Source organism: Gadus morhua, chromosome 6, assembly GCF_902167405.1.
Source record: "Gadus morhua chromosome 6, gadMor3.0, whole genome shotgun sequence".
Lineage (NCBI taxonomy): Eukaryota > Metazoa > Chordata > Actinopteri > Gadiformes > Gadidae > Gadus > Gadus morhua.
Window position 1 is genome coordinate 17,064,487 of NC_044053.1, and position 60,948 is coordinate 17,125,434.

Below are 60,948 nucleotides of genomic sequence, written 5' to 3' on the forward strand. Positions count from 1 at the left end.
AACACACTAAATATAAATTGATATATTCCTCTTAGCCCACAGTAGTAGTAATAGTATCATCATTGCTGTGTTAAGGCCCTGTGGTTAGGTGTCATGGTCTTGGCAGGTCTTGTGCCACTTCAACTCTACACTAATGTTTCATTGTTAGTGTGCGCCCCTCAAAGTGTACAGAGTGCCTGCTCCGGCCCAAAATAAAAGATGGCCGGCAGTCTAACCTCAAAGTACGGGCTACAGCAAAAGGTGACATCACAAAGCACCGGTTTCGAGCTCCATCACAAATGCAGAGGGATTTGGTTTAAAGGCGGCGGTCGCTCCCTCCTTACCTTTATGACAATGGCCGGGCAGCGGAACAAACCACCGTGTCAGTGACGTAAGCCACGCCGAGCGGCCGTCTGAGCAGTAGCCCTCTGCCACCAACAATACATGTGGGCAAGTGAGAAGAAGCAACGGGAACAGAATGCATGGAGAGTGCTATATACAGCAGGGAATGGATATTTTTGGATACGCCTCGCACCAAAAACAACAACATAGAAGTCACAGCTATCCCTAGTGTGACTCTTTCTGATCCGTACCAAATGATGGTGTTTGCACCTCTCATGATTTATCGATGGCTCCTCTGTGTCTGTGCGTGTGATTGCACTTGTCGTTGTGTGCGTGTGTGTGTGCCTGCGTGTGTGTGTGTGTGTGTGTGTTTTGTGTGTGGTGCTGGAGATATTCTGAAAGTGTGGATAATTCTGAAAGTGTATGTGCCGCGGTGCTGGTGTGTTTGTGTGTGTGTGTGTGTAGGCGAGCATGTGTGTGTGTGTGTGTGCGTGCGTGTGTCCGTGCGTGCGGTCACATCTGCTTCAGCCACTGCTCCCGTCTAGCTGCAAATTGCCTCCAGCGGCAGCGTCCTCTGTAGAGGTAAGGTGTAAAGTAAGCAGAGACAGCTTGAGACCCCATTCAATACACCTCTCTGTACACAGAGGCCCGCGGGAGACTCGCACAATGCCCTACCCTTGGCGTGCGCTGGTGGCTAACATCAGACGTCTCTGCTGGTACCGTCTTTGATTCCCCCTCTCTGCTTAGCGCGTTTTAATTGTTGAGCACATCGCTCATCCTCGCCCCGGTGATGTCGACGTGACTCACCCTGATGGGAGAAATCTAGCGTTATGTGGGAATGCTGCTTCACAAAGGAGTGAGGTCACCTGCTCTGAGCATCTTCTCCCGCTGTAGGTCAGTTGGTACACACAGATACTCTCACGCGCTCACAGGCACACACGTAAGCACGTTCAGCATGCACACGTAAGCATGAACAGTTTGTTCCGACCAGGTCATTTCATTGGACAAGAGGCATTGCATGAGTGTGCCGATTATAGAGTATAACAGCCCAGGGACTTTGAAATATACATGTATCACTCCACTGTCGGGGTATTTATAATGGCTGTTTTATTACATTAACGATACACATTGCACAATGATTGAAACATACAGATAAATGTACAAGATACAAAGTAGCTGTCCTGCGGTAATGTGTAGACCTAAACAAATAAGCAAGTTAGTGTGCAGGAAAATGTTTATGTTGCTTGGCAACATGCCGGTCCCATTCCAGTTGTGGAACTATTTGTTGTTAGCTGAGCCAAATAAATGATTAAACAAACCAATCATAATCTGTGACCGCTTATTGCTGTTAACTAATAAATGGACGCTTGTAGAACTGGGGTATAAAAGCAATATCCCAGTCGAGGTCGTGCTGTTCTACTGAATATCAGCAGGGCTGTGATTCAGTTGTAGGTACAAGGCCACCGGCCCAGTCGTGCTGATATTCAGTACAACAGCACGACCTCGAATATGATATTGCCTCGAGTCTGATACATCTCCCTTCCTCTTGTGTAATACCGGTAAAAAAGAATCGCATGTACTATGCACACACCAGATCCAGAGGATCCCAGAGGAGTTGTGCTAAGTTTCCACGGTACCCTCTACCCTCGATCAGACAGAAGATGACCTCAACGCTCTTCCACTCCCAGCCAATCCGGATCCACGATGATCTCACCGCTCCCCCCTACTCTGTGCCCTGATTTGCTAGTGTTGAGCGACGTAGTGTAGAGAAAAAGGGAAAAACCAGGCAATGTTCTTCACATGGGAAGCTTATGTCAGACGTGGAGGGAGGCAGCCAGTCAGGACGCCCGCCTGGTTTGGAAGCTGTTGACAGAGGAATCTTGCCGCCCTGTTGCTTTAGCGTCAACCAGGCATCCACACCTCCATCAATTATTCACCTCCTCAGCAGCGTGTCTCTGTATGGGAGTGCTGCGCGCGTGTCAGTGCATGTTGTGCTTTGTGTGCATGTGTGTGTGTGTGTGTGTGTAAGAAGCGTGCCAGTGTGTATGATTTTTTGGGGGGCGGGGGGGGTGGTTTTGGTCACGATGCGCTCTGGTTGGATCTGCAGGGAGCCCTACTTTTCTCCCTGAACACTGCTCGCTCGGCACGTCCCGGAATACGAGCGGTTTTCTTTTGGACATCCACGGTTTAGAAATGTGAGGCATTATTCGCAGATTCTCGACGACTGGGTTGGACTCGTCAGAACAGACCCACAGCGAGTGGGTTCGACTGGAACCACCAACCTCCGTGTGCTTTTTCATCGCGAGCTCTCAGTCGTTTCAACTGGTTTTTCTTTTTGGTCTCTTTTCGATTTGTCAAAATGCCTGAAGCCAACTACCTGCTCTCTGTCTCATGGGGCTATATAAAGGTAAGAGTAAAGATATAGAAACGCTATGTTAAAGTCACCCACCATTAGTTTTTTTCGATTAAATGTCAATCATATCCTATAATTTTTCAAGACAAGGATAATCCATTTTTACAGATGTCCGATGCACATCAGGTCCAATACATTTTTATAAGCTGTTTTGCTAGGTGATTTTAGTGCCAATGTTATGGTGGTAGGATGACGTCTGTGGGACTAAACGTACCAGGAAGGATGGTATCTACTAAGCTTCTGTGAAATTATGCAATCTTTTGTTTCAATACAGTTTTGGATTGGATAATGCAAATATAACCTCATTGAATAAAGTAAATATGTTTGTTTTTTTATCTGACTATAGTGCTTGTCAATACAACGAGAGTCTTCACGTTTCTATATATTATTGGTTTTAATTATTTTTAAGAGGACATATTTTGGGCTAATATATGTCCAGTTTAAAGCACTAGACTCAATTATGCATTAAGCACTCTGCCCTCTGTCATAATTGTATAATTTAAGGGATCAATAATGTTCTATAGAATCATTCCATTCACATACACAATATGTTAGGAAACCAGAGGGTCCATTGTCTTTGTTTAAGGGCTTTTTTTTTTTGCAATCGCATATGCAATTATCTTGCTGCGCAATCACTTGGGGAAATGTCTGATTTCAAGCAATCTTTTCGCCATGTCAATCAGTTTGGCCATCAAATCAAAGCATGGGGCTAAATTTGGAGCAAGCCACTCTAATTAAGACCAGGATAAGAGAGCGGGGGGGTTCAAGAGAGACAGAGAGAGAGAGTAAAAGTTGACTCATGGGAAATGTATTAAAACCAATCCAATGTCTACAGGTTTGTTTTGTGAGCAATCAAATAAAAAGTAATGTAACTACCCATACCAATGTACCATTTTACTATAATCATTTTAATGATATATGTGCCTATATATATTTGAAAAGTACATCATTATCTGAATGATACGGGCTTCATTTTGACATTGCCGTCCCGTAGCGTCACCGAACCCAGGTGGTTACCTCTATTCCAGGCCCCTCTGGCTCTGCTGCCACGCTCAGCCCCACAGCTGCGTCCCTGATCCTGTGGTCTACGCAGTGCCCTTCTATTACGTTTCCATTGTACATTTCATTTCAATTATTTCCTCAATTTGCATCATTTGTTTCACTGGGTTTATCATGTGTAAATGAAAGTAATCAAATCTTTGCGCCACTGAACCATATTCATTAAAAAATAAAGAAATCCTGAATACATCATTCATAAGGACACAATGCCCTCTCTAATTCTCTTTGTGTGTTCATCTGTATTCCTACTTTGTTGCATGCAAAAGTTCCTCTTACGTACAGCCAATCCCTGCAAAACTGGTCAGATGAATAACCCTCGTCTCTTTGTGTTTTTGTCCGTCTGTGTGCGTATGCGCGCGTGTGTGTGTGTGTGTGTCCGTGTGTGTGTTTGCCTGTATGTGCGTGCGTGTGTCTATTTGCTTGTCTCTTTCAGTTCAAGAGGATGCTGAACAGGGAGCTCAGTCACCTCTCAGAAATGAGCCGTTCTGGTAACCAGGTGTCTGAGTTCATCTCCAGTACCTTCCTGGGTGAGTGGGGCCGGCACACCGGGGTCTCAATCCAAACACACATTTTCTCAACAGACTCCATTCACACGCAGACACAGGGCCTGTGCAAGTATTTATATTTTATAAAAAAAGAAAAAATACCAATGTATGGTTGACAGTAGCTAACCACAAACTATGTTTTGATGAATTAAGGTGCTCAAAAAAGTGTCAATAAATAAACAATATAAAATAAATCAAACACCATTTATTTTGTGTCTCCATAACGGGGAGCAAAGCCCTCCTTCGCTCAACCAAGTGTGTGCTGTGGTCTGGCCGTCTCTCCCCGACAGACAAGCAGCATGAGGTGGAGATGCCCTGCCCTCAGAACCAGAAGGAGAAGGAGAAGAAGACCAAGCCCATGTCCCAGATCAGCGGGGTGAAGAAGCTGCAGCACTCGTCCAGCCTCACCCACTCCAGCATCCCTCGCTTTGGCGTCAAGACGGAGACGGAGGACGAGCTGGCTAACGTGCGTGTTGGGTTTGAGACTGTGTGTAGACAGTATGATGTGTTGTGTGTTGAACAATGTGAATAGGTTACCGATGGACAGTCTGTTAATCGAGAGTGTGTTTTGGATATAAAGGGTTTCCAACAGGTTTTGAATGTGGAAAGTAAAAGCTGGTGTGGTAGAAAGGTCTAAACATAAAAAGGAATTGTCATTCACATTTATTTTTTTCTGCATCAATTCACCAGGAAATGGAAGATGTGAATAAATGGGGCCTTAACGTGTATAAAATCACAGAGTTCTCCGGGAACCGGCCACTAACGGTCATGATGCACACGATATTCCAGGTGACAATCTGAATCTTGAACAACAAACTTTATGGTTTAATATTTGACTATTGCTATACTATTTTCAGTCGGGCTCATTTATAAACCTCCTTGTTATTTTTCTTTCTTGTAATCCCTAGGAGAGAGACTTGTTAAAAACATTCAAAATTCCACTTGACACCTTTATAACGTACCTGATGACCTTAGAAGACCATTACCATGGCGATGTGGCCTACCATAACAACATCCACGCTGCTGACGTCACTCAGTCCACTCACGTGCTGCTCTCCACCCCCGCCCTCGAGGTGAGACACACACACACACACACAGACACACACAGACACACACACACACACACACACACACACACACACACACACACACACACACACACACACACACACACACACACACACACACACACACACAGCACAATCCACACCACGCCCAAATTCAACTAGCTTCAAAGAAATGCTAGCTCAAAGATCAATTGATGGCTCTTAGTCACGCATGCACGCACAAACTCACACACACACACACACACACACACACACATGCACGCACACACTGGATTCCTTCATCAATTGATTTCATTCTCCTTCTTTCTGCCTTCCCCTGATCTCATTATCCGTGTACAGTTGGAATTCTTTTCAGTCAACCAAATCCTAGTATCTTGCAAATGTACCGGGGCAACACATCTGATGTGATTGTGATGTGCGTTCCAGGCTGTGTTCACAGACCTGGAGATCCTAGCTGCCATCTTTGCCAGTGCGATTCACGACGTGGACCATCCTGGTGTTTCCAACCAGTTCCTCATCAACACCAGTGAGTCTAAATACGGCCCGAGTTAACATCCACGTCACACCACGTCTCAGCTCTGTGCACGTGCACACACATGCAGATGCGCACAGACACCCACGCACAGACATACACACACACGTATGCACACAGGCAGCCACACACAGACACATACACACACATGCAGACACACACACACATGCACACAGACATACACACACATAGGCACACAGGCAGACACAGGCAGACACATACATACGAACACACACATACAGAACCACACAGAGGCAGAAACACATAGACATACGCACCACACAAAGACAGATTCTTTCATTGTTTAAATGAGGGGACTCTGATTTGTGTTTTAAAGCCAGTGGAGTTCATGGAGGCAATGAATGGTGTATTTTAGGTACCACTTGGCAGGCCTTAAAGTTTGGGAGGCCTTAAAATGAGTTAAATATCGTTCAATCATTAGGTTCAACAGTAAATGCATCTACATATCAAACATGAGCAAGTTGCCCCATCAGACGCAATTTAATTATTTGAAATGAGTTTAAAACTAGAAGGCGGATGTGCAGAACACTGTTTTGTACCTTGCTGGGACACCCATCTCATACGTTCTTCCTTTCTATTGCACATATGATTGGATAAGAAAACAGCCTTACCCAACGTGAATTGGAATGGCAAGGGGGAAAAATCGAATACGATGTCGCCCTAACACCAGAGGGGAGAGGGATTCCCTGAGTGAGGCAGCGTGAGTCACCCCTGTTAGGCAGCTCCAGACAACCTCAGAGTGGGATCCTCTTTCTCCTGGGCAGGACTAATGCATCCTAATGGAAAATCTAAATACAGCTGGGTAGACCTTCAAGTGACCCAGAGAAGGGAAACCTCTCCATCGATGGGAACATAACAAACCAAATGTGACCACATTATTTTCCAACTGCTCCTCTTGTACCCCCTTCCCCCCAACGCAAACCCGGTGCTGCTGCTGGGCTGTGCTGGTTCACTGTTGGTTCCGCGCGCCAAGTCCTTAAGATCCAGCTTGATTTTCCACAGACTCTAGGGCTAGAGTAGAGCCACGTCAATGCGTCAGCGCATACGACCACGTTGCCTAGCATCGCGTCAGGACGTTAAAAGTAACGGCGAAAATTAACGTGTTAAAATCACGCTAACCCAGTGCTAGACATCACTGGTTCTTGTTTCTGGACCAGCGTAGAGTTGGTTCTGAGTTGGAACCTGATTTTCTGGCCCGGAGCCAGGATTATTTATGTGGAAAAGCCAAGAACTGCACTGAAACCACGTTGTTGGAAAAGGGGTATCACTGAGTACATTATAGGGGTTTGAGCCAAAATAACCTTAGAAGTCATCACTTTTATTTGGGGTCATTCCATCACCACCACCCGCCTAATTACACGAACATTGAAATGTTCAAAGATGCAAAACTGTGTTCACGTCGCAGCTAATACATCAATACGGTATTTTTTTTTAATTTGACCGTGTGTCGTGTACAAACCAACAATTTTCTGAAAGATAAATGAAAAAAAGTGGGATCATGAGGTTAAAAAATAACATCTTACCTCATCCTCTGTTTTCAGCAGATTGTACCTTTTGAATGCTCCCTGTCTGTAACTTGTGTGCTGTCGTGTCCCCAGACTCTGAGCTGGCGCTGATGTACAATGACTCGTCGGTGCTGGAGAACCACCACCTGGCCGTTGGCTTCAAGCTCCTGCAGGAGGAGAACTGTGACATCTTTCAGAACCTGACCAAAAAACAACGACAATCACTGCGCAAGATGGTCATCGACATTGTAAGTTCAGACCGCATCCACTGACGGTTTAGCTAGGCTAATGATTATGTGAATTCTTGAGATGCTAATTGTCGCTAATGGTTTGGTGACTTCTAGCAATGCAAAGGGTTTGGTGAATTCTTGGGATGCTAATGGTTGGGTGAATTCTAGCAATGCTAAGGGTTTGGAGAATTCTTGCCAGGCTAAGGGTTAGGTGAATTCTTTGGAGGCCAAGGGTTTGGGGAATTCTAGCTATGCTAAGGGTTTGTAGAATTCTAGCAATGCTAAGGGCTTGGTGAATTCTAGAAATGCTAAGGGTTTGGTGAATTCTAGCTATTCTAACAGTTTGGTAAATTCTAGCGATGCTAGTGGTTTGGTTACTGTTTCTTATAGCTATGCTAATGATTTGGAGAATTTGAGTTATTCTAACGTTTTGATAAATTGGGAATTCTAGCTAAACTAATAATTTGATGTGTTCTATGGTGAATTCTAGCTATGCTAATCAATTGTTGCATTTCAGCTATGCTCAAAATCTTTGAATTCTAGATATGATTACTGTTCTTGGTGAATTCTGGCAATGCTTATGATTTGGAAAATTCTAGCGACGCTAACGGTTTGGTAAATTCAAAGCCAGTGGTTTGATTACTGTTTTTTATAGCTATGCTAATGGTTTGGCGGTTTCTAGATATTGTCATGGTTTAATGAATTGTGAATTTAGCTATGCTAATTCTTGTTTTATGCTATCTATACTAATTGTATGGGGAATTCTAGGTATGCTAATGAATGCTATGTGACTAATTGTTTGGTGATTTCCAGCTATGCTCATATGTTGAAATCTAGATATGCTAGTGATTTGGTCAAAGGTTTTGCTGCCACCTTTCGAGTATTCTTGTATTGCATTTAAACAAATGGAAAGTTTTTACCAATTACTGACAAGGTGATTAACTAGTCCTTAATATCGTTTGATGTTGATTTAGGTGTTAATTTATGCATGATCTGTGTTGTCCAGGTCCTCGCAACAGACATGTCCAAGCACATGAACCTACTGGCCGACCTGAAGACCATGGTGGAAACCAAGAAAGTGACGAGCTCCGGTGTCCTGCTCCTCGACAACTACTCGGACCGAATACAGGTCCGGCCCCAACACTCTTAACAACTTGCGTCATGCATTCTCCTTAACTGATCGTTGAACACGTTAACAGAATGGTTGTATTTTTCCTCTCTTGTTTTATCTATATTGTTATCGGCATTAGTTATTTGAAAAATGAACTCATGAAGCACAAATCATTTCAACAAACCGAATAGTAAAACAAAGCGGCACTCGCTGGAGACGGCTGCTCTTGTCAGCCTGTCTATTTCTAGGCGAACAAGACAGACCAAACCAAACCCATTTTTAAGAAGTGGTAAATAAAACCTACATTGTCGGTGAATACATTTTCTATTGTTTCAAATTCTTAACAGCGATTAATTGATTACGAATGAATCATTAACATCCCTACTTTGTATGCTCATGCAATGCCACCTTCTCCCTCCTACTAATACAGGAACATATCGTAGATAGATGAATGCTATACAGTGACTGCTACAGTCACTGTCAGTTGTTTCACTGGCGGTTGTAAGGGGCGTAGCGGCCACTGAGTTTGTCGCTGGTGTCGGTGCGTCCAGGTACTCCAGAACATGGTGCACTGTGCGGACCTGAGCAACCCCACCAAGCCCCTGCAGCTGTACCGCCAGTGGACGGACCGCATCATGGAGGAGTTCTTCAGCCAGGGGGACCGGGAGAGGGAGCGGGGCATGGAGATCAGCCCCATGTGTGACAAGCACAACGCCTCGGTGGAGAAGAGCCAGGTACACACGCGCGCACGCAAGCACACGCACAGGTCACACAAACACAGACACATACAGACACAGTCGCTCACTCACTCACTCACACACACCAACACAAACACACACACATACGCACACAATTATATATACATTGACATAACCAATGAACATTGTTAGGGTTAGGTTATTGTAATTTGGACACACAAACACACCCACTCCTCGGCCTGTCTAAGCCCCCGTCCCCCACGTCCGCAGGTGGGCTTCATCGACTACATCGTCCACCCGCTGTGGGAGACGTGGGCCGACCTGGTGCACCCGGACGCCCAGGACATCCTGGACACGCTGGAGGACAACCGCGAGTGGTACCAGAGCACCATCCCCCAGAGCCCCTCCCCCGCCCCCGACGACCCCGACGACGGCAGCCGGCCCCCCGGGGGGGACAAGTTCCAGTTCGAGCTCACCCTGGAGGAGGACGGGGAGTCGGACACGGAGAAGGACAGTGGCAGCCAGCCGGAGGAGGAGGAGGAGGAGGAGGAGGAGGAGGAGGAGGAGGAGGAGGAAGACGAGGAAGACGAGGAGGAGAACAGCTGTAGCGACTCTAAAACACTCTGCACGCAGGACTCGGAATCGACGGAGATCCCCCTGGACGAACCGGTGGGGGAGGTGGGGGAGGAGGAGGAGGGGGACGGGGGGGGAGGGGGAGGAAGGGGCGACGCCCACGCCCTGCTCGCCAACCGGCGTGGTGGTGGAGGAGGTAGCAGATCAGGAGGAGGAAGAGAAGGTGGAGGAAGAGGAGGAGAAGTCTGCACATACATAGCAGCGCATGGAAAGCAGCTGAATGAACCATTTCTCTTAGTAATGACAGATGATTATTTATAGGTTTTTTAAGGGGTGGGGGAGGGGTTATTTTCCCTGTTTTTATTTTGTTTTTTCCTTTATTTTTATTATTATAATTTTTTTCTAAATCTATGTTTGCATTTTTTCTAAATGTGTGCTGCTCCCTCTCGGCCTGTTTGCCCATCCTCATCCCAAACTAAACTGCTCCCACTTACTTTGCCCCATCGGTACTTTTTAAAACAAGTTATTTTGCACTCAGGAAATCTCCTTTCCTTTCCGCGTATGTACTGTAGTATGGCGCTGCGTGTGTGTGTATGTGTGTGGGTGCGACTGTTTGTGTGTGTGCGGCCATATCATTGTTACACCTCAATGTACGATGGGGACGAGCCATTTAGTTTCCCACGCGGTGCTGTGCACGTGGCCCCATGACACTCCTCCCCCGTCCTCTCCCGGTTAGCCTTGCCTGGACGTTAGCCGTGCTCATGTTTTATCAAGTGCCCCTCATTGTTTCATGGATGTCTGCCGTCTGGCGCTCAAGGAGTGTCTGTGTCATGGTGATGCCATTTCTTCCCCTCAGCGACATTAGGAGACACCGTTTGGAGGCCAAAAGAAACATCCGATTGGGGACAAACCAGGATGAAAAGCTGTAGTGCACTGGGGGGTAGCAAAGCATGCTGGGATTTGTTTTTTGGAGGGTATGTTCTTGATGATGTGGAAGTCTTCCTTGAAAACCTGACTGAAAAAAATAAGTGTCCGAGACCTCGTTCTTTGTCTTCATACGGTACTGTATGTCAAGCAGAGATTTGTTTTCTAGCTTCCCCCCTCGCGTTCTCCTCTGTGAGCAACAACGAGAGGTCGAGGAGCGACGCCAGGCAGACGGAGACACAGAGACGCTACGCTAGAAAAGAACGACATCCCAGATTACAGTGATTTTTCAATGTTTTTCGGGGCTGAATTGTATCGGGAGTGCATTAAGGAGTGTTGCACTGGCTCCTGACGATATTCAATAGCATTTATATTAATATTCCCATCACCGTTCGCTGGCATTGGCCTGTTTGAATGAGTTCAAGCCGCCCTTCTGTTTTTTGTTCTTTTTATACCTAAAGGGGGTTTTCACAGATGACCAGTCTACAACGTGTTGCGTCATGCTATATTTTCTTTACGCAGATTCGTTCTGATGTTTAAAGCCTTTACGTTTCATTCTCATTGCCTGCAGTTCCTCTCCTAGACACCCTGACACCATGCAATGCTTCGTAGTTGATATGAGATGCACCTTGTGGCAAAAGGTTTGAGTAGTGCGTGCGGTGCACAAAGCAGATAATTGTGTTCAAAAGACTTTAAGGAATTTTTTATACAAACGCTATGAAAGCTTTTGCGATTATTCAATGATTCGAAGAAGGTTTTGGCCCCCCTTTCTGTGAATACTGTTCACCCTCTCTACTGAACCTGCCTCAATTCTTTCCCTGAAACAGAGTCACACCACAGTTCCAGTTATGCTAGAGAAATCAATACGGTCTTGGTTCATATTACGGTTATCGTGGCCATTACGGTTGGTTTTGCCATTCATACCATAAGCATTCGACAGCCGTCTTTGTTTTTGACATCAAATCAAGACAATCAGCTTTGTTGCTTAGTAGAACGCTTATCCTGGGACATAGATACTTTAATGCACTGATACTGTATGTTACCACTTAGACACGTTTTGTTTACCTTGTTCAACGCGTAAACTTTTAGACTTTTCTCAACAACTCCATGCCACCAGTCCTTTCCTTTTGTTTTCATCTCTGTGATGTTTTAACTTTCATTTTGATGTTAGGATGGTACAGTACCTTCACATCATCCATAGCTATACAAAAATATTGTCGCTCTATGTACATACAGAGACATCCAAACATGTAAATCATATAAAAGTCTTTATTTTTAATAGTGCTTTAAGTGTCTTTACGAAAAATATTTATTTAATCTTTTGGTTTTAATTTTTTCATTCATTTTGTGCCAATTCTTTTGCGTTCAGTTTTGTGTTTTTTTTTTTTTCATGCTCACCCGATGCTCTTACCTGTAATACAATGTTATGGTTTTATTGCTGTTTACAAACATATATTTATTGTGCTGTAAATACTATATAGGTATTATTATTGTTATTATTATTAACATTATTATCATCATTGTCATTTCCATGATGCTGTTTGTTGTAAATTATCAATTCGTATCATCCCTTTTGGTGATGGTGTGGCTGCATTGTAACTCTTGTTGAGTGAATGTTTATTACACATGTTTCTGCAGTGTAAAACACACACACACACACACACATATACCCCCCCCACACACACACACAAACACACACACAGGAAAGATCCATCAATGTGTTGCTTACCTGAGAGCTAGCTCAGTCGAGAGAGGGGCAAAGCCAAATTGTTTTGTTTTTTTAAATAAGGAAACTGTTCCTTGGCCCATGGGCTGTGCCTTAAACTAAATACACATTTGTTCCATCTAGACTACTTTGTATCTGCTTTCCTTTTCCTCCTCTCTTTTTGCTGCAGTAGGGGCTATAAGTTGGCTTGGTTGTCCTGTCGACTGGAGAAGAGGCATGTGACAAGGAGAGGAACTCGAGTGAAAATGTTGCCTTTTTTTTTTTTTTTATTTAACAGCCAAACACCATTTATTTTGTGAGAATCGGAAAAAAACAAAAATGTGGTACTTGTTGTGATTTATATTGTTATATAACTAGGAAATAACGTTATGTTATGATTCAGGTCTGCTGCAAGTCCTAGACCCCACACTACCTGAGTGATGCGTAGCTTCATAGTTAAATGTGTGAGAGCTGCATTGGACCTGTTATCGGACGAATCCACACAATCCTTTACCCCCTGCAAAAAAAACAATCAGGCAGGTGTCAACGATCCACCGGCTACCCCATCCTCCAACCCCTGATGAGTACACTAAACGGACTGCTTATGATTTAGCCTGCACCTGCCAGATTGTACAGGATCTGTTACCACTGAAGGGGGGGAATGAAACAGAAGTATGAAGCTGCCTCCCGACCACGGTTTAAAGAGCGCACCAAGGCTTAGAGGAAACATCTGCATGTTCAGCCACTGCTGCATTAATTACGGCTGAAACACTGACAGTGTGTTGACTCATACGTGCTTGGCCCACACTTTACACTCATACTACTTGCAATACCCAACACCACTCACATCGTTCTGCCTGGACAGTAGAGGGACAGTATCTATAAGGGGATTTCGGGAGGGGGGGGGAGGGCTTTGGGAGGGGGTGTGCATCATTGTCCTATAAAGAGGACTCTTATTTTGACACGCATACTGTAGATTCTAAACAGCCCTGGACCAATGGAAACAGTAGGTTCTTTTGTCATTATGTGTTCTATTTTTATGGAATGAAAGGAATACACAAAACTGTAACTTAAAAAAATAAAAATTCTTCAGGATTATATTTTTTTGGGTTGTCTTTAGAATGCCTATTTGTCTGAAAGTTTCACAAGACAATTAAAACGTTATTTTAATGGATTCCTTGTTAATTGCAGTCTATTGGATAGCACTGTAGATCATACAACTTTACGTAAAAAAAAAATAACAAATGAAAAAAAAGTTTTTTTATATGCAATGGACTAAATAAAGCATGGGTTGATTGTGCTGACACTCTTCTTTCCTTGACTGTAAGTTTCACTGTGGAGTTGGCAGTAATGCTATCAAAATACCTACCTCATGTTTGTCGGTGACAGGTAGTCAAAGCTGTATCACATCAGTGTTTTGGTTCCACGTTATATATTTACAGATTAACATAATAGGTAAACGCTTCAATTTTAGCCAGTTTCTTTATTCTTGAATAACAGCGCCATCTCCTGTGACTTTTGATATCAAATACTAGACACTAAAGAAATCAAAGTGATACTAATATTTGGAACACAATCCTTTATTCTAATTTATGAAATGACTCTTCCAAAAATTCCAGCAAATAAATAGATTAGAACCACACATAATAGGTGAATTATTTTCATACACTCTGCTGTTCTTCTTGTAGCCTACGAAATGTTTCTCAACACAGGAAAACACGACTAAATCAGAGATTCGTATTAATGTGTGGCATTTCCCATTAAGCATGCGTGCCCTGGATTTATTTTCCACTAACCCTGAGAAAGTGTCCGCGCTGGCCAGTGACAGAGGGTGATGCTCGGCATGGGAAAAGCCATAGCGCCGTACCGCTGGCCGGAAGCCCGTTATATGTCACATCCTTTGCCAAGAGAGAGGTTATTAACCACAACCACCTCATTTGTTGAGCTAGAGAGTCCGATGTTATGGTCAGATTAGAATGCCTGGTTCCTTTATTGACAGAAAGGGTTTTGTCATGGAAGCACAGCCACAAGCTCTGATCCATTTGATTACCTTAGCATCCAGTTAGCTCTGTCACAGCCCCGCTGTTAAGTAGCCCTCCCTCGCTTTTACTCGAGCTTTGCCACCTGGTACTTAAAGTTAGATTTTTGATTTCGGTGTCCCAAAACATACATTGTTAATACAATTGTAAAGATCATATAGGCCTATATATATTTATATATTTTTTTTAACATCAGTTACAAATTTAGATATTTTTTAATCTTAGTGCGAGTGACTGCATATCCTTTTAGTCAGTGAGGTCAATCCACTTTTATTGTAAGACTAGAGAAATATTAAAGGGCCCCTATTTTACAATTGAATAATCGACTCTGGCTACATCACATATGGGAGGCTCCACCACCCAGATTATGGTCGATAGATCGTCCTTCACTGCTATACCAATTGGTTACCTGATCCATCCCTAATAGGCCTACATCTGGGCGGACACTCCCACTGATGTCCGTCATGTGACTACCACCGCATCCCCTCTGCACCAAATGGATCACACCAAGGGACCAAATAAGAGGAAACAAGACACCCATGAATATAATTTATTTCCTATCATCTCACAAACATACTTATTACATTGCTTGCACTCTTAGAAACAAATATGTAAATTATTCAATATTATATATGACAAGAGCAACAGTTCTGGCCCCCTAAGTATTATGTTGTATAACTTCGGCTACTATTAAAACGCTCCTCTGAATTTTTACTTGAGATAAATACTTTTATTTCAATTTATTTCATGGCTATTAGTATACGGTAATAACATGTACACACATACACACGTGTCAAGTACGTGTACAATTATATGAATACACACACACGCGATGGATTTTTTTGAGAATGAAATTGTATCCCTTATTGTGAATGTCCTCTGGGTGGCATAGGGTGTAGACAACATTATATCCCTGACTATCGGTCACATCAACACTGCATTTTGACATTATAATACAAGATCAACCAAAGACCAACAGTTAGCAGGAACAGCATACAGTACGTGAATTTGTATAAAATGTCTACGCAAAGAATACACCGTACATATACTCTATGTAATCACCAAAACACACTCCCAATCTCACACACACACACACACACACCACACACGCACGCACGCACGCACACACGCACGCACGCACGCACACACGCACGCACGCACGCACGCACGCACACACGCACACACACACACGCACACACACACACACACACACACGCACACACGCACACACACACACACGCACACACACACACGCACACACACACACGTTCACAGAGTGAATGGCTGTATTACTGAATGAAGCACACACTCTATAAGAGAGATTACAGTGCATCATTTGCAGTGCCATTCACCAAAGTTTTTCCCACCTCCTGCAGACATAGCTGTCACACTTGGGGAAGGGATAAACTATTTACAGGTATTAATTCAGAAAATATTGCACTTATTGGCCCATTGCATTTCACAGCATGTGCTATGACAATGCACTTATATCCGTAACATAGAGTGATATATTTATATACAATTTTAGAATATAAATTCTACACAGGTCAGTATTGTAGTCATGCATTTTTGGAACCTATATTTATCTATGCAACAAAAAACGGTAAATGCAAAATGACTCCTATATGGTTTAGTATTAGCATTCTTTTTTTTGGCACTGTATTTTATGAAGTGTTGGTTGTTCTTTGCCTTTCTGACTTTAACATTTTCTCGAGGACTATATGTTATACTAATATACTAATATGTGGACTTGACTTTTCACTAACACCACTATGAGCTGGCTGCATTAGCCTTGTTGTTTATGCTGTTAGCCAACCGTTTATATCATGAATATCCCAATAGGAAGAGTCAGATAGTAGGATGTATCTTTCTCAGAAAATATGGATTTTAAAGCCAAAAGTGTGAAATATTGACATTATGTTTGGGCACTTCAAAATTAAACAATGTCTAAGTATATGGCTGTTTATTCCATGACACAGCTGGACATATATGTTTTCAACTCTTGTTTTTTTTATGAATTATTTAGATCCTAACAGAGGAGTTCAGCCATTCCATATACAGTGTTTGGGTGCTTGAATATCTGAGTTCAACCGATTATTTTGGGCAAGGCTAAAAACGGAAGTGCCTTGACAAAACATCAGAGAAGATTGACACATTTTGTTGGCAGCATGCTCAAAGCATTATAATATAAAGGGTCCATATGGGAAACTAATCACACACAACTGATTTGTTCATGAACCGATATAGTGGTTAGAAGGTCACAAATCCACGGTAATCAAGTCTATATTACTATTTCTGGGTTCAGTTCAAAACACGAAAAGGACAAAGGAAACGAAAGAGAGGCCGTATTGGAGAATTAAAAAAAGGGCCACTTCTTTTCATCCAAGGTAGATCATTTGAGGGCAGAAAACAGAAAATGTACACCGATGGAGTCACACACAGAACTCATGCAAACCAACCACGGTACAAACATCCAACACCACACACACATTCAATACACTGGCACAAGGCGCTAAACAATGTCACAATGTACCTATACAATGAATCATATATTTGGCAGATTGAAATCATAAACTGAATATAGTTTAAATAAATCTTTAGATTGAATGCAAACAAAACGTTTGTTGACGAGACCAAACTTGAAGTGATTGAATGAAATTAATGCACTGACTGGTTGACTCTTGTTTTATAGCTATTCTACAATGGCTAAATTATGCATAAATATATAAATATTTATATATATTTGTTTTCCTATTATTACTTAAAGCTACTTAGCTAACAAGCACACTAAGTAGTCGCGATTTGAGATGAGTGTGACTTCTCTAACATTTGTATTTTCTATATATATATATATCGATGTTTCCTACATATCCATAGCCGTGTCTAAAAAGGTCTGTGTGTTTGCTTGATTATTTGCTCATGATACAAGGGGTTGTCAGATAAATACATCACGGGATGAGACCAACTACTAAAGAGAGCGTGAACCTTAGACCGGAGAGCATTTCGGTACACGAGGAACGATTAGTGCACTAATAGTGCAACGAGCGCGACAATAACCCTGCACGCTTTGTACGCTTTTTTTACCGTACCCCTATATAACCCCACCTACCCTCCCGACCCCTGTGTGCCCCCTAGTGGTAGACCACTAACAGTTGCACCCTTGCTGCTGAAGGGGCGGGGCGCTGTCGCTCAGCTTGGCGGTGGGGGCCCCCGTGGTGACGGCCGGGTCCGTGTCCAGGCTCTCCGACATCTTGTCACAGATCAGGTCCACCAGCCGCTCGAAGGTCTGCTTCACGTTCACGTTGTCCTTGGCACTCGTCTCAAAGAACTCAAAACCTGGAGGAAGGAGCAGCGGATGGAACAGATTGTAGAGCGACGCTCTACTGAAGGTGCTGTAGGTAAGATTCAAACAGGTTTAACTTGAGTGTTTTTTAGTTTTTGCCGTTTTTTTGTTTTTTTTAGAAACGGCATAACGATCCGTCCGTTCTTGCTGGGTGGGGTCCTCCGTGAGAATGTGTGCTTTGGGTATGAGCCAATGTGCATTGGGAGCGGTCTGAAATTTTATTTCAACCTGCTCCCAGAAAATGTCTGACCAATCCGGACCTCTCTTCCATGATTGGTTTGGGGAATCCATGTCTCCTCAATGGCGGATAAGGAGGGAGCAACGAGGGAGGGGACGATGTTCGAAGTAGCAATATGTTACTTACTTCCACTCTGTTCTGCCCTCTCTCTTGACTACCCCTCAAACCTTATATACAGCCTCTTTAATTGGATTGTGCAGGAGAAATTGCTTTTCACTTAACTGCAACCACAAAAAATATAAGCTATACATTGAACAGCATTAGTCCAACAGTGTAGGACAATATTATATAGGGCTACTTTTTAGTCATTTTAGTGGATGAATCCAAAATATTAGTTTAAATTTTTCTTTTTAGACTGAATGCATTTTCGAGGTGCAGCCAGGGACTACAGGCAGACTGCAGAAAACGTTTTGGCAAGGAGACAAACACCGGAATCACCGTCACAACCAGAATAAATGACTGCATTAATGAATGGATGAATGAGCGGTTGAGTGTTCCTGAGCCTACCCAGCTGTTCTGCAAGCAGCCGGCCGCTGTCCACGGAGACCACCCTTTCCTCGTACCATGTCACAACTTGTTTCCCGCCAAAACCACCTGAGCGTTGTCCCAGGAGTAGGTCTTTATCTGGGTGGCCCTGTAAGCACACACACACACAGACACAATGACCACAAAAACTCTCATGGAATCAAATCCTTGAAACATTTCCTTTCACTTCTAAGCGGATATGGTTTGGATGTGGATTCTAGACTTTGCAACAAATGTATGTGGGTCATTTGTTTATTTTGTAAATTGTCACAAAGGTTTAATATTCAGATACAATAGGGCTTGTCCCTCAGAATGCATAATTTGTTGGGGAAACTCTGCCGTATTAAGAGGACTGTAAAATCCTTAATTATTTTTTATATACTGTAACCTAGGCTAATTCAAACGTTGTTTTACCAGGTTATGCATGAGAAATGCCGTGGGAGTTTCACATACAATAAATGTCTCCCCATAATGACAAATCATTTCACGGTTGATGACTAAACACTGACCTAAAACACAGTACGACCGACACGATTGCTAACATTCAAATGCTCCTATGCTTCCAAAATGGAGGCATCCATTGCACTGCATCGTAAGGAAATTCAAAGAATAATCATGTACACACTGCTTTTCTGTCAGTCAATGAACAGAGTATATTTTGTTATGTCTGCTTTCACATAAGATATAAACCATTGAAACAATTATAATGTTGCTTGAAAACGTGTGTTTATCACTCCTAATGCTCTCATGCCAGAAACTGCTGGCTAAACCCAGGTGAGAGAGTGAAAAAGCGAGAGGGGGACAAGAGAAAGAGTTACATAGAAATACAGAGGGAGTGAGAAGGAGACACAGGAGTGAGGGAGGGAAGGGTGGGTATGAGATTCAAAGAGAAGACAGGTGAGAGAGAAAGAGAGACAGGTGTGAGTGAGGGAGGAAGGGGTCAAAGAGAAGAGGGAGAGGAGTAAGATAAAGAGAGAGAGGTATGAGGGAGGGAGGAATGAGTATAGGAGTCGAAGAAACAGAGGAGACAGCGGAGTGGGAGAAAGAGACAGGAGTGAGAGAGAGGAGTTGAGTGTGAGGTTCAAAGAGAAGACAGGAGTGAGAGAGAGGAGTGAGTGTGAGGGTTCAAGAGAAGACAGGAGTGAGAGAGAGGAGTGAGTGTGAGGTTCAAAGAGGAAGACAGGAGTGAGAGAGAGGAGTGAAGTGTGAGGTTCACAGAGAAGACAGGAGTGAGAGAGAGGAAGTGAGTGTGAGGTTCAAAGAGAAGACAGGAGTGAGAGAGAGGAGTGAGTGTGAGGTTCAAAGAGAAGACAGGAGTGAGAGAGAGGAGTGAGTGTGAGGTTCAAAGAGAAGACAGGAGTGAGAGAGAGGAGTGAGTGTGAGGTTCAAAGAGAAGACAGGAGTGAGAAGAGATGAGTGAGTGTGAGGTCAAAGAGAAGACAGGAGTGAGAGAGAGGAGTGATTGTGAGGTTCAAAGAGAAGGACAGGAGTGAGAGAGAGGAGTTGCAGTGTGAGGTTTCAGAGAAGACAGGAGTGAGAGAGAGGGTTGAGTGTGAGGTTCAAAGAGAAGACAGGAGTAAGAGAGAGAGAGACAGGAGCGAGAGAGGGAAAGAGCGAGTATAGGAGTCAAAGAGAAGTCAGAGTGAGAAAGAGACAGGCATCAGAGAGGGAACTGTGAGCAATGAGAGTCAAAGATGAGACACGGGTGCAGAGAAGAGAGTCAGGAGTGAGAGAGGGAGGAATAAGTATGAGTCAAAGAGAAGTCAGAGGAGTGAGAGAAGGAGGGATGCAGCTCGCTGTATCTGCAAACAGACGGAGAGAGGGGGAGAGCGAGAGACGCAAACACAGAGAGAGAAAGGGCTCAGCAGGACGCTGGCAGACATCTCTAATAGAGTTTCAGAAGTGGGTCATTTCACAACCAACGGCTGATCAAATCCACTGTGACCGAACACCAGGTAAAACCACGTCTCGCCTCTCTCGACTCCATGAAGATTCAAGACATCAATTTAATACATACACAATTTAATACATACACATTCCTCTTCACCAACCTCCGGGGTGAAGAGGAATATGCATCGACGTTCTGTCTATCTTTCAATGTCCCAATGTACTGGGCCTTAGATTGAAGACGGGCTTGCTATTTTCTGTCTTTGTCAAGGACAGGAAATGCGTACGTACACAAGCTTATTCAGGCACAGTCAGGGAAGGAGCTGTTGCTATGGAAACCATTTTTTTCTGCAAACCTTGTCACAATGAACAAGGCTGAAGCAAAAAGTGGAATAAAAGCCTCTGGCAACTGGGGGAAAAAAAGGAGGACCGAACTTAGCGAGAGAGGGGGGGGGGGAAAGCTCACTTATTCTCTGTGTCTAATGCCGCTGGATGTGTGCATTGTGTAGTATGTAAGCACACAGAGAGGGTTTATGGATTTAAAAAATGCCAACCCCTTACCTGATGCTAACAAGAGTCACATTGAGATAGAGTAACTGTTAGCTTCTCCTTGTGCCTTATGTAAGATAGCACTTTCATATTGCTTTTCACCGTATCAAATCTCTCTTCTTGACATATACATTTTCTTTCATTCATATCAGAGGAGCAGTGGAGTCTAAATGTTTAATATCCTATGAGAGTATATATAGACCGAAGTGGAAAAAGGACTTAATGTGTGCAGTGATTGTAGGCCCCTATTATTAGGTCATTATATATAGTACTTATTAGGGCTTATTGGACAAAACACATTAAATTAACTGATTGACTAACTCCAAATATTATGTGCAAATGATTTCTCATTTGTCATATATTCATAAAGAATCAACAATCCATTCCACAAACCCGTATCTCCTCATTGGATGGCAGAGAGGGGAAGGAAGGAAACAAATTCATGAACCATCTATTTAAAAGAAATAAATCCTTAAAAATGTTCTCACAAGATCGCTATTTCTGTCGAAGAATCTGCCAACTCACCAACAGACGGTTGCAGAGTCTGGCTGAATTTAGACCTTTAATCTATGAATATCTAAATATTTCATCCCTGAATGCATCATGGTATGTCAGCAGCATTTGGGCTCGGCCCAGAGAGCCAGTGCTCCGCTCTGCTAGCTACAGCGTGTGACTCATACACTCGCCGCAGCCGTGACCTTGAGGGGTGAACGTCCCTATGGGCCGGAGCAGATGCATAGATTATCGTTGCTCTTTCATGTCAAAGAGGATATAGGAGAATGGGAAATGGAATAAGAGGAGAAGGAAAGAGGGGGAGAGGGAGGGAGGGAGAGGAGAGGAGAGAGAGAGAGAGAGAGAGAGAGAGAGAGAGAGAGAGAGAGAGAGAGAGAGAGAGAGAGAGAGAGAGAGAGAGAGAGAGAGAGAGAGAGGAGAGAGAGAGAGAGAGAGAGAGAGAGAGAGAGAGAGAAGGAGGTAGAGGAAGGGGGAGGGGAGAGGGAAGGGAAGCTAAAGAGAGAGGGAGAAATAGGCAGAGAGGGACTGAGGGAGGGCGAGAGATAGAAAGAGATGATGGTAAGAGACAAAGGGCAAGAGATGATAGAGCAGGAGGGGGAAAAAGAAGGAAATGGACCTCACCCATGTGAAACAGTGAAATCAATACCTAGCTTACAAGACCTGCGGATAGAACGGAAGGTCAGCTATTTAAATCTGTTCCAGAGAAGGAATCTCATAATGTTCTTGGGGGGGGGGCGGGATGTCGCTTCATTACATTAGCAGGAGGAACCGCCGCCTCTTTTCATTGGATGATTTAATGGACAGACCCATAAAGATTAAATACTACGGGCAGTCACTCAGTACAATCACACTGCGCAGCAGGGACAGGGAATACCCCCGACACACCAAACACAGTTTGTTCATGTGATCCGAGGAGGTTAGGAGGACGCCTCACCAGTCCTGCACGGCGCCAAACGACTCCTCGTTGGTGATGTCATACATCAGGATGAAGCCCATGGCGCCGCGGTAGTACGCCGTGGTGATGGTCCTGTACCTCTCCTGGCCGGCTGTGTCCTACAGAGAGAGCACATGGCCCCCGGCACAGCGGGGGGTTGAATGGGTGAGGCCAACACGCTAAATGGAAAAAGGTGCATTGCATCTCCCCCACTATGAGGGCTAGCAGTTGGTCAGGTGATGGGCGACGGCAGGCAGAAGAAACACAGAGGGGCCGCACACAGTGTGTTCTGATGTCCCGTATGGCTTGATGCTGCGGCATGTTTTGATGTCACAGTTGGTTGTGGTTGTGGTTAATGTCACAGGATGGTCTAACGTCACGGCCTTTATGTCACCTGTGTGTAGTGATGTCACTGCATATTCAACGATAGATATATTGTGATGTCCCAGCAGGTTGTGATGTCACAGATTGTCAGTATGTCACAGCATGTTATGATGTCCCGGCCGGTTGTAATGTTTGGGCAGATGGCGTATGTCACAGTAGATGGGGATGTTCCAGGACGGCAGCAGAAGATGAATGGATTTAAAGGAAATCTATGTGTGTAGCCATTTGGTAATGGCTACATCACATTACGAAAACAATAAATCAACCCCAAAACCTGTGCCTGTGTGGTTTGGATGGGATTTTAATATGATTTAATTGATGCCCCTTGGGGAACCAAGCCCTCATTACACCAAAACATCTGAATACACATCATGCTGCACATTACGTGTGCATTGTTGACATTGGTTGTACTTACTATGAATACTTCACTTAGCTGACTGAAGCAGGTTGTATTTCCTTACAGTACTGAACACATCTGAATACATTAGCAATGATATCATTAAATCCATATTACCACAGAAATATACAATATATCTCATCTGTGACCTTTTCTATTTTGGTCGCTTGCATGTCTTGCAAACCACAATCAAACAAAAATAATATGATTACCTCCATTCCAGTGCTATGTATGGACAATCACCTGTCAGTGGTTGTTGATTTATATTTATATTTCTCTTTAATCTATTAGTGTTTATTTATTATATAGGATGAGTGTTATTATTGATAGTATATCAGTGGATGGATTCTGTTATGCACTGAGTGAGGACTGCAGAATTGTACTGAATGGAAGAAGCAGAATGCAACGTAATTTCTCAGCGCTATGCATAGCTGTTAAACGGAATCTCTACAGGACACAATATGCTGTGTTTGCTAGCTGTGGTCTGAACATGGATGTTACATGGTGCCTGTTTTAGCCTAAGGACCTATCTGACCTTCACAACATGGAGTAGAACCTCATTGCTTGCTATCTCATACACAGTGAAATGTAAGGACTGGTGTTAACAAGAAAGCTGTGTTTATGATGTGTGTGTGTGTGTGTGTGTGTGTGTGTGTGTGTGTGTGTGTGTGTGTGTGTGTGTGTGTGTGTGTGTGTGTGTGTGTGTGTGTGTGTGTGTGTGTGTGTGTGTGTGTGTGTGTGTGTGTGTGTGTGAATTAAAAACAGGAATTAGGAATATGACAGATTAAGGCTTTCCTTCACATATCATCATTGAGTACTAATCCTATTCTGGTTTATTTTTTGTTGTAGTCTTTGTTTGTTGTTAAATAACAATGCATTCATCTTGGCCTTTCCTCTTGTCTGAATTTTAAACAATTCCATATATTTCATTAAACCAATCGATTCCGGCCAAAGGTCTTGACAATGACATGTTTATTTCCGGTCTCATTCCGTGAGCAGCCTCGCTTGCTTCTTAGTTAGAGCAAAAACTGCAGTTTCCAGTGATCAGCATTGGAGGTTTTTCCAAGAGGCTTTTAAATCTAATGAGTTGAGGTTGACGGTTGACATAGCACAAACTTCTCTATGATTTATCGCTGTGACACTTAGAATGAAATTAGCCAATACCCATCGCCTTAAGGCCATTTAAGTCTCTCTCTCTCTCTCTCTCTCTCTCTCTCTCTCTCTCTCTCTCTCTCTCTCTCTCTCTCTCTCTCTCTCTCTCTCTCTCTCTCTCTCTCTCTCTCTCTCCTCTCTCTCTCTCTCTCCTCTCTCTCTCTCTCTCTCTCTCTCTCTCTCTCTCACTCCCTCTCTCTGTGCTATGGCTTTAGTGGACCTCGTATGACTGACGGTTCTAAACACCCACAGCAGCCAGAGAGGAGCTGAGTGCCAGCCAGGCGGAAGGCCCCTGGACGCCCTGTATTCATGGAGGGATAGCAGCAGATGGAGGGGAGGTAATAAGGTGGATCTACACGCAGAATCAACATGGCAATGGTTAAACAACCACCCCCACACTGCCACTGAGGTGTCGGGAGACATTTCATTTCACTAGTCACTAATTAAAAAAGACGTTTTCTCAGTTTCCAATGGGCACAATCGCATTGGGGGAAGTGTTGCGTCTGTGTTCCTCCCTGCTGTTTGCCGAGCTAACACTTCCTTGCCTCCCGTCAGCGATGGAGAGGATTCCATCTGTCTACGTTTTTTGTATTTTTGTAGATTGACATTTACATGACAACACGGTTTGTATTGATTTAGCGTAAAAAAGGCATTTTGGAGATATGTCATAGATTTTAAATATATCAATTCAATAGCCTTCTCAGAATATACAAACAAAATACAATTTATATCAGATTTTCATGAAATGCCTTAGCATTTGGTTTAATTTAGCCTTGAAGTATTGTTATAAGGAATACTACTATTCCTTATACCTTATTACTATCATGAGATAGTTCATCCTCTTCATCTTATATCAGATATAGTTTAGAGTTAAGAATGATTATCTGAGTGTAATATGTTAGAAATGGCATAGCTGTCTGTCAGCTATTAGTGAGTGACATGCGCTGTGAGAATGTCTGTTTTGAATTTGTGTCTGCCTCTCTATGAACCAGTTCAGAATGAAACTGGTCCCAGCTCATCAGGGCATTTCTCACCTTTCTTTCTGACCCGTAGGACATGTATTATGAGCACTGCAACAAGTACATAGTACTCTTTTGAGAGAAAAATGTGTAAACTTTAACCAGAAAATGTATATTCTATTAATTATAATATTCTATAATGGTTATATTTTGGACTGATTATTCAAAATTGTGGTGTACAGCTGTTTTCAGTAGTCTGTGCTATGGTAAGAGCAATGGAAGCACAGCCACAATGATGAAGAATCGTCATATAGGGTGTTTTTATAGTTGAGGCATTCAGCCTCAGTTTGTAAATGCAATTATTCTGTGTTAGGGTTCAGGTGCCATAGATAATGTATGCATAGCAAGATTCATAGAGTGTGTTATACAACAACTCATTACCTATAATAGCATGTGATCTGAAACAAAGCATTTGTCCTGTAATGTAACCCACGGCCGTCCACTTACCCAGATCTGTAGTTTGATCCGTTTGTCGTTCTTGTAGACGGTTTTAACTTTGAAGTCGATTCCCACGGTGCTGACGAAGGCGGAGGTGAAGGCATCGTCAGCGTAGCGGAAGAGGAAGGACGTCTTTCCTACGCTGCTGTTGCCAATAATCAGCAACTTGAACATGTAGTCAAAGTTCTGGTCCCCTCCCTCTCCCTTCCCTTTTGCATCCTGAGTGGCAGCCATCTGCAAACACAACAAGGCTTTGATTATGTTACATTATAACAAAATGGAATGAGTAGTAAATCATTTAGCCTGGGGGGAAAAGCCCACGAGAAAAGGACCATTTTGAATGGTTGAATTTGAAAAAGCTTCATTAGAGCGTTTAGATGCTTTATTATTTAGATGCTACTTATTTGTTACTTAATGTTTTGTGGATATTTTCAATATCTTATTTAGTAAAATTGAATTACAAGGTTATATATATATATATATATATATACATATATATATACATATATATATAATATATAATATATAATATATATATATATATATATATATAATATATATATATATATATAATCTTGTAAAAAATATTTTGCAAACGCTTTCCATCAAATTGGGAATGGAGACAGCGTGAAATGGCATATATAACCGTCCTACTTGCTGAGAGGAGAGTGTTTACACAATGCATCTGTGGGCTACTGAGCCTATGTCAAGGCTGAAGTGAGATGCATGAAGCAGGCTCAAGCCACAGCCTACAAAAGAAGCCGGATCACCGTACTGTACATCCAGCACAATCCAACGTTGCATCCGTATGTTAAATATGGCCTGAAAATGATTTGGAACACGGATGCGTATAGTATACAGACACGTCTATATACACACACAATATCCGTTTCTTCGTGGCTTAACAATACGATCTTAAAGAAGGAATGCGGCCTGTTCGGCCACGGAACAGCAAGCAACGGTTGAGACAAGCAAATACATTTCGGACGTAAGGTCATTATTTCAATTGACAAAATGATTTCACATGAATGAACTCAACATCACATTTCAACTAACCTGCTTCGAAGGCCTTGGCGTGATCTGTATCTGTCTTTTTGCGTTTATTTTTTGCAGAATACGACTAATTGTATACGTAATGCAGGCGTTGGTTTAGGCACCGACAATTTCAGCACCTGGGAGCTGTCCCCTTTGGTTCGGCTCTGGCACGCGCCGCTGACGAGGGTACGCGCGAATGATGCGCGAAGGAGGTCGGTAGATCAAAGGGTCTGGACGTACAGTGGGCGGTTCCCCTCGCTGTTACCAACCAATCACTGATTCCAACGTGCAGTGGCCGGTCATTTCGCCGTTACCACCCAATCAGTGATTGGTTGGCAACAGCGAGCGGTACCGCCCACTGTTCTTTCAGACCCTTGGATCTAGCAACTGCCTTGAACGAACAGCGTCGAAAGCTTCATTCAAACGTCACTGAAAACAAGATGGGGGATGTAGTTTTTAAAGATTCGTTGAATGCACAGGAAAAACACAACCTAAATACAATTATGACTACACTTTCCAGCATGAATTGCTGTGTCAACAGCTGTATAATATATGTTTAGAGCATTACAAAATAAACGAATCGTTCATAATTTACATCCTTATTTGCTGTCTATCTGTTTGCACCCTATGAGGAATAACAATATTTGTCCGTTTTTTGTTTTTATGAAAAGAAGCCTACAATACGTTGGCTAGTTTGTGCATAATTTATAGCCTAAAAAAGCCCTGTTTGGGATAACTCTTTTCCCTTAACCGTCTTTGATTATTCGCCTCCTTGTTTGATGTGCACTGTTTATAGCCTTTTTCGCACAGGAGAACACAAACTAAAATCTGAAGCGTCTTACCTTCCCATACAAGTCCATCCTATATATTAGTCCAGTGTATATGCTATTTCCAAATGTGGAAAGTTTAAATGGAATAACGTGCAAGTAAGCTATACAAAAAACATTCGCCCCGACACGATTATGAAAAATAATCAATTCGTGAAACCAATAATGGCCTGGTTCCGTTTGCGTCACGCTCAGTGTTTCTGCCAGCTCCCTCCCATCCACTTCTCCGGAGAACAAACGCAAGCGGCTGAGCACATATAAAACTGGCCATAATTGTTTCGAGGCCATTTGAGCAAACCATTGCGGGTCATGGCCTGCTGGTGTAACTAACTACATTCGAACTAATATAGGACAAATCATTCCACGGGGTTGGTGAGGCCCTTCTTTAGTTGTTTTGCTCCCATGTATATGGTTTATAGGCCCTGCGTGTGTTGTGGTGTAGGTGTATGTGTGGGGCCGTGTGTTGGTTTCTGCTGGGATGTCGGCCGCATTGCCTCTACGAATCATATCCTGCACTTAAGAGCACCCACTGGGCCGTGGACGACACCGTTGCGTAACAGCCCTTGTCCGCAACAGGAGATCATTTGAGGTGACCGTTGTATCGACGTTGAGAGGTACACTCGTGCTTGCCTTGACGTCGGGTTTCACAGTGGGCATCATGTAATTTCCATTTTAGCCTGACGTATATGATGTGTACTGGAGAAGATATGCCAGCCTGGCAAAAAGACACTTTAATGAAAAATAATATAATATTTACCATAATTGTCTATGATCAATGTAGGCCGGCGTAAATATGATTTAAGGATAATCATGTGGGCATCTTGTTGTCATGCCTATCGTTCATATACAAAGGGTCCCAGGTGTAGCTAAAATGTGCAATTGTTTAATTAGCAGCAATGTGTGAGCTATACAATGGGTTAGACCGTTGTGAGACATCACCCCTTTTTTTATCGTACGAAAATCATGCATTTGTAATAATACACGCAGGAGGCCCTAATTCAGAGCATCACTCCACTATTGGACTTGTGATAGCATGGGGTATACCCTTGGGTATTGAGAAGATGAGCTGTAATGTAAAACTGTTGCAATCATCACTATCAGGAAGGAATTCAGAAACCGAGCACTGATAAAACAACCGGCCCATTTAACGTAAGGTCTTTCTATCTATTTCTGTATCAGAAATATAGTTAAAAAATTATATTCAGCTTACTGTATTATTTTGGAGAGCCCTAAGCATTACGTCTTACTCGTAATGCTTGGTACGTTAGAGTATTTAGGCTATAATCTCTCGGCATTTGATAATTAACTGGCAGATTATTTTGTTTAATCCTCATTGTGCACAACATTGGGCAAGCACTGAATATTACATCGGCTTTCAGCCAATGAGCAACTACATATATGACTCTCCTGCCAACCACTTACCAAGGGAGAGTATCTACACTACACACAATATTATTATATAATATAGTTTCCATCCATCATTAAATACAGTATATTCATGTAATATGATGTAAGTGGAACCGATGATGACGTAAAATCAAAGAGCTTGGTTGTGTTTTCTAACAGATATGTGCTATGCTATAACTTGCACAAGCCAGTGTTCCATTTTCTCTCCACCTTCTTGCATTTGTGAGGCACAATTCAGTTTGATGATGTAATGATGTTTCCCATTATGCTGTTGCGACCTCCAATATTTGATGAGATGTGTTCATAACTTAGTTGCCTGTCACGTTGACACCCTGTTGTTGCACAATCCCTATGTTGAGTGAAAAAAGAACAACTGGTCACCAGTGTTTCTTGTGCTGTGAAACATTTTCATTATGTTTATTCTGTTAACGAAATAGCTGCATAATGGGGCTCTTACCATGAAACCTGTCTACCAACACTCAATCACGAGAGATACTGAAGAAACGATTTAGCCTTGATAAAGTGTCTCATATAAGGCTATCAGCTTTGTGTGGTGCATCACCTTGTCAGTCCACATGCTGGCGCTGGTGGTCTAAAGTGATTTTTGACAACTAAATCAAGGCTTCAACCTGAACAGACCATCATTCTCTAAGCCTCTGCGTTTTTGGACCTTAGGTTTAGAACAATGAAAATGATGTATGCATGCACCAAACAGCACACATCTCTCTAAATATATCTTCATCTACCAATATTAGTCATATGTTTTTATAGGGATGATGGCTACATCGTTGGATATTAGGAGTATTCTAGTATTTACCAAAAAAGATTGCTTTGTGATATCGTGTGAAGGCTACACATAATCAAATTAAAACTACATAACACTTGCCTAACATATAGCATTTTAAGATCAGTCAGCACAATCGCATCGAGAAAGCCACATCTCTGTGCGGGTTAGAATCCTGCTAGTCAATGGACGTCTATAGCAGCTCTTGGGACTCATCACGTCGTGACGTCGGGAAGAGGGGGAGGGCCACTAGTTGTGTGGAGTATAAAGGCATCGACACCGTCCTCAGAAAACATTCTGTACACCACACTCGAATTGGTTGTCCCTCTATGGAATTACTGAGGAATATCGGGACTCCAGCCACAAATAATATGTGCGAGTCTACGACGAGGTCCTGCGAACCTCGCAGGAAGAGATCAGATGAACGCAATGTGCCTTCAGAGATGGCCAGAATAATCACGGACGCTGCCACTGGGAAGTGCTACTGCCGTGGCAAAGTTTTGGGAAAGGTAGTTTTGGCAGATCGCATCATATACATATTTTTTTTAACTAACACGATGAGGGACGTTATATAAACACTCAAAATTCATCATACTTGTTCTCTTTCTAGGGAGGTTTTGCAAAATGTTACGAGATGACAGACCTCTCCACGAGCAAAGTTTACGCAGCCAAAATCATTCCCCACACGCGCGTCTCCAAACCTCACCAACGGGAAAAGGTAAGCGCGCTGCTGTGCTGATTGCATTGAGACTGTTGATCAATAAGCACCTTACAATTTCGTTTGGAACTTGTAATAATGATGTTTTCTTTTTACCAGATCGACAGAGAGATCGAGTTGCACAAGGTGCTCCATCATAAACACATAGTGCACTTTTATCACCATTTCGAAGACAAGGAGAACATATACATTCTGTTGGAATACTGCAATAGAAAAGTGAGTTCTGTTTAAACTGGAGACTGTTGGCTTTTACTCTTCTATATTCAACTGATCTATTCAACACCTGCATTGCGCCAGCCAGATTGATGCTCTCTTATCACATAATGGATAAAAATGTGTGCTATTCCTCAAATCTAATCCTTTATCGTTGTGATTTGTTTTCCTTGGCAGTCCCTCGCCCATATCCTAAAGGCCCGTAAGGTGCTCACTGAGCCAGAGGTCCGTTACTACTTGAGGCAGATTGTCTCTGGACTCAAGTATCTGCATGAACAGGAGATCCTCCATAGAGATCTCAAATTAGGTAAGTGTTTTATGCAGCCATGGCCGAGAAACTCTCTACTCTATATATCAGCATTTACACTTGCAATATTCTCTGCTACTTTTACTTAAATAGGCCGTACTATACTTTTTACTTTTACTTTACTTAACTTTTACTTTCTGGGTCGACCAAGTCTAATACCCACCCCGCCTCCTCCCTTATGTTATTTACCTAGGTAACTTCTTTGTAAGCGAGTCCATGGAACTGAAAGTGGGAGACTTTGGTCTGGCTGCCAAGTTGGAGCCGGCTGGGAACCGAAGGAAAACAATCTGTGGGACCCCCAACTACCTCTCCCCCGAGGTGCTTAACAAGCAGGGCCACGGCTGCGAGTCGGATATCTGGGCCCTGGGCTGTGTGATGTAAGTACAGCGTACTAAAACAATGATTAAAAATGATAAATGACATGTAAATACAACCGCCAAATAATAATTACAATGTATACAAGTAGCCACACAGTGTTTTATGCAACTATTAAAAATGGATATTCCTGTGTATAATAGCCATATTATTAGTGGGTAGAATACGGCAAACCCTCTAACCCTCTAAATGGAAGATTAGGTTTCCCAAAGATGGATTTCAGTAGATAACCAGTTGGCCTATTGTAATGGCAGAACCTTTCTTAGTCCTAACCATACATTGCCCCCCTCCCTTCCCCTACACCCCACCCAGGTACACCATGCTGCTTGGCAGACCTCCCTTTGAGACCACCAACCTGAAGGAGACATACAGGTGCATACGAGAGGCTCGCTACTCCCTGCCCTCCTCCCTGTCCTCCCCGGCCAAGCAGCTCATCTCCAGTCTGCTGACCAAGTCCCCTGAGGACAGACCACACCTGGACCACATTCTGAGACACGACTTCTTCATCCAGGTGAGACGGCCCACCGCCCTCCACCGCCTCGCGTGCCTCTCCTGTTGGTCCCTGCACCGCGTCACCAAGCGGGTGTCAAACTGGAGCACGCAGACGCACGCTCCTCCGTTAACCCAACACGCCGTTAACACACTGACCCACTTTCTCCTTCCTGCTGCAGGGCTTCAGTCCAGAGCGCCTACCGCCCAGCTGCTGTCACTCGGCACCAGATTTCCATGTCTCCAGTCCTGCCGAGAGCTTCTTCAAGAAGGCTGCTGCGGCGCTATTCGGGGGCAAGAGGGACAAGGTCAAATACTACGAGACTCTGAGTGAGTGTTTCATTACCAGCCAGACCAAGGGGAGCCCCTCAATGAACCACCTTCACAAATGGGCTACACTTACATATTCATTCATGTTTGCAAGGCATAAACATACCATGACTACTGTTACCAAGCTCATTTATTATTCTAGTGTCCGCCCCATGCGTCATTGTGTATTAAGTACAAGGACGCAGGTTGAAGAAACCATGCACTGACGGCATGTCCTTCTGTTGTTCCCGATAGATAAACAAACTAAAGAGGAAGAGGAGATCTACAAACTGCAACATGACCTCAAGAGAACAGCCATCAGCCAGCAGAGCAATCCGCTGCCAGAGGTAAGAGCCCAAGCGTTTGACCTGTATTGAGACGCCTCTGTCTTAAAGAGGTACGATAACAGCAGGTTTAAATGAAAGGCATCATGACGCACAAGGGACCCATATTCATATAATGGCAGGAGAGAGAATCCATAAAAATAGAATCACGCAAAGTTATAATTTTCAACGTCTAAGCCCACGACTGTGCATGTGAGTAAGGGCTGAGTCATCGCCGGATGTTTAGTTTTTTCTCCTTTTTTTTTTTTCTACGTTCACATCTTTTCAAACACATCCTGTTCTCTCTTCCCACCTTAGGATGGAAGGCCACTTCCGCCATCTGCCGATCGGTCTGTTGCCGCGGTAACGGAGACCCAATCCCCGACGGCTCCAGATACCATTCGTCTCATTGTCAGGGGCAGCCTGGGGAGCTGCAGCAGCAGCAGTGAATGTATGTCAACAAGTCCATCCTCTCCCTCTCACTACTGATAGATATAGAGTGGATATATATATGCTTTTACCATTTATTCATCGCTGATATGTTTACTGTTCCTGGGGAACCAAGGTAATAGGAGTCTACTAAATGTGGTTAATATAAAGAATACTATTTGAGTGAGAGTCGAAGATGCACTTTCTTTTTGTATTGAAACAGCAGAAAATGTAAATGTTTTTTTGTTTGTTATTTTCCTCAGGCCTGGAAGACAACACAACAGGGAGTGTGGCTGACACTGTGGCAAGTGTCTTCAGAGGATGCATAGAGAACATGCCTAAAGGTGAGCCTACTATACCTTTTCTGGAGTTGGGCTGTTCACAATCATATGGATGATCTAAAACATAAAGTGTACTCATCGGAAAACCACCTCCTGTGTGACTAAATAAATTGTGAGTGAGTGACAGTCTTTGTTCTAATATTGAGAAGAACCCTTGGTTGATCTAAAAATCTTATTTTATGGCACATTAAAAAGTGTTCCAGGAGAGGCTTTCATCTCCTTCCTGAAAGTTGAAGCATATGCTAATGCTGATGTCCTCTTTGGTTCCTCTTCAGCCGCAGATATTCCCAAGGACTCGGGGAGCAGTCACCTTCAGTGGGTGACTAAGTGGGTGGACTACTCAAACAAGTACGGCTTCGGCTACCAGCTGTCTGATAACACCGTGGGAGTTCTCTTCAACAACGGCACACACATGAGCATACTGCCAGACAGGAAGTGGGTACCATTTTGTTCATTCAATACATTCATGGCAGCGAGTGCTCTTTAGAATACTCTCTCCATTCTAACCTTTTGTTAAGAGTTTATTTTTCCTTGAATATGTTAGAATAAACGCATTGTGTTTTTAAGATTCTTTTTCTTTTGGTTTTGGTTTATTTTCTCTCCCTACCAAGCACCACTAAGAGATTTTAGAATGTAGATCCAGCCAGTTACTAGGGTTACTACAATAATATTTATCAGACCTATATTTGCTCAAAAGCAATGCTGGCTGCTCTTCCTCATATCCCTACGTATTGCATTTAGAGTCCCAGATATGGTCGACTTTGTTATTATTTGGTTATTCAACTCGTGTATATCGGAGTAGTCAACTTAACCTCCCCTGTTCTTCCAGAACCATCCACTACTACGCTGAGTTGGGCAAGCGCGCCGTCTTCCCGACCTGCGAGGTTCCCGAACACTTTGTGGGCCAGGTGACCGTGCTGAAGTACTTCTCCCACTACATGGAGGAGAACCTGATGGACGTGAGTACTCAGCCCTCATGCCACTACTCAGCACCATATTCCATCATTTCTTTCTTTGAATCCCTCTTTTCCGTACCCTTTTATTCAGTGGAAAACCCCTCCCCCCAGTTGGCATATATTGTGTTGTTAATTTGTGGTTGTGTTTCTGTTATTGCATCGCAGGGCGGGGATCTGTTGAGCACGACAGACACGCACATGCCCAGACTCTACCTGCTGCAGTGGCTCAAGTCCGACCGCGCCCTCATGATGCTCTTCAACGACGGCACCTTTCAGGTAAATACAAAAAGAGATCGAAACCCACCTTCACGGCCAGGCATGTTAGGAGTGGTTGACCTAAATAGAAGAAAAAAGGCATGACACACTTTCATTGGCTTATATCGTAGTATCAGTCAATGAAACTGAATATTTGTTTAAATAAGGCAAAGAAATCTAATGTTATGAATCATCCAATGAATCCCAGAGCTCTATTCAGCATGACAAAATACATTTATTGTATTCACAATACAATAACACACCGTCTCTCTCCCTCCACAGGTCAACTTCTACCACGACCACACCAAGATCATCCTGTGCTGCCAACAGGAGGAGTACCTGCTGACGTACATCAATGAGGACCGGGTGTCCACCACGTTCAAGCTCAGTGCCCTGCTCACCTCCGGCTGCCCCAAAGACCTGCGTGAACGCATGGAGTACTCCCTCAGCATGCTAATGCAAAGGAGCAGCTGAACAAAAGCCGAGCGCTTCAGTGTGTTTCAAGAGGAAGAGGAGGGGGAGAGGAAGTCTATGCAGCTGGAAAAGAAAACGTGTTCATCTCACTGGTGCAGTGGAAGCCGAGGCTGATTCATATGAATGAACTATGCATAAAGAAAGGCATGGTATCTTGAGGATTAAGATATGTGTGCAGGATTAATGAGGTGATCACCCACGGACACACCTGGGTGACTGGGTATGAGTGGAAATGAACAAAGATCGACAGAGTTCTGGAGAAGAATGTTGTGCGAAGAGCTAATTCAACTGAGGAAATGGCAGATTTTTGTATGTTGGTCGCTGGGGGAGTATGAAGAGGGAAAGTATGGGACCGTTTATGTCAGAATAAGGAATGTTGGTACGAATGGGAACCCTGTTAGTGCCAGGGCAAAGACGGAAAAGATGCCTGAAAAGAAAAAAGAAACGGACTGGGCCGGTACCAGCTAACTTGTTAATAATGTTGTGGACCTTTTTTCTGATTTTTTTAAAACCAATACATTGGTCAAAGATGCCAAAGCATCACGGAATCAGAGTCATCATGTAAATTATGTACAGAGTGTAAATACAGCCATCTCTGCAGAGCAGAGGTGTGTGTGTGTGTGTGTGTGTGTGTCCAACTTTGAAACTGTGATTTATTCTTTTCATGTGCTCAGTTCGCCGGACTGGAAAAAATGGGGATAAGTGTGAGGGGAGAGCGACATTTAGAATACAGTACTACAGGGCCCCTGAGGACCCCTTTGGTGCCATTAGCCTTGGTAGAAAATGTGGTAAATAACTTATTGTGTACAAAGTGCAGTATTTATTTATTTAATAAAAGGATTGATTAACAAACATGTTTAGTTGTTGTCATGTTTTTCACTTCAATATTGAAATACACTATGCTATATATATATATATATATATATATATATATATATATATATATATATATTGCTTGAGTGTTGTACAGTCCGAACCAATATTGAATGCAGTCCTGCTATTATCTATTCTAGTTGATCGTGAATGTGGCTGAGCTTTGCAGTTCAATGGCCTTATAGTCACTAATAAGTAAGCTAGTTCTCATCATGCAACGTATTGCGCGCTTCAGTCGATCTTCGCCTCATACGTTTAGAAAAAGAGCTTCCTCCTTCTTGTTGAATTCGCAGTGTGCTTTACCACCCTGTGTTGCCTCAAAGGCCAGCCCCACCTGAGATGCTATTATGACCAACTCAACACAAGGTACTTTTGGTTACTATTTTCTCTTGGAGGAATGTTGAAATTAGTATTATTTACAACATGTTCTATTAGATTTGTTTAGTGCACTATTAAGAAATAAGTTTTACATTCCTATAAACAAATCGTATTGAAAGAACCCTTCTCTAATATAAAAAGGAAAATATCTAAATGGATTAAACAATGTCTTTTGAGATAAAGTGACGGGTTGTTTGAAGGCCTTTCTATTGACCTGGTTGTTGATATCAACAATATATCTGTGCAATGTTCCAGGACTGAGCTGAAAGAATGGCCTAGTTTGGAAAGATCAGAGCTCATCACAAGCAGGCTGACAGGCTGATGGAAGGACTACACAGACAGATGGACCGATGGGCAAAGCCAGATAGACAGGAGGATGGCTTTGAATACTGACACACTAAGAGAGAGAGAGAGAGAGAGAGAGAGAGAGAGAGAGAGAGAGAGAGAGAGAGAGAGAGAGAGAGAAACTAACTCTTCTAAGCAAAGATTGACTGACTGGGTTGAATGAAAAATAGAGAGGCAAAAGTAGGCCCAGTAAGACCCATTAGAACCATTAAATGAGCTACTCCTCTTTGTGATTGACTTTAATCAATGTCAATGACTACCACATCTATTACCACTGTGATGGCAATAACATAATCATTGAACACATCATAAAATATATCCCACACACACATCCCTATGTGTGTGTGTGTGTGTGTGTGAGTGTGTGTGTGTGTGTGTGTGTGTGTGTGTGTGTGGTGTGTGGTGTGTGTGTGTGTGTGTGTGTGTGTGTGTGTGTGTGTGTGTGTGTGTGTGTGTGTGCGTGCGTGCGTGCGTACGTGCGTGTGTGTGTGTGTGTGTGTGATGGCATCACCATCCATTCATGGTCAACTGGAATCAGCCTCACAATGGATGACATAAGAAGGTAAAAAATGAACTGATAAATGGTAGGATGTGTTACTAAATATTGAATGACCACCATGTCACCATGGCAACTGCTTGTCAGTGACCATCAGAAAATAGAAGTCAAAAGAAGTTATGTAATAAAAGATGCATGGCATGGCCTTTCGTTCTAAAGTTGAAGAGAATATCTCAAAGCATAAGACTATTTGTTTCGTTGAATTGAGCATCTCTCGGTGCGTTTAAGGGGAATTTGAACAGCTGGTTGTTGTGATCTGTAAAATTTCAAATTATATATATATATAAGTTACAAGTAAGGATTATAAAAAGGATAGTTCAGTTTATTGATTCTGATTTCCTAAAAGCCTGTGTATAATACTCAGTGACCCCATAACCAGTGGCGGTTCTAGGTCCAGGGGGGGGGGGGGGGGGGGGGGGGGGGGGGGGGTAGGTATCGTGAACCTACGGGCTTCAGTGGGGGTTTCATTCCGTCTGCTTTCATTCCGTCTGCGCACGGCACCTTCTCAACGAGCAGGAGCACCTGCTCGTTGGCGCTAATTCGCCAATTCCCCACAGCGATATGATAGATAATAGAAAACCGCTTCGCAGCCCAGATTATTTATTTATTTACTTGGTCGTTCCGCCCCCCACGTGGCTTGAAAAAGTGCCGCCCCGGGCCCGGGTGGTCCGTGTCTAAAACCGCCACTGCCCATAACCATACATTTTAAGCATATATGCACCGCCAATCTGAAAGAATGGCACCCAGTGTTCCTTGTCAAACATTTTGCTTTCTTGACAAACAATATCAATTGGTGGAAGGTTGCTGATGTGGTAATGATGTTGTTGCTGGATGTGTGGTCATTTTGTGAAATCTCACTTGGTAGGATGGAGGCACTCCGCTTTGAGTCGTTCCTAACAACACCCCTAGCTGTTCTCAAGTCACTCTAGACCAGGGCCTCTCAGGGCTTAATGCTTAAATAAACCATGACGGGGTGTCATGTTATTGTAAAATAATGTACGATTGATTGATTAATTTTTTTTTTTAATGACCACACAGCCAGGCTGGTGGAATTTGTTGTTAGCTTGGTACAGGTTCCAACTTACAAAACATATAACACAGATATACATACAGACATACACACTACACAATACATAAGGGCCATGCTTAATCCTTAACGTTCGGTTCAGAAAGTTTATTGCAGTTGGGATGAAACTGTTTTTTAACCGGGTTGTTCTGGAGGCAATTGTCCTGTAACGCCTCCCAGAGGGCAGTAGCTGGAAGGCATAGTGTGCAGGGTGAGTGGGGTCGGAGATGATTTTCCGTGCTCTGCGTAGTTCCGTTTGTGGTAGAGTGAATCAAGGGATGGAAGGGGTGTGCCAATAATTTTGGATGCTCTATTTATGATGCGTTGTAGTTTCTTCCGGGAGAGTGAGTCTAGACTGCCGAACCAGACTGTGATGGAGAAGGTGAGGATGCTTTCTACGATGGCTGTAGAAGTGGAGCAGAAGATGGGACCTTACCCTGAACTTCTTGAGCTGACGAGATGGAAAAGTCTTTGCTGGGCTTTTTTTGTAATGTGCGTTTATTTTCCATTTGAGGTTATTGCTGATGTGGGTTCCAAGGAGTTTGAATGTGTCAGTGATGGAGATGGATTCACCTTTAATGAGCACAGGAGTTTTGGGGGAGGTTGGCGTCTTGGGTCGAATGAGTTCCTTTGTTTTTGATGAGTTGAGTATGAGATCATGGTCTGTACACCAGGTCACTGCTTGGTTGATCTGTGCACGGTATTCTGTTTCTTGGTTGTTGGTGATGAGTCCTATGATGGTTGAGTCGTCCGCGTACTTGTACAGGTTGACAGAGCTGTGGTGGGATTTGAGCTTGTTTGTGTAAAGGGAGAATAGCCAGGTTGAGAGAACGCAGCCTTGGGGTGTGCCTGTACTGAGGAAGAGAGGGGAGGATGTGGTATTTTTGATCTTCACCTTTTGTTGCCTGTTCCAGAGAAAGCTGTGAATCCAGTGACAGATGCATGGGTCGATGTTCATGTCCAGTAATGTATTGAATAGTTTGGCCGGGTTTATTGTGTTGAATGCAGAGCTGAAATCCATGAACAGGATGCGGGCATATGTGATGGCGGACTCCAGGTGGTTCAGCATGTGATGAGTTGCTAAGACGACGGTGTCTTCAACTGACCTGTTGGCTCTGTATGCAAATAAGAGAAAGCATACAGTGAACGTTGATGGGATATTATTTTCCAATAATTATCCAATAAGGGGTAACCCGAAGCAGTTTATTCCCCTTATACCACAATTTTCTACGATGATAAGAGATGAGTTACGTTAATCTATGGCGTTATTGGACTTTTATTGCCCTAATTAGCCGAAATGTTATTATTCTTGGGCAGTGCTTAAGGAATATTGCTTTTGCATTAACAAGGAAACTTCTACTATGCAGGTATTCTACCGTATTAATGTTGTATTTGTAGCGCGTTGCTTGGAAATGTCTAAAGGCAGAGGTTTACCGTTATTGAAAAATAAAGCACATCAATATTTTGACCATCAAGATAAAGTAATTAACAATGCAATGTATAACCATCTTAAATGTAAAAAACATTAAGGGCAGAAACATGTGCTGTCAGCCGGACACACTGAACCAGAACCAGAGTCATTCATTTGCAGTTCAACAGGAAAGCCATTCATAACAACACACATGTCTACTTCTCGCCTCCTTTACGGGCGTTACTTAACACCCGCTTGACGCCTGACGTCAAACAAGGTATTCCCTTAGAATGCCCGAGCCGGAACAGGAAGCCCGACCGGATGGAACCGGAATTATTCATGACACCGCCTCCTCCAATCCACATGACTCGTATGCTTTGAAAATAATGGCTTGCAACGTGGATGCCATACTTTAGTCAGACAGGCAGAAATAGATTCCAGCAGTGACGTGGAGGTTTCTCGGTTGCCAAGGCGATTTCACCCTTAGTGAAACTAAAAAGCCTCAACTAAAAAGATACACTTGTCCGAGAATCGCAGAGAGTTTGAGAACATGTGTAGGCAGTGTGTGATCTGCGTAAACATGTGAAGTAAGGCCAATTAGCAGTAAGGATTTAAAGGGATGATGCGTTGTATTGATTTTACATTGAGTTCTTCCTGCAAGCGGATTTCCTGTGATTATTAGTAATGAGTATGTGGATGTTCGAACTAGGCCTATATAATAAATATATCAATACAATAATAAATAATGACAGGATTTCGCTGTGCTTGCTCTTACGTTTGCCTGTATTGTTTATTACATCAGTAGTACCTCAGGAAGTCGAGAAGTTAGTGTGTGTGAATGTCAATCTAAGAGAATCACACATCCAAGAAAGCCCAGATCATGGCCACACTGTGCGTCACTGTGAAATTTAAGGTCACAGGAAGTTTGAAGTAAAGAAATATTCTTGGTTAGGTTAATATCCTATTTTTCGAGCACTGACATTTTCGGTGCAATAAAACGTGCTGCTTCAACAGAACCAGGATGACACCAGCATAAAGATAGCAGTACCAACATGAATAAAATGAGTCAGCATTATGTGATGACGTAGTTGGCCACCCGGTCTGATTGCCACACTCACAATCAAGACTCATACATGGGCATGCAAAAAAATACATGTTTTTCCATTTCGATTAGAAGCAGGTTTATTTAGGTGACCCTCTGAATAGCCTAGGTACATTCTGAGATCAGCAGGGGACAGCGACCACGACACAGTCCAATTCCATTCTTTAGTTAGAAAGGCAAAGAAAGGCATCCATTTGGTTAAGCCTCAGTGCTGCGTACATTGGATGTAGGACTGCTCCAACTGGTTGTAGAATGAAATGGCTGCTACTACTGAACACAATAAGCATGATAACATTTTAATTTTCCTGATCGTTGCCGTGTGTCAGACCCCTCAAACAGGGACAAACACAGCATACTGTGTCAGTGCGACTGCTGCGTGGTGTTAACCTCACGCTTTAAAAGGGGGCTGATGTGGTGAATAATGATTACAGGGTGATCACATTTTTTATACATTTCTCCTTCAAATAATAATGGTTGTTTGACATTTCCTCTTCCGCCACCCTCTTGCTCAGTGATGTCATTCTAGCGTGTGACTCCCTTGAAAAGGAAGTAGCTTCCTGTTAGACCTCCGTCATCACCAACATAACATGATCCCAGGGGCTGGCTTGTCTCTCCGCCGAGGGAGTGAGAACCGATATGTTTCGACACCATTGCATTGCATTTCCATCAAGGCCTTAAACATAATGCCTTTAGATCGTCTAAATGTTGATGTATGTTAACAGCATGGGTAAGCTTGAGCTTAAAAATATGAGGTACGTGTCGTTGCCAGCAGGATTCATGCTAAATGTGACAGTTGAAATTACCTAAAGAATGGTTGAAAACACATTACCTCAGAGCTTGACACAAACATGTGCATCATTATACTTGGTCGCCCGTAGAGTAGGCTGTGTGTGAGCTCTTGTGAAAGATCTTTTTTTGTGATTTCACAGAGCGGAGAAAAGGTAAAGAAAGCCAAACCAACTCAAACACATCAAAGTCAAGAACAGCTTTTAAACCAGGTGTACACCAGAGAAACCTGTGACAAAGTTGGGAACTCTGATCATCTTATCAGATCCGAATAATATTTCAGTCGGATACCAACCTTTTTTTAAATGACCAAAACATAACAAATGAACACACTCCTACGACTCTATTCCCTTTAATGGTTGAGTCATCAACAGGGCGAATCCGAAGACCATTGGTTCAAAAACGATTCTGGCAGAGCAGAATGATACTGTTGTGGGTGGCTCGATGTGGAGCACCCACTTTCAGGCAGTGGTGCATGAAGCACTGGGAGATTTCTAAATACACCCTTCCATTGCTAGAGGGAGGTAACTCCTGCAGCTTCAAAGCAACGTGTCATTCCTGTGAGTCACTGCTGATCTTGTGTCTTAAAACACATCCAGCCTTCACACACATTCCCTCTTTTGTTTTCACATAGGTAACAATTATTGGTAATGGCCTTCCTTTATGGTTAGCCTTTAGAGTCTTTGTCGCTGCTCTGGATGGAATGGACCTCGCTGAATATGATCAAAATGAGCCTATCCCTTTTTGTTTGGAACCGTCTCAAACCTCTTCTCCACATTGTCAAAACCTGTTCTTGTAGTTTAGAGTTACACAGGAATCTAGACACATTTCACAAGCGAAATCCAGCATTTTACAAGCTGGTAATAATTATTTGTATTACAAAGGATCTGTGAATCTAAGCCCTTTTTGAAAGAATGTCTCACACACAGACACTTGTTTTGCAAGAAAGGCTGGCAGAAATGTCTCTGAGACAGACCGTTCCCCTTTGGTATTTCTCAAGGCCAACAGGCCCAAGCCCGGTCCTGGAAAATACAAACCAGAACCTCATTAATTGGAAGGTTGAGCGTGCTTGTGATTGACACAAGGCCTGACTGGCTGAGCAGCGCCTCAGGGCTGAGGGAGAGAGTGCCGGGTGCCTGAGGTCAGACGGATCAACAAGAGTATCTGCAGAGCAGGTTTCCTAAACGCCACTTGATGGTTTACAGAGCTGGCATTTCAGATGACGACACCAGCGTGCGCACAACCTGCATATACCCAGACATACAGAAAAACGCTCTCAAGAATACGTCACTCCGATAGACACAGAGAAACACATATTAAAACTATGTTTTAATATGAGTTTTTTTTCCTAGTCTCAACCAATGAGAAATTAAGAGACTCAGCCGGGCAAAGAGGAGTTCAGGAATCCGAGGTTACACATTGTATTGTCGATTGGCTTTTTGGTCACAGCGCTTTACACTTCAGCGCATAAGCAATGTCCCTGCCTGTGCACCTCCATTCATGATGTGGTGAATATGAAAGGAGGGGAGGGGGGACATGAGAGGGACAACTGTGTTATGTGAGTTCGGTCAAGGCACAAGCTTCCTGTCATTTGTCTGAAAACAGCCAGCTTGAATGAACCAATCAAAGCATTGTTTCTGATTATAGAGACCGGCAGACTCCACTTATCCGAGTACGAGACATGCACTGCTGTTTCTATGGCAACCTGCGTTTTTTCCTCCTCACTGGTAATACTTTTCCGTCATTGCCAGTTTTGTTTTACATCATCATCGACATACATATGTTGATATTGTGTCCCCATACAGGAAATAGGTGGAATCAAGATGTTTTTATATTTAAATAATGTATTTATTTATTTCTTTGTTCTCAAATTCCTAGTTGGTTGGTTTGCACTTCATGAAGCCCCAAGCCTTACAGAAAGTGCAACGCACACCTACTCACTGTCAGTCAGTCAGTCAGTCAGTCAGTCAGTCAGTCAGTCAGTCAGTCAGACAGACAGACAGACAGACAGACAGACAGACAGACAGACAGACAGACAGACAGACAGACAGACAGACAGACAGACCACATGACAGGCACACACACACAGGGTCTGATTCTATATATGTGCCGTTGCTTATCATCCGTCATGTATCTTGCTTTTTGACTGGATGCGTTATAGTTTCAGGATCTAACAACCTTCTAGGTCTTTTGAGGGATCTTTTCGGAGGGCCCCTGGCTGCGACAGCACCAGATTTGATACTGCTCCCAAGTGGTGATGGGGTAGAGCATCTAAGTAAAAGAACAAAAAAGACCTTATTCTTCATACATATTTTTGGTTGCTTACCACAGTTAGGCGTGACCCCCACGTTGGTCAGATCACCAAGAGCTGGTCTTGGCTTATTCTCGGCGTCACCGTATCAAACAGACCTATCATATAACAATGACTCGTTTCAACCCCATTGTCCACACATTAATAATAATAATAATAATAGTATTAACAATAATAATAGATTGATAGAGTTAACCGTGACTATATTAAACAAAGATAAACAGGGGAGGATCAGCCTGCTGGATCACATTCCCTGCGGCGCCCCTTAGAATACCTGATAACAGACTTCTCATCACACAAATATAAACCAGTTACGCATTGTCATAGTCCTGATGAATGTGAAATATAAAGTTTTAGTCGATATTTACTGCAGATCAGCATCTTTTCGGATTGGTGTTTTCGCTGTATGTGGCTGGGAACAAATGGTAGTACCCAACCTGTGTTACCCTAGGTGTTTATATTACCATCAGGTCGCTGCAACAGTAATCAGCTTAGGCTGTCACTGGTCCATAGACACACTGAGCCATCCCCACACACTTATGACCACACACACACACACACACACACACACACACACACACACACACACACACACACACACACACACACACACACACACACACACACACACACACACACACACACACACACACACCGCACACACACACACACACACACACACACACACACACACACACGATCGATGTGATCGATTAAGAGAATACCTATTTGCCTTACTCACTTACATTTCAAATCAAGAGGGACAGAGAGTTGGCACTGGAAATATGAAGTAGTCGTGTTCTTCATTTCAGTCTTGGGCCTACTATAATTGCCAAAGGCAGCTATGAATTGAAGGGCCAAATACAACATTTGTAATTGACCTACCCCTGAATTTTAAGTAGAAAGATTGTCAAGAACTTTTATTGGTCATCAGAGTCTGGTGGTTAGGATTTGAATTTCAATACGGGTTGTGTTTTGAGAACATGAGTCTTTCAAAGTTGTTGCAGCATTAAATAAATTAATGTTCTTCAATAAAGGCACACAGAATGACATTTGAATCCCAATGTTTACATATCGACCAGGGGCAATGTGGTGGAATAGTTGATTTTCCCTCCTCTAAAGAAATTAATGAGCGGAAGGATGTTGACTTCTCTTGCTCCTTTAGACTCAGGAGAAGGATTGCTAACATTGGGCGTTTTATTCTGGCAAGGGATGTTGTGCCAGGGTGTTTAGGGGGAGGGAGTGGTGGGTAGCTGGGGTGTAACCAAAACACATCCTCCTGGATCCTCTGTTCAGCCCCGTGAGGAAGCCCTGGGATAGGAACCATCACCGTCACCATCGGAGCAGAGAGAGAGAGAGAGAGAGAGAGAGAGAGAGAGAGAGAGAGAGGGAGGGAGAGAGAGAGAGAGAGAGAGAGAGAGAGACGAGAGAGAGAGAGAGAGAGAGAGAGAGAGAGAGAGAGAGGGAGGGAGGGAGGGAGAGAGAGAGAGAGGGAGGGAGAAGATAGGAGGAGAGGTGAAAGAGGAAAATAGCTACAAGTATCCAGGAATGGATTGTTAAGATTCTGGCATTTGTGACGAGGTGACAGCAAGAGAGGTGCAGGTGCTGATGTCACATCACAGACGGCTTCCTCATATGAATATCCAACACTTAAACTGCACCATAATTCAAACTCATACTCAGCAAGCAAAGTCGAACTATGAGCTCACCTTTGTACAAGTCACTTTGGTTATGGTTTGTGTCAGAGAGATGCACTGTCTCTATCAGTGTCCTTATAAGGGCTTTTGTCATTTGGTACAGCGTAATTTTAGTGTGTGTGTGTGAGGGATGATTGTGTCTCATGGTGGAGGTGCGCACCTGTTCACCTGAGTATCTGTCTGCGGGGATGCCCCCAGGCTGAGCCCCCCCCATCCACACATGACAGATTTCTGTGTGTCAGGACAAACAAGGTAATTCACCATGGTCCACAGTGATGGCATCTGTGAGTTTGTGTGTGTGTGTGTGTGTGTGTGTGCGTGTGTGTGCGCGTGTGTTTGTGTGTGTGTGTGTGTGTGTGTGTGTGTGTGTGTGTGTGTGTGTGTGTGTGTGTGTGTGTGTGTGTGTGTGTGTGTGTGTGTAATGTAGGTTTGTTTATGTTTGTGTGCATTAATATGTTTGTTCATTTTCAATACAGTGCAGTATTATTGCACTCAGTATCCCCCAGGGTTTTTGCTTCAAACTTACACAGTATATACAATTGAATTGATTTGAGTGTTTATTTTACCGATACTAGTTACTTACACATATTTTTTATTCATAATAATAAATTAATAATTAAGCAATATGTTCTGCATTTCTACTCTTGTGTTGAAGTGTTATTGTTTTCAATTGATATCTATTGGTGTGCTCCCTTTTCTCAACGGCCTGTTTTCCTCGTAGTCCCAGTAGGACTTTGGGAAACCCCAACAACATGATACAAGCATGTCCTTGGCCCTTGGCAAGCGACACGCCCAGACATGTAAAAGCATCCACCTTACACCTCTTCTATCTTCTCAACGTGCCTGTTGGGCACTCCTTTGAATACCTGCATCTTTATACGTTTTTTATTACACATTTCCATGGTATATGGTTGCACTGTCCATTGCCAAGGGTTAGAACAGAATAGTATGTTGTTGTTCTGTTAGGCTAGAGAGGGAGGGGAGGCGCCAGTTATGTGCACAAACACTGGGAGCCATTGGATACCTTTTCACTCTATCCTCCTTGTGTCTTTCTCACTGTGTAGCCATCTCTGCGGGGAACACACACACACACTATGCACACACTCGCAGACTTTATACACACACACACACACACACACACACAATCACACACATTATAGACACTGACAAACACGTTACACACACTCACTCACGCATTACACACACACGCACATCCACATACACACACATCATAAACACACATAAACTGACTTACACACACATTATGCACCCACACATATACATACACAACGTCGTACAGTACACACACAAGCACACATCTGTAGTACCCCAGTTAAACATGCACGCACATTACACACAGACACACACATTAAAAATGTCTATGTCATCCCTCTATGAAATAGAAATTCAAACATGGTTCCAAGAATAGGAAAAGGAGGGCAATTAATGTAGTGAATACATGAAGGCGATAACATGATATCTGTACTTTCATACCTGGGAATGGAAGCTGTCGAGAGGCAGAGTGCTAAACCTCCTTCTTCAAATTTGTACTGTGCTATTGCATTTGTGAAGAGCTGCAATTACCTTATTTCATTTATTTCATCTTGTCATTTGCTGAGAGCACAACGTTACATCACACATTTATATTGTCCCAAGGTGAATTTTACTTTCTCCATATGAAGAATCTCGTTAAAATAAATGACGAATCGACAGTACACTGACAAAAGGCGAAAAACAGAAGGTTGTCTGGACTATGTATTACTGTAAAAGGTCAAGCAATACAGATTCGACCGGAATAAAAGGTTTGATCAGAGAAGAAAGAGGAACATAATAGATGCAGTGATGTGTGTGTGTGGTGTGATCTGTACCCCAGTTCCTCTGCAGCCTAATCACAAGACAAACTGAAATTAGATAAAAGGCAACACTATGCGCCCATCTGTCACAGACATGAAAATCAGGGGGCCAACATTCAGGCTTTGTTGTCAACTGTTGCATTCCAAGTGACTAATGACCGGCATGTGTGTTTGCAATGATTTCATTTTCTCTGTCTGTAATACAGACACAAAAAGATGTTTAAACATCAGAGAGATAGATTAGACACACACAGAGGCAGACCGACAGACAGAAACACGCACACATAGAAAGTGACTGACGGATAAACACAGCGTGAATGACAGAAAGACAGATGGACAGAAATAAAGTACTGCTAATCAGAAAGATAGGGGAACAGGGACAGGCGAAGAGCCAGACGGATGGACAGACGGAGAGAGAAAAACCCGCAAAGGCACATAATCTCCCCTGGTGAGTCAGGATCTGTGTGGGGCATGGAGTTGGGTGGCGAAGCTCTCTGGCCTGTTGCTAGTGGTCTCCAAGGCGCGGGCTGAGATGTTTACCTGCTAGCCGCACAGGAGACAGGGGAAGAAGCCTTTAATAGCCCCTGGCACATGATACTCATCCACGCCCCAACGCAGAGGGAAGCTCACTTCTCACCGCGCGGAGGGAGGGGTTAGCGAATAGGTGGGGGTGAGGTGGAAGGGGTGGAGGGATGTGAGGTTTTAAGGTTTCCGTTGCTGGGGTGGACGTCTATCCGGGTGGGCAGCCCGGGGTCACCGGCCAGCCCCTGGAACTACGTATGCAGGAAGCCCAGAACATGACTTCCTGTAACAGGCTATCAGCATCAGCTACGTATCAGAGTAACTGAGGATATTTAGAACCAATCTGATCTCAGTGTGTCTGCGTGTGTGTGTGTGTCTGCGTGGGTGTGTGTGTGTGTGGTGTATTTGTGTGTGTGTGTGTGTGTGTGTGTGTGTGTGTGTGTGTGTGTGTGTGTGTGTGTGTGTGTGTTTGTGTATTATTTATTTCATTGTATGCTTATTTATTTTTGTCAGTAAGGATGTGTTTGATTTGTGTCTGTGTGGGTGTGAAAGAGTAAGTGAATTAACCTGGAAGCGAGTGTGCATTATTATTATTATTGCATGACGTGCATAAAGTTCACGTCTATCAATAAAAAATTAAATATTTATTGAATACATGGCAACCGGATCTAGATAGATAAAGTAATATCATAGCCAATGTATCGTGAACTCTATCTGCAAGATTCGCAGGCAACATATTGGCCTGCAGATTGCTGGTAGGAAAATACAACCAAATGCCCACGGAGCTGCTATTTGCTTGCCAAATCTTCAGCATAGTAATGCAATGCAACTGCAGAAAAGTTTTTGAGAGGCAGTGAATGGCCTGAATAGCAAGTTCTAATAAAATATTAGAAATGCCTGCTAATTACTAGTTATAACGTAGCTAGCAGTAGCAATGTTAAATCAAACAATGTTGTTTACAGTGGTACAAAATTGAATAGCATTTCAACAGCCTCCCTTCACTACTAGTTTCACTATTTTAGGTGTTTGTATGTGTGCGTGTCTATTCTGTGTGTGTTTCTGTCTGTGTTTCTCTGTGTGTGTGTGTGTGTGTGTGTGTGTGTGTGTGTGTGTGTGTGGTGTGTGTGTGTGTGTGTGTGTGTGTGTGCGTGCGTGCGTGCGTGCGTGCGTGCGTGCGTGCGTGCGTGCGTGCGTGCGTGCGTGCGTGTGTGTGTGCGAGTGTGTGTCTGTGTGGCCAACATGCACAAGTGGGTGTGGTATTGCACCTTTCCTTCCCACAGGAAGTAGATGACTATCCAAGCAATGGCCTTCCTGCTGTCTAATTCAACACTGCAGCTTTCCTCCTCTTGCCACTTCCTTGGTTAATGGACCAATGGTTGTCTCTCACTATGAACACTAGAATTGTGTTCCTGTGGTTTTTGGCTTGTTGTGCCATGAAACTTGTTCAGGCTCTTTCTTTTGTGGTACCGCTCAAGCGTTAGTAATAGCTCAGTAATAGTTGTGGCTAGATTGTACTACGACATGTCATTTGACACAATGCTACATTAGCCATAGAAAAACCGAACATCAATTAGTGGTTGCAGCTCAGAAAGCCATAGATAGATGTTCTGATACGGTTCAAATGGCCGCACGATCTGTGTATTAATATTTATAAACCTGCTGGCACAATACAGTACCTGTGGATCCTGTAGATACGAGACATTATTTATTTTATATCTAATACTATGTTGTTCTAAAAAAATAATTTGGACCTCCTTATGTTTCTCACCCTCTCTCTCTTCTTCACTCTCTCTTTCTCACTCTCTGCCTCACTTGGTAGGGATCAAATGACGTTGGCCCTATCTCGCTGGCGGTGGGCGGGTTGAGCTTCCTGCACTTCCTTCACAACAGGAAGCTGTGACCAGGGCGAGAGAAGGGATCTGATTATTTAGCTCCATTGTCTGTGGTTTCCTCTGCAGGTGCTGTAGGCCCTCTACGAAGAAGGAACACAAACAGCGTTAGAGTGCGTTATCTCCGTCCCTTCCGGTCATTAACCCCGGATCTTGTGGTGAAAGAAAGAGTGCACTTGAATTCTAATTAGTGAAAAAGAACATACTGTATCGTCAAAGTAAGGTGCATCTGATTGGTGCATCCCCCACTCAACGACCACTCTTCTATTCCATAGAAGGTGGATGAGAGAAGGCCGGAGAGCTGAGTGGTTCTCAAGTGCAGCTCTTGAAGTCAGAACTGCAACATAGTTTGTTTATCTTTTCTCTACTTTATTCTTATATTTTTCGTATATTTTCCCCAATATACACAACAATAATGATAAAACATTTTCTTATGTGTTAATTTTTTTTTTGTAAATAATGCATATAATTTAATCAAACACAGGTTTCACACACTCAAACTGAATAGACCAGGTCTTGCTTTACTTTCATTTGATAAACACATGGTGAAACCTTGAATACAAACACACCGAGATGCACACTCGCGCGCAACCAAATACCACACATTTACATCTACAACAATTTTGAGTCTCCTTTCAACCTATTCATTTGCATGGCTTTGAATGTGTGGGCAAGCCAGTACCTGTCAGTAAACCAATCTTCTATTCAGGCTTAGTACAAGAATTTTCATTGTACAAGATATTTTGCCAACTATGCCACAACATGCACTGACACGTGTGGCCGATTGCAAGTAATTTGTCGCACTGAGACTCACATATTAAAAACATGAAAATAAATGGATGAACCACAAAGCACCCAGATAGCTATAAGTGTAAGGGTACAGACTAGCATTTCAATGTACTCCACGCCAAAATACAGGGGATCAGTGCGGACAGATGAGAAGAGGTTGTGTTGTTTTGTGTGTGTGTCAGGGGAAAGAGAGAGAGAGAGAGAGAGAGAGCATAGTGCAGTGACTTGGGTGTTCAACTCCCAGACGGACATGGACCGTATCCGATTCCGGAGCTGAAATAACCGAGTGGTTTTGTTTTTCGTGGGTTTCCGTTGGAGGTGTCCTGACCCTGGGTGGCTGGTGTGAACAGAGCGAGGCACGGGCCCTGCCAGTTCATCTCAGTTCCGCTATGAAAGAATAGCTCCAGTCCTTGACTGGAGGCATGCGGTGTGGCTTGGCTGTGGCTTCACAAAACGCCCGGGCATGTCTGCAGCGCCGCTCAAGAATGCCAAGTCAATGCCAAAAGTTTATGGCAGGATGCTTTTTGTTTTGTGTTTCATTATGATGGTGTATCTTATTATTTTTATTTATCTGGGGACAGATTGTATTATTTATTTCATTGTATGCTTATTTATTTTTGTCAGTAAGGATGTGTTTGATTTGCTTCTAGTTTTGTGAAAACAGCAGCATTAATAATAAACCTCTGGCATTGATGACCTAATATGAAATTCAATTTGAAAGTGTTGCCCCCCCTAAGGCTGAGATGAACAGAACGGGTGTGATATTGCTGCTAGTACACTTCTGCCACAGTGCTGGTGTGAAATGACTATTATATAGTCAGTTGTGTGGGTAGGAGTGCAGAGAGAAACAGAAGGAGAAGCAGATAGGCAGGAAAAGGTTTTCTGTCAGTGCATTGTGTTCATCTAACTGGAGTTTAGAGTGGGCTTTAAACAATGACTCAACGAAACTGTTGAAAGAGAAGAACTGAGGGTGGGATAGTTTTTCATTTTTATTTATTTAGTGTGTTAATGGCCTCCATGATATAGTACAAAAGAGTTGCACCACGCGATACATTTCATTATTTCACCACAAGGAAGGATGATTCATGTATATTCAAAAATGTAAAGAATGCACATGGAAATATGAACATGTAAAGTAGTGCCATCATGCATGCCATGCCTTTTTACTCATGTAACCCTATTCATTATATTATTAACATCTGTAACCCTTATCCGTGGTGTTTAACAACAAAACATACTCTGCTGAATTGGATTGGTGGAAGGCTCCATGGAGCTGCGTTCTCACCTTAGAGTTGGGGGCTGATTTTAAAAAGCTTTTAGAGGGAGTGATAAATGTGGAGCTCTTCAGGGCATGGGTAACCTTCGCTGGGTTCAGCTGGCCAGCATCTTTTAAAGTGCAACGCTTCTGATAGACTGTGTTGATTTATTCAGGATACACTGGGCTTTCAATATCATCTTCATCATGCAAATCATGTTATCTTTCATTTATTTCTGTCTGCCGTGCAAAAAGAGAAGAATGGCCAAAATGTCTGATTGATGTGTGAGCAGAACTGGCTGGCGATCTGAAAACACTAACACAATGTGTTCTACAGGCATGCTGCATACTAAGGGAATCAAGCATAAGATAAGGATTCAGGATAACATGGACGTTGGAACATCAGTTGAGCAAGGGCGCGGATCCCGAGGGCTCAGAGGGGACGGGTCCCCTCCAACTTCTGAAGAACATGAAGTTGTCCCCCCAAATAATTTGGAGGGGACTGAATAAATAAATAAATAGAAGACGACTAATCCTTTTGAAATAATTCCCTCATAAACACAGCACTTTTTTCTTTTTAACACCAGGTATGAGTGTGATTATCCATTACAAGCCGTTTGAAAATCGACCTATTCCTGTGTTTGAGTGACAAGTGGGAGTGTCCACCTAGATCAGGGGTGCCCACACATTTTCGGCTTGCGAGCTACTTTCAAAATGACCAAACAATGCTAAACATATATTTATTGATATATACTTATATAAGTACATACTCTCATGACCTGCACTGAAAGAAGTCAGCCAGGGTTGCATATTCTGGACATAAGCTGCTGGTAGCTATTCTCAAGCAGGCTTCGAAATGACAATCAGTCATGGTGCAATGGTATATGCACTTAATAATCTTCATGTGGGAAAAGGCTGACTGACATAAATAATTAGAGCCAAATAATGCAGTCAAGCAGGTAGCACATTTCCTTACTATACTTTTCCTTTGAGAATAAGTTCCTAAATTGTCCATGAGTCCTGGACTAACTAAGCTCAATATCAGCTTGTACTATCAAAATCTCATCCTCCACTGCAGACTTGTTCAGGTGAAACAGTGAGAGTGAATCAAGCTCAACATCTTCCCAAAATGGACAGCATATAAATGTAGCGATTGGCTTGAGTAAAGCAAAGTCTTAAAACCGTTTGTCAAAATCTGACAGACAATTTGCGTCAATCAAGTGCTAAATGTCATAGGGATGATACTTAATTATCAGAATATCAGAAGATCTGCCTGCATGACCTTTGCGATCAACGTATTGAGCACCCCTGACCTAGATGTATGAGCAAATAAGCAAAATTTGCAACAGTCCACTGAGCAGGCTGGTAGATCTATCCAGCATACATCTAGGTGGACACTTGTGATGTTACTAAGGCTCAGGGAAGGGCAGATATTCAAATGGCTTGTAATGGCTACAACTTGTTGTTATATTAGCGCCCTTTAAAGGTTTTCTATAAGTCCCACCAAAGAATCCTGCTCAGTGGTCTGAACCGTTGCATTCGCGTTGTACCTTAAAGCCTATTTTCAGTGAATGAATGGTGCTGCATTTGTGGTTGTGTGACTCTGTAGTAGAGTCACACTAATAGGAAAATGTGATAGTGGTAGTAACCTAATAGTGATCATTAATATATATTTTAAGCTACTATTAATGCTTTTGTGTCTGTAACAGCAGATCATTTGAAGTAGCTCAGTTGTAATGAGATCTGCTTGCAGTAGAGACTTTCTAATAAACAGTGCCCCTGGTATCTGTACATCCATTCATTAGGTGTTCCTTGGTGCCAATGAAGACTTAATATTGAAAGAAAATTCCAGCCTCAGGCAGTAGCACTTGGTGTCTTCGTGAGAAGCGAGTCTGATTACTTCGAATGGTATGTGTGTGTGTGTGTGTGTGTGTGTGTGTGTGTGTGTGTGTGTGTGTGTGTGTGTGTGTGTGTGTGTGTGTGTGTGGGGGGGGGGCGAGAGGACATATCTTTTTATGTACTTACTTTCTGACTAACAATGCTTTTGGTGTGGGGAAAACCATGACAGATGTACACACCGTATGTGTGCGTGTGATTGTGTGTGGGTTTACAGGTGTCTGTATGTTCATGCATGCACATGTCCATCTTTGTGTGAGTGCGTGTGTGTGAGTGTGTGTACATACAGGTAGACACAGTTTACCCCCCACCCCCCAGTCAGCACCTGCCTCAATGATATCATCAGCACAACCTTTGATCTTGTTACTAACCTAGGCCTGGGGTGGGTCTGATGTCAATCTCCCCTCCCCACCCTTCTTATCCTTCTCTTTCTGAAATAAACCTGCGGTCCCTTTTCCCATACATGGACATGTTCAAGGAAAGTGAGTATCTGGGCAGACTGAGAGTCGGCAGTAATCCCTCTTTGAAAGTCTGTTCAAAGCAAATCGTGACGCATCAATAACTCGTTCCATACATACTGTGTTGTGGGTGTGAATTCATTAGGTTCCACTTGCTTAAGATGCAGATGCAACCATCTGGCTTGTACTAGGCTACAACAGGTTTCAGTCAACAACAGTTTGGAATATGTTTTTGTGGTGCAAAATCAGTATGAGGCTTTATGACTAAGGGAATGAATATTGATGCGTCGGTGGGGTTTCAGACCATCTGAACCATGAACGACCATCATCCTGTGAGAATATTAAGGTAAATCATTCCAGCAGGTGCTGTTTTTTACACAACACATAACCTACAAATATCAAGGGCAAACTTAAAGAAATATGAAATATAAATCCCGCTTTGATAAAAAAAAGCACTTCAGATTAGAAAAAGTTAAAGGATTGCAGCATGAAGTAATCCATTTCGGAACTAATACTTAATAAATTGCAAACGAGACGTGTTGTTTTTTGGATCATATTTTAGGGGACTCTTTTATGCTGCTCATAACAGAGCACTGCTGCCTGTGTTTTGGCGCTGTGCTCCTCTCCGCTTGGCTCTTTCATGATGTGTGCTGCTGTGCGGTGCCCTGACGCGTCGTGTCTGGGTGTGGAGGTGTCCTGAGGGGCTTAGGGCGCCAGACGTGGAGACATGCTGCATCTCAGCTGTAATGAAACCTGTCAGCTGTGACTGCATGTTGGAGTAGAGCAGCAGCAGCACTAGGGAGAATACAACACTGGCACACAGTACAGGCAAGTGCAGGAGAGAGAGAGAGAGAGAGAGAGAGAGAGAGAGAAGAAGGCGGGAGGTGTAGACAACGTGTTCTGGTTACAGAGGCAGACCATGTGTGTGTTTTGGTGCGCTCCTTTGTACTCGTGCGTCGAACCTGCTTGCCTCCAGGTTGTGTTTGCGCTGTGGATTTGTGGTGTGTGGTGGTGTGTGTCTTAATGCAGTGGTGGGAATGTTTGTGTGTGTGTGTGTGTGTGTGTGTGTGTGTGTGTGTGTGTGTGTGTGTGTGTGTGTGTGTGTGTGTGTGTGGTGATGGGTGTGGGTCAAATGTGTTGCTCTGCAGGATCTGTTCTTTGTTTGACTAATCATCGGTGGTGGTAGGCGGGGGTATATCCGTATGAGTACATGTGAGTATGTGTGTGTGTGTGTGTGTGTGTGTGTGTGTGTGTGTGTGTGTGTGTGTGTGTGTGTGTGTGTGTGTGTGTGTGTGTGTGTGTGTGTGTGTGTGTGTGTGTATGTGTGTGTGTGTATGTGTGTGTGTGTCTGTGTGTTAGTGTGTCCACGTGTGTGGTGTGTTTCTGTGTATTTTCTGTGCTTTTAATTGATAAATTGAGCATTTCACCATGCAGCTGTGTTCCTTCACAGTGGAGCAGTTAAAACTGGGGAAGCAAGAAAGCCACAGGCTTTTTGGCTCAGACTAGCTGAGGATGAACAGAATACTAATGCTCACCAACTAGGTAGACAGAAACCCAATGCACAGATAGGGGCGGGGCGGACATACAGAGTCAGGGAGCAGAGAGAGAGGGGCAAAATGAAGAGATGGAAAACGAAGGCGAATAAGTGTGACCAGAAAGGAAAATGATGAGAACCCCCCTCCCCACCCAAAAAAAAGATGGTTGAAAGAAAATCACACACACCAATCCTGAACCTCCTGAAGGACAAAATGGTGGATATTGACTAGACTGAGGGAAAGCACCTACCTAAATACCTGCACCTGAGAGAGGGAGATGATGAATTGGCATTAAATGATTGCAAATTGTGAGTGTAATTGAGGTGATGTATAATCCTTTTCACATAATTATCAAGAAGGCAGTAACCTCAGCTCTAATCCATTCGCTGGTATTTCAACAAGCATTGCACGCCCGATTTCAACACCGTGAAAATTCCTTTTTAGTTTCTTCTGTGGACGCATTTTTCCAATACCTAATTTCCTTCATAAACACAACATTCCTGTCCATTCCTTCAACCAAGCCCTTATATATTTTTTAGAACAGCCAGATCTGTTCATTCTTGGTGTGCTTCAAAGTCATTAAATGAGTTAACCACTTACCCAATTTGTTTCAAACATGGCTCCCTATCTGAATGAATCAATTTTACCTGCTAAGCATGGGCTTCATGATTGGGTCTTCTCTTGGTCCCTGCATCCTGCGACTCACGCAGCATCCGCCCACATTATGCAATCCCAAAAGGGGGGAAAAGTAATTATTCATAATAAGAAAGCTGTTTAACAAGCTGTTTATAATCTCCTTTTGTTCGAGAGCCTTCCTAAGGAACTCAGCACTTTCACTATTTCAATATTATTTTTTAAATTAGGCATATCCAATAATATAGCTTTTTGTGGCAATGTAATCATTACCGTTGCTGTAACAACATGTGTAAAGATTGTTCATATGTGTGGCTATATAAGTCCAGCAATATCAAAAGGGGGACATTAACCAAGAGTCTCTCCATCTTCACAAGAACAGAGTCTTTGATATTCCGAACGGCCTCTCTCACTCTCATCCCAGCTGCCACTCCACATCAGCATCAGTGTCATCCATTGCTAAATGTGAGACGCTTCAAACCGCGTCTATTGATGGCGAGACTTTAATATCCACACAGACTGCTAGTGAGCCTCGTCTTATCCCCAGTACGTTTTGAGTGAACACCGCGTAAGGGGTTTTTCAGTATTCATTGCCCGTAGTCGCTTGCAGTATACATGATGCCGTTCAGCAGCCCAGACATAAGCTCATCTCTGCTGACTGCACCCCTTCTCCCTCCCGTACTCAGAGCGGAACCCTGTGAAGTGATTCGCTTCGCTATCAACACTGAAGCGAATCCACTTGAACGGTGGGTCAAATCTCACGGGGATTCACCTTTTGTTAACCTTGAAGCAAACTGAGGCAAACCACCACGTCACTTCAGTCAGAAAACACTCATGTCTTAGATGAGACCGTTTATTGCATGACATGGTTATGCTTTGGTTTGGCGGTATGGGGCCACTTTCTTAAGGGTGCTCCCTGCTGTAGGATTTAAAGAATGACATGTCAGACACAGTACATATCAACATTTTAAACAGGGAGCACTACACCATCATCATGGTCACTTGAGCCTTTAGTCAATAGGCATATTAATTATTAACAGTTAATTATTAACAGTGTGTTCTTATTAACTCTGTTATTTATTGATTTATTTAGCAGGGACAATGCACGGCTCATTAGCAGTACCAGAGTTAGCTATAAGCTATTTTCATCTGTAGTCCCTGGGCAGGAAACAGAGGGTACCATCTCTGTCAAAAGGGAAACCTAACACTGAAGTATAAAAACAATAACACACAATTTTACAACAGTAAAACACAACAACACAATACGAACAATAAAATCACAACATTAGGACACCACAACAACAACAACAGCAACAACTGCACAACAAGAAAACGGGACATCACAACATTAAGACAAAAGTCTATGCATGATGGGTAAATGCTTGGGTCAATTTCAGCCATGATTTCATCTTACATTTAAAACCAGCAAAGGTGTTCCACTCTCTTATCTCGCTTGGTACTGAGTCCCAAGACTCTGTGGCTCTAACTGAAAAAAATGACATGCCAAACTCAGTGGATCTGTGCTGTACTACACACATTCCCCTCTGTTGGACGTTCTAGTTCTCCTTCCATTGTCTGAGCGCAGTGACACAAACTCATTAAACGGAGGCACGGCCAAATCGTGCATTATTTTATAAACTAAACAAACATACATCAGCAAGAAACACAAAACTTTCAAAGGTCATAAGATTATGTCTTTGAATTATGTTACAGTGGTGATATCTTAATGGCTTTTTGTCCAGTACTTTGAGTGTTTGTTTGCAAAGTGTTTGCAGTGGAGCAAGTGTTGTTTTTCCATTTTGTGACCAGCTTGTAATACAGTATGAGATGTGTGAAAAGATCATGGAGTGCATGTAAAGTTTTGCTGCATCTAGAGGGAGCTGGTTCCTGATGTACCTAAAATTCCTTAAATTGAATTTGACTCTATTACACACCTGCTTCACATGTTTCTTAAATGAGAGCTGTGAGTCAACAGTTATTCCTAAATATTTAAATTGTGAAACAGTCTGGATCCTTTCTCCATTAACAATAATATCAGGCAGATTTAAAATTTTCCTAAATTATAAATTATAAAAGTACATGCATGCTGTTTTACTGATGTTGAGTGTCAGGCAGGACTTTGAGAGCCAATCAGAAACTTTGGCCATTGCTTCTGTTAATTTGGCGGCCACCTCACATCTGTTCTTTCCATGTGCGAGGATGACCGTGTCATCTGCATACATTTGTATGTCCACTTCTGGACATACAAGTGGCAGATCATTTACATACAAGCTAAACAACAAAGGTCCTAAAATTGAGCCCTGCGGGACACCAACAGAGCAGCCAATGAAAGATGAAGTCCTATCCCCAACTCTGGTGCATTGTTTTCTTCCAGTGAGGTAGGACTCCATAGAGTTATTGGAGTTAATAACTATTAATAACAATACATTGTTGAATATTATCGTTGAGATCTTATAATTGATGGACCAGTAATGTTTCTGGCGGGCAGGTCACAGGTAGGGCATATGTCATCTCTCATCTCTTTATTGATGGAGGTCAGGCCCCCTGTGAGGGACTGAGTCAGCCCTGTATGTGTTCGATCAAACACCTGGGGCGGACAGAGTATTCATGCACAGCTTTAATATTGATCTTACTCCAGTATGTGGGCCTCATGTTTATTTTATCTTTAATAACACCTAATGATGTGCGATTTTAAACGTCTTGCTGATGTTTATACTAAAAATAATTTGTTAAATTGTCAAATATATATATTTTTATTACACCAGGGTTGTGTTAATGGCGTTTGATGTGGGTCGTATGAAGATGAAAAGAAGATGGCGATGGCAAACAGACGTGGCAGTTTGACTTCAGAGAGTAAAACGTTTTCTGTCTCTCTCTGCCTCCCTGCACCAAATCATATCTGAAGAGCCAAATGGTGACACACGCGCGCGCGCGCACACACACACACACACACACACACACACACACACACACACACACACACACACACACACACACACACACACACACACACACACACACACACACACACACACACACACACACGAAAGCAAAAAGGGTTGTGTGCTGCAGTCTCATTAGCACACTTGTTTTCCCCACATTATATTGCTCTCTCACTCTCTCTCTTACTCACACAAACAGGAACACTAAGAGGAACACACTCCCAGGCTCTCCATGCCCTTTGCCGAGCACTCTCTGTTCATCCAGCTGGAGTGGCATGCATTTGGAGGCGTTAGTTTGTCTGGTCTGGTCTTGTCTCCCTGGGTCTTTACGTCAGCCTGACGGGGACTCACGGCACTCTCCAGAGAGGCTAAAGGTTATCGTCTAAGACCTCTTGTGACTCTTTAATCTGCCTTGCTCTCTCCCACACAACCTTTCATCATCAATCCAGTTCATTTTCAAAACCAACGTGATCTCCATCATAAAAAAATACGTTTTTTAAATGAGCCAGAGGGTCCTATTTTAGCGTTTGGCAGACAGTACCTTGATATACGTGGGTTTCAATCTCGACCTATCAATTGTGGGGGAGGGGGGGGGGGGGGGGGGAGACTGTAACCAGCGAACCCTCGAATTGGTCAATTTGGGTAATTTAGCCAAACAACCTATTCTGTCGTTGAGGTCAGAGAACAGGCTGCTCAAAATACAAACGTGCCTCACAAGGCCGCCCAATGCGTCCTTTGTTTTTCCCTGCTCGCTTGTGGCGTGTAGCGCGCAGGTGGTGGTGACGTGGCGGTGACACGGCCGGGATGGACGCTGTTCTTGGAAAGAGCCGCCGCCCCCTCGCTTTGCTTCACAATATTTACCTTCCCACTAATCTCTGTTTACCTTTTACGTAAGCCAGATGTGCGTCTTCCTGATGGGAACTCTGCCACCGGAAAAACAGAGGGGGATTTTTACGACCACGCGCTGTATGTTAGCGCCAGCTGCACGCAGCGCTCTAATGAGCTCATGCTAGCTCTGTAAACAGTGGACCACGGCTCACAGTTGGCTGAGGGTAGTTCAGTTTACCTGCAGTAGATCTCTTAATTGGGAGCGGAAATGTTTATTTGACCACTCAAGTTGAGTATCTGTGTAACTTTATTGTTAGACAATCACTCTTTGCCCAGTTTAGTTTACTCTGATCTGTCCTTAAGATACAAAGTAAATGATAGGAACAAATCCTGTTTCATTACAATCAGAACATAACAACAGTGGGACAATTTGAAAAAGTAAACAACAAAGAAGGGACT

The 60,948-nt window shown here is 43.2% G+C and overlaps 3 protein-coding genes across 5 annotated transcripts in view; 2 read left to right on the forward strand and 1 right to left on the reverse strand.

Moving 5' to 3' along the window:
* Nucleotides 1-14,008, forward strand: part of pde4d (phosphodiesterase 4D, cAMP-specific) — a 52,782-nt gene extending 38,774 nt beyond the window's left edge. For all 3 annotated transcript variants that reach the window (XM_030357715.1, XM_030357714.1, XM_030357716.1), the window contains exons 7-15: nucleotides 4,227-4,320; nucleotides 4,629-4,804; nucleotides 5,029-5,127; nucleotides 5,247-5,411; nucleotides 5,832-5,931; nucleotides 7,557-7,711; nucleotides 8,700-8,822; nucleotides 9,356-9,538; nucleotides 9,773-14,008. In XM_030357715.1, coding sequence (XP_030213575.1) covers nucleotides 4,227-4,320; nucleotides 4,629-4,804; nucleotides 5,029-5,127; nucleotides 5,247-5,411; nucleotides 5,832-5,931; nucleotides 7,557-7,711; nucleotides 8,700-8,822; nucleotides 9,356-9,538; nucleotides 9,773-10,396 — 1,719 coding nt within the window. In that variant the 3' untranslated portion in view covers nucleotides 10,397-14,008. The remainder of the gene's footprint in view (nucleotides 1-4,226; nucleotides 4,321-4,628; nucleotides 4,805-5,028; nucleotides 5,128-5,246; nucleotides 5,412-5,831; nucleotides 5,932-7,556; nucleotides 7,712-8,699; nucleotides 8,823-9,355; nucleotides 9,539-9,772) is intronic.
* A 1,269-nt stretch (nucleotides 14,009-15,277) lies between these two features.
* rab3c (RAB3C, member RAS oncogene family) lies at nucleotides 15,278-28,216 on the reverse strand. The gene is given in 6 exon segments (XM_030357718.1): nucleotides 15,278-18,079; nucleotides 18,832-18,895; nucleotides 18,898-18,958; nucleotides 22,733-22,851; nucleotides 26,132-26,356; nucleotides 28,000-28,216. Coding segments are annotated over 6 exon segments (678 nt in total). The 5' UTR covers nucleotides 28,018-28,216; the 3' UTR covers nucleotides 15,278-17,888.
* Nucleotides 28,217-30,431: 2,215 nt separating this feature from the next.
* On the forward strand, nucleotides 30,432-36,218 carry plk2b (polo-like kinase 2b (Drosophila)). Its single transcript, XM_030357717.1, has 14 exons — nucleotides 30,432-30,684; nucleotides 30,786-30,893; nucleotides 30,993-31,109; nucleotides 31,284-31,413; nucleotides 31,607-31,790; nucleotides 32,101-32,299; nucleotides 32,460-32,607; nucleotides 32,842-32,933; nucleotides 33,228-33,360; nucleotides 33,602-33,682; nucleotides 33,955-34,114; nucleotides 34,509-34,638; nucleotides 34,801-34,911; nucleotides 35,173-36,218. Exons 1-14 carry the CDS (start codon nucleotides 30,505-30,507, stop codon nucleotides 35,362-35,364), a joined length of 1,965 nt encoding a protein of 654 aa, XP_030213577.1. The 5' UTR covers nucleotides 30,432-30,504; the 3' UTR covers nucleotides 35,365-36,218.
* The last annotated feature ends 24,730 nt before the right edge of the window (nucleotides 36,219-60,948 follow it).

Coding starts and splice junctions, on each gene's coding strand:
- plk2b (XM_030357717.1), top strand. CDS start 30,505: ATGGAATTACTGAGGAATATCGGGACTCCAGCCACAAATAATATGTGC. Junction 31,414..31,606: donor CCATAGAGATCTCAAATTAG/GTAAGTGTTTTA, acceptor TTATTTACCTAG/GTAACTTCTTTGTAAGCGAG. Junction 34,912..35,172: donor TCAACGACGGCACCTTTCAG/GTAAATACAAAA, acceptor CTCCCTCCACAG/GTCAACTTCTACCACGACCA.